Source organism: Lathyrus oleraceus, chromosome 6 (genome assembly GCF_024323335.1).
Source record: "Lathyrus oleraceus cultivar Zhongwan6 chromosome 6, CAAS_Psat_ZW6_1.0, whole genome shotgun sequence".
Taxonomy (NCBI): domain Eukaryota; kingdom Viridiplantae; phylum Streptophyta; class Magnoliopsida; order Fabales; family Fabaceae; genus Lathyrus; species Lathyrus oleraceus.
In genome coordinates, this window is record NC_066584.1 from 120,658,486 (window position 1) to 120,730,574 (window position 72,089).

The 72,089-nt window shown below is 36.7% G+C and overlaps 2 protein-coding genes, 1 non-coding gene and 1 pseudogene across 4 annotated transcripts; 3 read left to right on the plus strand and 1 right to left on the minus strand.

The window, feature by feature from the left end:
• Positions 1–2,383: 2,383 nt before the first annotated feature.
• LOC127099711 (small nucleolar RNA R71) lies at positions 2,384–2,490 on the plus strand. Its single transcript, XR_007794187.1, has one exon. It is a non-coding gene; the product is annotated as a small nucleolar RNA R71 (small nucleolar RNA).
• A 3,980-nt stretch (positions 2,491–6,470) lies between these two features.
• Positions 6,471–8,622, plus strand: LOC127098473 (uncharacterized). Its single transcript, XM_051037080.1, has 3 exons — positions 6,471–6,859; positions 7,880–8,210; positions 8,362–8,622. The coding sequence occupies exons 1-3, from the start codon at positions 6,618–6,620 to the stop codon at positions 8,446–8,448; spliced, it is 660 nt and encodes a 219-aa protein (XP_050893037.1). The 5' UTR covers positions 6,471–6,617; the 3' UTR covers positions 8,449–8,622.
• Positions 8,623–21,841: 13,219 nt separating this feature from the next.
• Positions 21,842–23,215, minus strand: LOC127094352 (histone-lysine N-methyltransferase ATXR2-like; annotated as a pseudogene).
• A 42,701-nt stretch (positions 23,216–65,916) lies between these two features.
• LOC127098474 (protein RGF1 INDUCIBLE TRANSCRIPTION FACTOR 1) lies at positions 65,917–67,477 on the plus strand. Of its 2 annotated transcripts, XM_051037082.1 has the most exons (4): positions 65,917–65,994; positions 66,170–66,351; positions 66,486–66,701; positions 67,142–67,477. In XM_051037082.1, exons 2-4 carry the CDS (start codon positions 66,178–66,180, stop codon positions 67,361–67,363), a joined length of 612 nt encoding a protein of 203 aa, XP_050893039.1. In that variant the 5' UTR covers positions 65,917–65,994; positions 66,170–66,177; the 3' UTR covers positions 67,364–67,477. The 2 variants fall into 2 exon arrangements, with proteins under 2 accessions (XP_050893039.1, XP_050893038.1); XM_051037081.1 differs by lacking the exon at positions 65,917–65,994 and having other exon boundaries at positions 66,052–66,351.
• Positions 67,478–72,089: the final 4,612 nt, after the last annotated feature.

The following is a 72,089-nucleotide window of genomic DNA, read 5'->3' on the forward strand; positions in this document are numbered from 1 at the left end:
GATGAATTGGTATTTGAAAGAAACCTGAGTAACCGTCTAGATAGCATAAATGAGAATGTTTTGCTAATCGTTCTAACATCTGGTCTATGAATGAGGGAAATGATCTTTTTGGGTTGCTTTGTTTAGTTTCCTATAGTCAATGCACATTCTCCATCCCGATTCGATTCGTTTGGTTATAGTTTCTCCTTTTTCATTTTCAATAACTGTTATACCTCCTTTCTTTGGTACTACGTGTACAGGACTAACCCATTTGCTATCAGATATAGGATATATGATACATGCCTCTAATAACTTTGTTACTTCCTTCTTCACTACCTCACTCAGGATCGGGTTTAGTCTCCTCTGATGTTCCCTAGAGGTTTTACAGTCTTCTTCTAGCATGATGCGGTGCATACAAATAGAAGGACTTATTCCTTTAAGATCGGTGATGTTGTATCCTAGTGCGGTTGGATATTTTCTTAAGATATGTAGGAGTTTTTCGGTTTCGAGTTTTCCTAGGTCTGCATTAACTATTACTGGTCGTTCAAGTTCTAAGTCTAGGAATTCATATCTCAGATTTTTGGGAAGTGTTTTTAGGTCGAGGTTCGGTTTCTTAAGGCATTGCGCAGGATCCGATGTCATTGCTAAACATTGGTTAAGTTCGTCTTCTACACGATAGTCAAACAATTTGTCATTTTCTAACTCTGTTTCTCTTATGCATTCATCGATGATATCCATAAAGTAACATGTGTCATCTATTGCAGGTGCTTTCAAAAATTGGGAAAGAATGAACTCAATTTTCTCTTCTCCTACTTCGAAAGTGAGTCGTCCTCGTTTTACGTCTATGATTGCACCGACGGTTCCTAAGAATGGTCTTCCCAATATAATGGGTGTAACTTCATCTTCTCTTATGTCCATAATTATAAAATCGGTTGGAATGTAGAATTGACCTATGCGCACGGGAACGTTTTCAAGAATTCCTACAGGATATCTAACAGAACGATCTGCTAGTTGCACAAACATTTTAGTTGGTCTTAATTCCCCCATTTCCAGTTTCTTGCATATGGATAAAGGCATAACACTGATACCGGCTCCTAAATCGCATAAGGCTTTATCTATGACAAATTTTCCTATGTGACAGGGTATAGAGAAACTACCAGGATCCTTAAGTTTTGGAGGCATATTCTGGATTATGGCGCTACATTCAGCAGTGAGTGTAACGGTTTCGCTCTCTTCAAGTTTCCTTTTATTAGAAAGAATTTATTTTAAGAACTTAGCATATGAGGGCATCTGCGTAATAGCTTCTGTAAACGAAATTGTGACGTTTAATTGTTTCAGTAGGTCAATAAAATTTTTAAATTGGCCCGCATCTTTGGTTTTAATAAGCCTTTAAGGGTAAGGGATAGGTGGTTTATAAGGTGGTGGAGGTACATAAGGTTCTTTCTTTTCTACAGTTTCCTTATTACTCTCTTCCTTTTCCTTAGGTTTACTTTCTTCCTCAGATGACTTTTTAGAGTTTTGGTTTTCCATCCTTGGATCAGACGGTCCTTCTACTTCCGTTCCACTTCTTAATATGATTGCATGAGCGTGGCTCTTCGGGTTAGGTTGGGGCTGTCCAGGAAATGTGCCAGTTGGGGCAGCAGTAGGCGCTTGTTGTTGAGCTACTTGTGAGATTTGTGTTTCCAGCATTTTGTTATGGGTAGCCAGGGCATCTACTTTACTTGCTAGTTGTTTAATTTGTTCGCTAGTGTGTACATTCTGGTTTAAGAAGTCCTTATTGGTTTGCTGTTGAGAAACTATGAAGTTCTCCATCATGATTTCCAAGTTGGATTTCCTAGGAACGTTATTGTTAGGTGTAGATGGGATCGACTTTTGATATCCCGGAGGTATAGCTGGGGCTTGATTTGGAGCTTGTCCTGGTGCGTATAAAGCATTATTACTCTTATATGAAAAATTAGGATGGTTCTTCTAGTTAGAGTTATAGGTATGCGAGTAGGGATTTCCTTGAGCATAATTCACTTGTTCTGCTTGGATTCTTGTTAGGAGTTGACAATCTGCAGGAGTGTGACCTTGGATTCCACAGACTTCACAATTTTGAGTTGCGGCAACCACGGTGGCTGGAGGTGATACATTTAAACTTTCAATTTTCTGGGCCAGAGCATCCACTTTTGCATTAACATGATCAAGGCTACTTATCTCGTACATGCCACTTTTCGTTTGAGGTTTCTCTACCATTGTTCGGTCGCTTCCCCACTGATAATGGTTTTGGGCCATGCTTTCGATAAGTTGATAAGCATCGGCATGAGGTTTATTCATAAGCGCACCACCTGCGGCGGCGTCTATTGTTAACCTTGTGTTGTATAAGAGACCATTATAGAAGGTATGAATTACTAACCAGTCCTCTAAACCATGGTGTGGACAAAGTCTCATCATGTCTTTGTATCTTTCCCATGCTTCGAAAAGAGACTCGTTATCTTTCTGTTTAAATCCATTTATCTGGGCTCTCAACATAGCTGTTTTGCTTGGAGGAAAATATCGGGCAAGAAAGACTTTCTTCAACTCGTTCCATGTGGTGACTGAGTTGGAAGGTAGAGACTGAAGCCATCTTCTAGCTTTATCTCTTAACGAGAAAGGAAAAAGACGAAGTCGAATTGCCTCTGAAGTGACACCATTAGCTTTAACAGTATCAGCGTATTGGACAAATACGGATAAATGAAGGTTTGGATCCTCGGTAGGATATTGATTCTGTTGCACTACTTGTAGCAGCGAAGGCTTAAGTTCGAAGTTGTTTGCTTCGATTGCGGGTGGAGCAATACTCGAATGCGGCTCATCTTGCGATGGAGCGGCGTAATCTCGAAGAGCACGAGCTGGTTCTGCCATCTCGGGTATCGGCGAAGGAAGAAGATTTTTGAGGTCGGGCACTTCGATAGGAGGGAGATTGTTTGCAGCACGATATTCCCGAATTCGTCGTAAGACTCGGAGATATAGTTCAATGTCGTTAATTCGTAAGTAAAACGACTCGCCTTGTGAGCGAGTGTGTGGCATACAAATCAACGAAAGAAAAAAAAAAGAAAAAAAAATTGCCTTAGTCTCTACAGCGTAACAGAAGAGTTACAATATCGACTAAATAAAAGTCCCCGGCAACGGCGCCAAAAACTTGATCGCGACTTTATGAGTCGATTTGGGGTACTAACTGCAAGTGCACAGTTCTATCGCGTAGTTTTAAAAGATATCGATCCCACAGAGACTTATGAATCGATATACCGTTTTCTAAGGTTACTTCGTAAAGCTAAGGCGGATGATACTTTGATTGTTTGGGGGAAAAGTAAAACTAAAATTAGATCTAAATTAAATATCAATTAAGCGGATATCGGTATGTAGTTCGTCGTAATTAGAGAATCAAATCTTCGTTGGTTTCTTGGTTTTTAAAATAAATCTTTTCGGTAGATACTATTGATTAAAAGTCTTATCTCAAACTCTCGCTCTGTTGAATAGACTATGACTTTATATTAACGTAGCTGTCACTTATTAGTTAAGTCCAAAATCACTTTTTGAAAACAACAGAATCTATAGAAACTCTTTTCATTAAAATAATAACCGTTTAAACGCCCTCGTCTCAAACTCTCGCTCTATTGACTTAGATTATATAATTAAACTTAAATGCTTAACTCTCGTCCTCACATTTAACCTTTAAAAATACTTTTTGAAAAAGATTAGAATTTAATTAACTCTAAAAATTGCTTTCGCCCTGATTTAGAATTAATGTCCAATTTACACTGTCTAGTTAAAAACTCAAACTTTCATTCTATTGATTTTAACTTCTTTACGTCTTTTACTCTCGTACAAAAACTTTGGGATTAACCCTGTAAATTGAGACCATAAAAAGAGTGACTTTATTTTTAAATGAAATTAAACCAACTTAGTTTTGATTCCTTTATTCCGCTTACTTTACATACCGGTATCTAAAATACTTAGCCGGACATGCTAAACGGGTCTAAACAATCATCATGCTTAAATAAAACCATATCAGGCAAACAAGATAAATAAACAGTAATGCAGGGCATATATAAATTAAAACAATAAATTAAAGAACCTGAATAATTAATAGCAATCTTGAACACTCCACCACAGACCGGTTGGATTTGTTCTTGAACTCTTCAATCGGACAGGAAAATAAAAGCGAAAGAATAAAATACTATGATCTAACGTAAGGTTAGATCCAGTAAAAGATACACAATAGTTTCCGGTGTAGAAACTATTGTGTGAAAAATTAATTAAGTGCTTGAAAGATTTACTGGAAAAGAAAGAAATAAAAATTGCTAATGAAATAGAAAGCTGTAGAAAAGTAATGTTGTAAAATATGCTTGCACGGCGGAAAGAGACGGGGCTTCAGGGTTGGATAAAAGCAACTATTTATATTAATCCACTTTTGTAACGGTTTCCAAAAATGCCTTCCGTAAGTAGTCTTCACGTTCCAAGAGTCAAGCGGAAGAATAGGCTTCAACGTGCCTCTGTTGCGCGTTAAAAGCCAAAAATATAGGAGAGGGGTGTGACGTTCGTCACACCATGTGTTACGCTCGTAACACAAGGTAGTAGGGCGTGACGCTCGTCACACCTTGTGTGGCGGTCGTCACAGGTTCAACGCTCCTGGCTTGTAATCGTGGGCTGGGCTTTAGTGGAATTTGCTTCTCATCATCTTTTTGCACCCCTTTTCTTCCTTTTTCACTTATGCTTCAAATAAGTTACCTGAGACAAATAGAAGGAAAAATACCAAGTAATATCGAATAAAATGAAATAAATCGAAACAAATAATAATAAAATTTAATTAAATCGAGTCCAAAAATGTGATATTATTTCATGTTATCATTGGTGTTTAATAGTTGAGAAAACTTGTTGGGGGGTTATATTTCATTGACATATTCTTGTGTAGAATTCTTGATCAATAATATGCAATTCTAATAAGCTATTAATATTATCACCCAACACTTTCATTGCAACTCATATTTGAGTCAACGACGTGAGATCAATCGTATTACCTAATAGACGATCTCTCAGCCTATTAATCAATACGACAACATTAAGTTTCAACAGTTAATACAAATACTTAATCAAAATCTACCTCTTGAATTTAACATATCCATTAGATGAAGAACTTGGATCTATTAATAATCAGTACCTTTCGGATATCAAGTCATACCATGAAAACATGTTTTAGGTAGTTAATCCAAAACAAGCATTAAGAATAAAGAATTCATCAATATTAAAGCTTAAGAAGAATTACATCGAATACCATGATTGGAATCAAAACATTAGTAATACACAACTACGTCTAGCCCCAACATAAGATTAAATTAGATACATTTACTCATCATAGCCTTACACTTAAGCCCTAGGAGAAAGATGTTGAGAAACATCTGTTGAAGATTCCTCAGACAACACTTCTACCAACAGTCTCCTTGTCTTTTCCTCTTTTGTTGTGTTTCTCACACCTACTAAGAAAATTACTTAATTACAAATTTATTACTAATTTCTACAAAGATATCTCAAACTGAACAACTTAAACCCCTCTTTAGAAGGTGTTGGTCTGCCATTTTCGCTAGGTCAGGCTTAGAGCTTTCTTAGCGTAGATACTTTCTTCATCATTCTCCACTAGGAGTCCCATAGGATTACCTATGGTAAAAGTACTACACTAAGATCAATAAAATAAATTTTATAATAATTTCCTTTTTTTGGGCTTAGGAAGGAACTTTATCCCTAAGTGAGCATTCCTTAACCACTATAGAGAGTGTTAAGTATGGTGTGTTGAAATTTTAAACTATTAATCTAAGAAATGCATAAAAAATAGGATAAAGTGAATAAGATAAAATGTGTAAAATAATTTGATTGAAAATTGTGATATGTGTAGAGGAAATAATCATACTAGCCATATAATTGTAACATACAAAAATATTGTTTTACTAAGCTATTTACGCGGCTAATGCACGAGTATTCAATCTACTCTAGGATACACGACACCTTACGTTCAACTTGTTGTCTTTTGTCTCTCGACATGTTTCTTTGACTCTACGCCTCACACTCAACTTTCATATATCATGGTTCCACAATCTTCACGCTGTTTGGTTAATGATACTATTTACACCAAATAGGACCATAAAATTCAATTGTTCAATACTCTACTATATTTTGATTAAGTCTAAAGTTTCAACCATCATAACTGACTCCAATAAACTTGAAAAGAATTTAATTAAAGCATGTTTAAGTATATTTACATTCGTCTAAATTAACATTGACTAATCCTAAAATTGCAGGTTTGTCAATACAATTAATACTTGAGTTATTTTTAAATATAAATAAAAATATGTTTTTACAAATGAATAAGTAAGTGAGATATAGTAAATTCAAATTTACATCCTTATATCTAATATTCTCCCACAACTACTAAATAAATTGACTTAGCCAGAAGAGTTTTATATTCTTAGAAATTGCTAGAATTTTTTTTTAAGGAAGAAATTGTATGATAGAAGAAAATTATATAAAAATATAGAATAAAAGAAAACAGGAACCATTTCTGATATATTTCGAACAAAAAGGGGACCATTTCTGAAATTAGTGAAACGAGGAAGAAAGAGTCTGTGGAGATGAGCGTGGCGACGTATCTTCGCCTTCGGAGACACGCCTCTCTCAACTTCCTCTCCCTTTTCCACTTCCACAACTCACCGCTTTCCACCGTCAGATGGTCTTCTTCTTCGTCATCACCGTCATCTTCCGGTAACACTAAGCCGGATAAGAAGAAGCTCGGGGATCGTCTTTCGTCTGTAATCGACGCCGTCAACGATCGCAAACTACCTCCTGAACTTCGCGGTCAGCGCAATGTTGTTAGGTATTGCATTATTTACACAATTCACTCTCTTAAAAGTTAGAATCACAACTCATATTCTGTAATTCGATAGATTCAATTCAGGTCCGTAGTTTATAAGTGAATATAATCATTTGAAATTATTGTTCTGATTGATACTAATGAACACATGATAGTTAAAAATTAAAATAAATTAATCAAAATTCATGAATTTTTATTCATATTTAGAAATAAAAGCCATAAGTCTTAGCAAAATATACTTCTAAATGCCAATAAAATTCAATAAAATAACCTTGATATCCTTAAAAAATTTAAGTGTAATATCATATATGAATGACACGGCCGCAGCGGTCACGTTCGAGTGGCGTCATTCCCAATCCAATCCCATTATCGCGGTCGTTCCAGCCGAGTCACCCATCTGTGTTGGAATGGCACGACCTGACACGGTTTTCTTGGTTTTGCTGTTCCCTGCCAAGATAATGGCCAGAACAGGCGAGTTTGATAAGATAGCCAAATACACCAGTGCTACGTCCTTAATGTCAATATGTTTATCACCACTTTTCATATCTTCACAATGATCTATAAAATTGTCACCAGGTTCAGGGATATGTGAACAAGAGGCACTGGTTGCTATTGGACACCATTGGTAGACATGACAGGTTAGTAGTACACATCATAACATGTACTACCTCTGGTGTCAAATATAAGGAAAAGTTAATTACTTTTATCATATTAAATGTTATTATTCCATAATTCCCCTTCATCTAATTTGGATTTATTTTCTCCATTGTCATTTTATTTTCATAGAACAATACAGCTGTTTTTAAATTATTTTTGAAATATTAAATGAGATTAACTATTTTTCTTAATGGATGCAACATTAGTTATTTTTGTTTATACATGAAAACATTACATAACATTAAAGAGATTGATATATCACGTAATCCTACCCCAGTTGATAGATCAGTATAATTGGTCTTGCTTGTATGATGGTCTGTGTTAGTTTTGTCATCATTTGTTTAACACAAATTGGCCGTTAGACAGGTCAGAAACTGACTTGATCAACGTTGTCGAGCAAAGAATATGGCATTCAATGGAAGAAGGCCAATTTGAGAACTTGCCCGGGAAAGGAAAGCCGCTTAAACTTGACACAAATCCTCATGCAGATCCAGCTGAAGACACGTTATACAGGATCCTCTCGAAAAATGGATGTGCACCGGAGTGGGTTGAACTTAACAAAGAGATAAGATCTAGAATATCTCAATGGAGGGTGTCCTTGAAGAAAGCTTGGGCAAATAAATGCAGTGGAGATCAGTCTATGTGGGTTGAAAGTTCAGAGGCTTTGAAATCGCAGTTAAAAGAAATCAATGATAAGGTGAGCTAGCTAGGTCATTATGTCATGTTAATGTTTGCAGAAAGTTGGAGAATCGAATATGGTTCTAACAAGTCTTGAACTCTGTCTTTCATGGTTGTAATATTGCACTTGTAACATATCTTCTTTGTTCTTTCCTCTTTTCTTTTTGCAGGTTTTCCGGTATAACCTCATTGTTCCTTTTGGTCGGCAAATGTCCGGCCTTAAGTGGGAGAAAGAGCTAGGTTATTTAGAAGAATGATGAAACTCACTGTTTAGCATGGTAATCAAAATCTCAATTTGAATTGTAAAATTCCACGATTTTGCGATTATGCTTGCCTTCAACAATTTAGAATATACCCTTGAAACGATTATGTGATTATGCTTATAATGAATTTTCGTGATTATGCTTATAAATGAATTTAAATTTATATAAGTATTTGAAGTGTGACTTAAGGACTTTACTATCTTACTTATGAGCAATTCTTATGAATTTAAATTTACACTAGGATTGCTAAGTGATTTAAGATTTTCGGTGTGACCAATTCTATTTTATCTGCATGTATAGGAATTTATATGCTTATACATGAGTTTTAAAAATTCTTATACATGAGTTTTAGAATCAATTAAGGTAACAATTTATGACTTGACTACCTTGATGTAAATCTCATGGCAACAAAACCCGTATCCACGGGTACCCGCTCAAATTTGTCCCGTGTTTAACGAGGAAAATCTGCTTTGACTAGATTCGGGTTTGAGTTTGAGTTTTTCCTGATTTTAAAACATGGAGACGAGACAAGTAATTGGACACTAATATTCACTCCGAATCCGTTCTCGGACCTGTCTCGTTGATGATTTATAATATTTTTGATAATTTAAAATATTAATTGTTTGGTTAATATATTGATATTTTAGTTTATACTATTGAAAGTATGTATTAGATTTTTCTGGATTATTTGAAAGTATGTATTAAATTTTTCTGGATTATTTTAATTTATTATTTCTAGTTTATAGTTTATGTTAATGTACGTTAGAGTTAATTATTTCAACTTTAAAAAATGATTTTGATGCTTTCAACTTTAAAAAGTGATCGGGAGGGATTTAGAGTTCAATTATTTATCTCAGTTGCTTTACTGTTTTAGAATATCAAAATATGTTATTTTCCCTAAGATTGGTCATTCCAACTGAATAGTCATCTGGCATAAGTCATTCAAATGAACTTGTGATTTTGTAAGTGAAAGTATTCTTTAAATGTCTCTATTTCTATTGCCTTTTAGTAATTCAACAATAAGAGTCCTTCTCAGAATTTCTCCTTGAGCCGCTAATAGAATATTGAATGATGAGATCTTCGGCACTAATAGAAAGGCAGATTTCATAGCACTCTTCTGGAGTTTGTGACTAGTATTTTTCTTCATAAAAAACTTCATGTTTTCAAAGGTGGAGCTTTTCAGAATGCTTTGGAATTAGTTTAATGTAGAAGGGTCAATTAGGGATGAAGGTCTCCAAACTAGTTGCTTAAGGGGGATTACTGATGAGGAATCCATGATGGAAAGTGGTGTGTGAAATGTGAGTTTTAATTTAGAGACTAGAAACTCTTCAGATTTCTTGATTCTATCAAGCAAAGAGTATGACAATTCAGAGTAATTCTTGGATGATATTATTAAGATCATTAGAGACTGCATGGATTTTCCATCCTTGGAGGAATATATTGTTAAGCGCTACTCCTCTCTTGAATAACAAAATATCATTTATGTGCACAAATTGTTTATTGTCATGATTATTTAATAATCTGAACTTCATTTTTGTACATATTTTGTAATATACTCTTATGTGCAAAGTAACACGGCTCTATTTTCATACATCATGATTTTATTTTTTTCAATTTTTTTATATTGATAAATATGCTAAAAGATATCTTTCAACATTTTTGTTCAAAGAGTGGCAAACTCAACTCTGGACAAACTTCATTAATTAGATCGGATAGACAGACGAATCTTTCTCAAAATACAAGACACTTCATCTTAACACAAATGTTCTCTTTTCTTATCGGACGACTCTTTGTATCACATGTCGAATCAAACAGGGTGATTTCAACCATATGGCATATATAAATCTCGCCACGTGTTGATTACATGTATTATTTCATTATCAATTTAAAACTACATCTCTTAGACTTCACTGACGTTTACTTGGGTATTAGAGTCATAACCTTGCAGGTGCATTGGAGTCATAACCTTGCAGGCCCTCTTCGCTCCGCCGCATCAAGAGTTCTTACCATCACACTGAAAGAGCTTATTCCTTTAACATCACATATTTCTGGTTCCACCTCTAAATAGTGGCGTTGTCTGTGTGAATCGACGTTTGATTCTCACAAATTTTCACATCAAATTCATTCGATTTTGAAAGTCATATCTCACCAATAACTATCTTGCGCGATCAATAATGGCAATCTCCCGATCTCACTATTTGATATAAATTTATACCTAAGGAGACATGATAAGCTAAGTAATAGTCTGATAACTTTAAGATAAGCACTAATAGCGAAGGTTTTATTGAAGGCAACCCTTTAATTTGAGTGTAGAACTAAGACACAAGATGAGCCTTATTTCTAGTAACATATCCATTCTCATCATTCTTATTCTTGTCAATCCATTTTATGTCAATGTTATTTGCATAATTAGGTCTAGGAACAAGTTCACATTACCTTATTTCTCTCAAAGTGAACAGGCTATTTTTGCATAACATTGACCCAAATTCATCATTGGGAGATTCTTTCACATTCGTGGGTTTAATTTTTGAAATATCCCTTGGTAATTATTCTTTTCTTTCATAAGAAATATTCTCATCATCACCATCTCAATCTCCATCATCCTCAGTAGAATGTAAGTTTTTTCAATATTGTTTGGAACATCTTGCTCATCATTTTAACCAGTGAGATAATGATCTTCGTCTACGTCGGGAGTCACTTCAGTTTGATTGTCATTAACAGTAACATTAATGAATTCCATCATAGATTTTTTGCGCTTGTTAAACACTTGATACACCCCGCTGTTAATGGAATAACCCTTAAATTTCTTATTCGCTCTTTGGATCAAATTTTCTTCTTTGTTCATGATCAGGATGAATATAACATGGAAACATATGAAAAATATTTTAGGTTGGGCTTCCTCCTGCTCTATAGCTCATACCGAGTAAGCTTGGTACCTAGTTGAATTATTACTCGATTATGAATAAGACAAGAAATATTGATTGCTTATGCCCAAACGTGATATAGATGATGTATGACATGGATCATAACTCTCAGAATTTTTTGTAAGGTACGATCCTTCTTTTCGGAAATCCCATTTTGTTAAGGTGTGATGGGGGCAGAGATTACTCATGATAAATCTCTCTAGTAGTGCAGAATGAAAAGAAGTTGGACTTCTTAAATTCTTCACCATGTTCGATTCGAATGTGAATGTTATTTCCAATCTCTTATCTCTTTTCACATTGTAAATAATAGCAAAGAGTTACAAAACAACGAAGGTGTCATACTTTTCACGAATAAACTTCACCCAGGTGTATATGGAGTAGTCATCAACAAAAATAAAAAGATATATCTTTCCTCCAAGATTCTCAACTTGCATAGGTCCCATAAGGTCCATATGAAGTAATTCAAGAACAAGAGTAGTGGTAAGATGTTGATATTCTTATGTTGCATCTTAGTTTGCTTCCCAAATTAGAAGCTTCCACATATTTTACCTTCTTCGATCTTGAGCTCGCGTAGATCAACAATAGCTTTTTTAGAATAAATTTCTCATTCTTATGAGATTCAGGTGCCACAACTTAATTTCTTCAACATTTGATATGAGATAGGATTGAGACTGAATTCCATCAACTTTAGATAAAACTAACATGGGCCACACCATCTTTATTACAATCCTCATACTCACTGCTACCATCTATAACACCCTACTGTGATACCCCAAAATTTATCATCCCCTTTTAATTTTCATTTAACCTTTTGGTTTAAAATTCATATGCATTCATGAACATCCATATCATCTAGTGCACTAATCTCATCATAGATTCAAAGGTTTGAGGTTGATTTTGCTTAACAAGGACCTAGGGTTTGTTTGAGAATCAAGCCCTAGGAGTTATGATGCTACAATCATTGTGGATAGCCCATCATTATGATCAAAGGTGAAAAATTCTAATCAGGGAAAGTTGGTGCTTAAGGCCTAAAAGATTGCATCATGGTGTTCATTCATTGCCCAATCCTAGTTCTTAATCTTGAATTTTTGTGAATCTTGTGGTTTTCTTTTATAGGTTGAAAACCCTAGCTTGGTTCATGGTATTGATGATTTGTTACTCACTTGGTTTGAGGTTTTGGTTATTGTTTGACTTGGAGTTTGACTCAACTAAACCCTAGTTCATGGTGCCATATGATTGGTCTAAGATGTACTTGCATTCATGTTTCATTCACATTCTATTCATTTGATTACATTGTCCATATTACAATGAAAAAAGATTACAAATTACATCATTTTTGCATAAGTTGACATTTGGTCAATTGTTGACTTTTTGGTCAACTATTGACTTTTTGGTCAACCAGATGACCAAAGTCAACTTATCATTCCTACCATCCCAAAAATATATTTCCATTCATTCTACCATGTGTCATCACTAAGATCCTTGTTTCCTTTGTTTTCTTCATGATTTTGGGACTTGGTCCATTTCTTGGTATATTTCTAGGCTGGACCACCTTTTGGACCAAGAAACTAGGTCCATGAGCAGGTGCAAAACCTGATGAGACCACCAAGAAGACCAACATTTGGATCTACCCAAACTTTTCCCATTTTTTAGGCCTTTCTTCATTTTTCAAACAATTTAAACCGCAATTCTCATTACAACCTTCACATTTTCATTTCAAATGATCTCTTATACATTTATCAACCATTTCCGAGCATATATACATTCAAATTTCCTTAAATGAATTTCAATGTCCTTAAACCAATTTCCATATTCAACCACCACATTGATTCATATTACTATAAACCAAATACAAACATTCAACTATTACAATTACATACACACTTCATTTCCATTTAACCAAAGTTACAACATACATAGTTCATTTTACAAAGTACATACACTAAATATGACATGATTCAAATTACAACATGACCTAAGGCAAAATTCCATTGCATAATCCAATCACATATGATCCATAGAGAAATTCCAAACCAGCATTCAACATCCTGCATATTCCACAAGCTCCATGATCAATCAACCAATTGAAATCCATCTGCATAAACAAGCAATTAAAATTCAGTCCAAACAGAACCTACAACTGCATTTCATTTCTAATTTCATTGCATTTCGATTTCCAATAAACTAACCGAACATATTTCATTAACTAACATTTTCATTTCATAACTAATTTCATTTCACAATTAATCCCTGCATTTCAATTAATAACTTTCTACAATTTCACTTGAATTTTAATTTTATTTGACTCTAACAAACTTCTTAATTTCTAACTAACTGCAAGTGAATTTCGTTTGCACCTGCATTTCAATTTCTAATTGAAATCTGAGATCTCAACTCTATAAATAACATTCAGTTCTCAAATCTCAAGGAACAAAATCATTCTAACCATTTCTCAGAGTTCCAAGCTTCATCAATCTCTCACACACAATCATTTTTTCTCTCACACGAATCCACTGCTCAGAGGCACTAATCAGAATTCAGAAGCACAACAACATAGAAAAGAAGAAAAAGAGGGCGAAGGAAAGAATAGAAATACAAAGAAATAATTGCAAGACCGTATCTGAAGTTGGCACCGTTCCGGTAAGCCTTTGTTTCTCTTCATTGTTGTTGCACACTGAGGTTACTGTAAGACCCCAATTTTGACCCTAAGATCCCTCATGTAATTTCATCATATGCATTAGCATTGGGATCATACCTTGGCATTCTCCTTACCCCTCTTTCATTGGGTTTGTTTTAGGAGAGATCATCAAGCACCTATCATACTTGTATATTTGTCATTTTACTAACCAAAATACCAAAAATATGTCTTTGTATTTGCCTAACTCTTTTGTAGGTAGGGCATGATCCTAATTGGTCTATCAAGTTCATATCTAGGGTTTAAGACCCTTATGTTTAAGAGCACAACCAAGGATTGATCCACAAAGTCTCTAAGCATCATATATGAGTCCCTATGATCTCTACATGTTTATTTTGATCAAGTTTTCTTCAAGAGTTTGGAGTTAGTTTGCCTTGGAAACCATAGTTTGTCTAGGTATCCTGAGTAACTTATTCAACAAGCTTCCTCATCAATTGATCAAATTTCTCAAGGGATACTCCAAAATTCATCATCTTATGCATATGTGATCTACCATGAGCCTAAAAAGTCAAGATAATTGCATGTTAGCAAGTTGGTTGATGGTGGTTGGCCAGATGGATTCATCTGATCAAAACTGGGTCTCCCTAGACCCTATCTCCTACAATTTTCACCATATGAAAATGATTCCAAAAGAAACGTTACTCTAAGTGACACTCCAAACAACTTTCATGTTTAAGTCTAGAGCTAATTTTGCTTGGAAAGTCATTTCTATGTTGAAACATTATAGGTCATTTTGTCTAAACCCTAATTTGAAAGTCAACTTCCCAAGGCCATAACTTTCTCAATTTTTATGAGATGAAATATTTCCAAGTTGCATAGTCAAATTCAAGATGTCTAATTCAAATTTGATGTTTGGAGTGAAAGCTAAATCAACTTTTATGAGCATGTGATATGAGGATACATTATAGGTCATTTTGGATCAATACCATTGAACAAGTGATTTTCCTCAACTTAAAAAATGCATAACTCTCTCATTCTAAATCCAAATGATGTCAAATTGGTGACCGTTTTTAAGGTATTTAAAAGAGATACAACTTTGATGAAGACACATTTCTCATTTGGAGCTCACATAAAAGTTTTAGTAAGGTGGAAGATTGAGGTATATGGCTTGACACTTAGAAAAATTTTCAACATGTTGAAATTTCCAAACTTCCACCTCAAAATTCACCTTCATCCAAGTTCCAAATGGAAAAGTGTTCAACATAAGAGTTGTTCCTCTTGATCCAAGCTTTCCAAAGAGTCCTAATTCATTCATTTTGGACAAAGTTTGATAGGGCTGCGCATGGTTTTAACAGGCCCGCATCATTGGTGGAAATCAAAGTTCAAATTATCACATAACATTGCCTTGCCATTCAAGCTTCATTCCAACCTCATTTCAGATGCATTTGGACCTAATTGGATTGCTTCATGGGCCTGTACACGCCCATGCAAGCTTGCATCATGCAATTGCCAAAATTGGAAACAAATTCAAGTGTGCAAATAACACTTCCAAATGCTATAAATATGGACCCTCTGAGCTCATTTTAGAGGATCCTGGCGCACCAGCTTTTCCCCCTCTCTTCAAACCCTCACAATTCAAAGGAAAACCTGATAATTTTCACTTGAAAATTGAGTTTGAATCTCACTGTTTGGAGATTCAAAAACTCCAGGATCCAAAGCTTCTTTCCATTCCTAATCCACTTCTGCAAGTCATTGGAGCAAGATCAAACAAGAATTGAAGCAAGGAAGACAAGTTCTGCACAGTATTGAAGGTATTTTCCAGAAATTTTCTTCTCTTCGATTCTCACTCAATTCTCATCAATTCTCTTGGATCTTTGGTTGTCTGAAGTCCTACCAATGTTGGCAAGAAGATTGAGTTGCTTTGAGGCCAAATCAAAGCAACTCAGTTGACACACCTCAAAATTCAACTCCTAATATCTTTATATATATGTGGAGTTAGTTAAAATTGAGGTCAGATTCGTGGTCTACGCCATTTTTTCTTTCAGATCATGTCCTCCTTTTTCATTTATGTGATGGTGATGACTGAACTAGTCCGGCGAGGTTCGCCTGAGAAGGTGACCGGAGGTTTAGCGCCGATGATGTGTTGGACAGGTTCTGAGCCACATGATCAATTCAAAATGTTTTAATCTCGTGCGTTGCTTGTAAATACTACTTGTGTTACGCGTTGACTAGTGACAATGGTGGAAAGCGCGCTGAGGACCACTTAATCTCCCACCTCAATTAATGAGGGAGATCAAGTGGTCCACGTTTTTTTGTATTTTCTGATTTTCATTTTATTCCTTTGATTTTCATTAATTCATACTAATTTTAATATTGATCCAAAAAATATGAGAGTTTCACCAAAAAAATTTAAATAAAATTCTCTTTCATATTTTGAATTAAAATTATTTTTTGGATCATTATTAATATTTTTTATGATTTAATTGATTTTGTAATTATTTTTAATTGCTTAAAAATACTTTTAAGTTTCCAAAAATTATGAAATTTTTTCTCCAAGGTCCTTTGACCTTGTTTGACCTATGATAAATCTCATGGCCATTTCTTTGGTGTTTTGATGAGGTTTTAGGAATTTGACAAACCATATTTAATTTAATGCATTATTTTTAGTATTTTTAAATTGAATAAATGTCAAATAATTGTGTTGAGCTATTTTGATTATTTGTATAAGTTTGACTTGTGTTGTTGGGCCTTGGTCAAGGTTGATTTGACTTTGTTAAGTTAAGATCATTGGATTTAGGGGATTGGTGGAATGTATATTCCATCTCCCAAAATGAATGAATGATCTTAATTTGGTAAAAGTCCTCCTTTGTCCAATTTGAGTTTTGATCCATTTCCCCCCCCCCCCCCTCTTCATCTCATTCCCGTTCTTTATGTATTCATATCATGGACCTATGATATCTCTACATCCTAAGGCTAGTTGATTGCAAAATCAACATAAGTATGGATGAGATTAGACCACCACTTTTGCATATTCTTTTTGTGTGTGGTATGTTTCATGAGCATAGTCCATTATACTATGTCTCTAACATGCATTAACACCAAGATTCTATTGCCGACCTCAAATAGTTGTGACTTATACATAAGTCCAATTACGATTGCTTAACATAACGCTAAATTTTTGATACAAAAGGAATAACATTCTAGTTAGTGATATTGTAGGTCTCCCCTCTTTCATGGTATTGTGTGGAAACTTGGCCTTTTTTCCTTCCTTTGGAAGATGCCTTGGTTCAAGGATTCATGCTTGTGATAAGTGGGTTGAGTTTTCTCCAAAGAATGACTTAAAATAAAAAGCAAAAACAATACTAACTTCTAGCTCATTAACAACTAACATTTAATTTCAAGTCATTTACTTTAATATACTTTATTTTTAAGCTTTATTCATTTGCCATTATTCATAACATTCTAATTGTTTATGTTAATGTCCTTTTCACTTTGTCCCTTTGGATCATATTTTGTGATATATTTTGCTTGTTTGTGTGGTCTTTGACCATTAATGTGCATAATAAAAACCAGAACCATAAAAAACATCTTGTGTGGACTGTTGGTTTGAGATGAGACAATTGGACTTAGAATTTAGGCAACACTCCCTATGCAAAGAACTTGGCCAATGCCAACTTTCATGTAACCAAGTGCTGGTAATCTGAAACTTCATCTGATACATCATTGAAGATCCATTTGAGTTCATCTGCAACATGATCATTGTGAAGCTGTTAGTTTGAACCTGTGACCCATGTCATTATGGAATTCATCTGCTACATGGGCAAATTTAAAGAAAGATCACGGAGTTGCTAAGCTTGGATGTGGCTATCTTTATTTTATGCCTTACTCTTCAAGTTGATATTTTGTGCATTGTTTGTTGCTTGATTCTAATGTCCAAGGGAATTTAGGTTTCTATATGACATTCTTGTCTATTGGATTGCAGGCCATTGGTCAGATCTTTTCAACTCTTAACTTTTAATTTTGTGCTTAGGATTAGTCTCTTCATCTCCTCCCCATTTCTTTAATTTCAAAATCTCTCACTCCTTTCAAAAAAACTTCTTTGTTTGTGCTTGTTTTCTAAACTTAGACCACTTTTGCAAATTAGAAACTTTGGCCTTATGACATTGCATTTTTAAACTCCCTTTTCTTAATCAAACTTGTAAATATACTTAATTATACTTGACTTAAAATTTTCAAAAGCCAAAAAAAGAACTAACTCATTCAAGCCATTTTTAGGCCTTTGTGCCTTTCAAACTTAATTTTTTGTTAAAAACAATGCATCCACTTTGAAATTTGTATAACGAACTATGAGGTTTTGATCCCTCATTTTTATGTTGGTACGTAGGCACAAGTATGAAGGTCTTGTCAAACACAAAAATATAATTAATGAATTCTTTTCTCATTTCCCCATTCTATTTGCTTGCAAACATCATTTGTACAAAACACATATGCACACAAGAAAGGACTCCCTAGGAGTACCTAGGACACTTTGGGTGCTAACACCTTCCCTCTGTGTAACCAACCCCCTTACCTGTAATCTCTGAAATTTTATTAGTTTTGATTTGAAAACTTATTATTTTTGGGTTTTGTTCGTACTTTTCCCTTTTACCTTGGAAACAATAAAAGAGCGGTGACGACTCTTGTTATTTGATGTCATGCTTATCTATAGCTTGATGATCATGAATTTACCGTTATAGTTACCACTATGTAGTTTGTAGCGAGGGGAATCAAATCCACATGGTGGTTTGACTTGATTCCCCTCTGTCGCACCTCGAAAAAAAAATGGGGATACGACTTCAAAGCGAAGCGCGATCGCACGCTCGCAATGATGGACTGAACAGAGTCGCCATCGAACTTTATTTATTCCTAAAAAGGAAAGGGGAAATATCGATAAAACCCAAGACAAAAGAAAGGATAAGATATGGTCATCGCAACCAATATCAGGGTTCGGGAGTCGGTTACGTAAGGGGAAGGTATTAGCACCCCTCACGTCCGTTGTACTCAACGGGAACCATTAGGTCAGTTGTGTGCGTTAATGTTAGTTTGAAATATTAGGCTTTTCAATTTATTAGGTGGGAAAGAAAGAATATAAGAGAGAAGAAATGTTTTTGGATTTTTTAACGAAGGACTAAACCTAAGTTTTTTATTAGTGGGCCTGACAAGATTTACAAATCCTGCTCCTACGTATCTCAAAAGAGAAATCAAGGCTTACGTAGTTCTGGGTAGAAAATGTTTGTTTGTTGGTCGATTTTAGCGAAAGTCATACTGTATTAATCGACGAAAACATTATTTTACCCAAAACAGATGAGGAGTGAACGCATACCACACATCGAACGGATTTATAAATCTACATTCGGAAAAGCGTCATTTATCTCTACTCAACAATCGTGGCCGAAACATTGTTTTGTATCTCTTAAGACAATATATCTTTCATTTATGAAAAAGGTTTTTGATTAACCGCACGGCGGAGAGAAAAGAATTTGATTGGTTGAATGCGTTTTGAGTGATGGCGAGAACTTGGATGAGCGAGATATACATCTCGAATCCTAGCCTCAGGAGTGCATGGTATACACCATGTTCCATTTCCATATTTATTGAGAAAGGTTAAGATAGGAATTAAGTATTTTGGAATTTAATTGAGAAAGGGTTTGAAGAAACCGCATTGACAATTTTAGACGATGGCGAGAGCTAAGATTGGCGAGATATACATCTCGAATCCTAGTCTCAGGAGTGCATGGTATACACCATGTTCCATTTCCATCTTTATTGAGAAAGGTTAAGATAGGAATTAAGTATTTTGGAATTTAATTGAGAAAGGGTTTGAAGAAACCGCATTGACAATTTTAGACGATGGTGAGAGCTAAGATTGGCGAGATATACATCTCGAATCCTAGTCTCAGGAGTGCATGGTATACACCATGTTCCATTTCCACCTTTATTGAAAAAGTGTTAAATAGGAATTAGGTATTTTGAGTTTTTGTTGTGAAAATGACTTGACCCTAGATCAAGTATTGATGGACGTTTGAGAAAGATTTGAATGAGTGTTCGATAGAGCAAAGTGGATAAATTTGGATGATGGCGAGAGCTAGGATTGGCGAGATATACATCTCGAATCCTAGTCTCAGGAGTGCGCGGTATACACCATGTTCCACTTCCATCTTATTGAAAAAGTCTTAACTATAAATTAATATTTTTTGAGTTTTTTATTAGGAAAAATGGCTTGACGTTGAACCAAGCGTTTGATGAAAGTTTGAAAGAAAAGGAATAGAATATGAGGGAGAAATGAATTGATTTGTTTTTTGAGAAAATACTCGACGTTGGATCGAGTCCTATTTTTGATCTTTTTGAAATGGTTGATTTTATTCTTGTGTTAGTATTTAACTAAATAGTCAAACAAATAAAGAAATGAAATAGTACAAGATTATTACACATCGGGGGAGTGGGGTACATTTTGTCAAATGGGGATTAAAAATCATGAAATAATTAAATCGGATCCAAACAACAAATAATGCATGAGTGTGAGTGCAAGAGAACCGGCTCATTGTAAGAAAGCCCAAGAGTAAGCTATGTGAGGTTGATGGCGATGCTTAAAAAGCAATCGACTTACAAGGGTGTGAAAATGGGCTCGATATTGAATCGAGAAAAATATGATTTTTATAGTTTTAAAATGGCTTTGAATGAATGATGAAATTTAAAAACAAATCGGTGTTATTAAACAATAATGAAACTATAAGTATAATAAAAACACATAAAAAAAATGCTAAAAGAAATAAAAGGCTAAAGGAAAAAAAAAAGCTCAATATGGGTATCGAACCCACTACACTAAAGACCATAGAAACCAAACCTCTCCACCAGGCCACTTACTGACTAATTGTTATTTTGATGCTAGATTGGATAAATAAACTAAAGTGGATTAAAAATTAGAATTAAACTAAAAAACTAATAAAAAACTGTTAGACTAACCTAATTAAACCAAGCCGCTTGGCTGTTGGGTTTCCAATGGGTATAAATTGGAAATATAAAAACGATTATTAACTAATAACCTAGGAAATTTAAACGTTTTTTAAAGGTTTATTCTGTTTAAAGTAAATTAAAAGAAAGAAAGGAAAAAAAAGAGAATAGTAACAGATTGCCCTCAACCTCACTTCTCTCTCACATTCTCACCAAAAAACCATTCGATCGCTCTCTTGCCCACGTCGCTCAACCTCGTCTCTCAACCTCCATCATTCAAACGCTCCTCACCTCACGTTTCTTTCAACCCCTCAACGAATCTCTCTCGCACTCGACCTCAAGCTCCTCTCACGTCCTCTACCACATTCCCAAATGCACCATACCCACAGCTTTAAAGGAATCTGAAGTTTACCTCCGGTGGCGATTTGGTAGTGACGATGAACGATGAAGCCAAAACTTCACTCTTTCGCCTCTCTGATCCAGGTATGTTTCGATTTTGGGATTTTAGGGTTTTTTGAGATTTTCGCCTCCGAGTCCTTTTTTTTCTCTCTCTCACTGATTTCTCTTTCTCTCCTTTTATGCTCACAGATTAGGGTTTTCGGATTTGGTACTCAAAAGCTCAAAGAAGAAAATTTCCAGAAGTCTTTTTGATGCTCAGAATTGGACTACCTCCTCTGATGCTTGGCCTTGGAAAGGTAATCTGCACCACGCTTTCTTCTTGAATTTCGTCTCTATTCCAATTTGGGAATTTTTTGGATTCTAACACTTGCCAATTGCTTTGTGTTACTGCAGTAAAAACATTGAAGATTTCAAAAGCATTTTCGGTTTTGATCACAGCTCAGGTTTTACTCGGTTTTGGATTTTCACAAGAAAACAGGACCAGGAGTGCAATTATTGTTGCTTGGCCATCTCTATCCTCATCTCTTTTGAAAGCTTTGGCATTAGGACAACAATAATGGTTCATACAGCTTTGCAAAGGAAAAAATGCAGTTCCTTCGCAACAAGTAGAATAGTCTTCACCTAAAGCATCTGGAATTGGTTGTGTAATTTCCTCAGCTTCTTCCTTATCAGGGTTTGTCATTTCATCAATGTATAAAAAGTAATCCTCCACAGGAGAAGCAACAACCAAATCAAGATGATTCAGTTCAAACATGCCAATGATATGTCCATAGATTTTAAGGGAGAATAACGGCTCACATTCCTTGTCAAATATTGCTGTTTCAAGAAGTTGGAGAGACTCATATGCCAACTCTTTTATTTGCATCTTGAATGACGCTTCATCGGGAGAATCGATATCATCTGGTAATGCAATGCAGTCCTACCACCTCTTTTTGTATCCCATTGATATAGGTCTCCAAGCTTCCAAAAGAAGATAGAAATTATAGTTGTCTTTGCAGCAAGGAGGAATATGTCATTTGTTTCATTAGCACGTTTCATGAATTTAAAGAGTGCCTCTCTATGCCTTGGATCAGAACTCTCACCAGTACAGAGTAAAGAATGGGAGGATTCCCAGTCAGCCTCTGCACACAACATGCTGCAGTAGTAAGCTTCTCCACATCCACCAGGGCATGGAACATGTGGAGGCAATGAGAACTCCTCAGAGCAAGGCAATCTCAATTCACCATTCATCAATGATTCCACAACTCCTTCAGGGAGAGGAACTATATTTTTTAAACCACCCGAACAACGTTGCAAAGTGCTCTCTTCTTCATCAGACAAATCCATTTCATGAGAGTTTTCAACAGACTTTGAAGAGGTTCCTGCATCACAAGCATGACTCTCATTGGCCCTTAATTCTCTCAAGTAAAGCCTCCTCAGGTGTCATTGCAGAAGTATTATATGGTGGTATATGGCGAGTGACATGAGCTTCTGTGTTTGCAAGAGCAATTCCTTTTACTTCAACATTTTTCATTTTCTCATCCAGGTTCTTTTTAGCTTCAGGTTCTGCATCTTTTCTGATTTCATCAAACTTATTACGCATATCATTATGTCTCTTTGTTCCGAAAGCAGCATCGGTCAATCTACTTTTGGCTCTCCACTGATCCTGACTCATCTCTTCCACCGGAGCCGCACTCGGAAGTGGCTCCTTATATTCCAAACCTCTCACTCTTGGTTCCAATCTAAATATCTTATTAGCAACAATTCGCACAACCTTAAGCGTCTGAACTTCCTTATCAAACACACCAAGCGCATGCATCCCTCGGTGTGCCATAGCCTCCTGTCTCTGTAATATTTTGGTTTGAATTTCTTCAACAGATCCCAACACTGTCACACCAACCTTCTTCAATTTCTCGAACACGGGCTTCGCTTACAAGCTGTTGCTGAAGTTTCTGTTGTGGGGAGCCAAACAATTATCAGCGGTTACGGTGAGTTTTTTCGATGCTGTCATGTTCTTTCCAATTTTCTGTTGTGGCCTTTGTAACCGAAATATGAACTGCTGTGATATTGCAGGTTTATTTGGAAATGAAGAAAGGTTTCCTCTTGACAAGCCTGACTGCTTCAAAGACAGTGAGGGAGATAGCCAACAGATGGTGACATGCCAAAACTTGGCCCAGAACAAATGGCACGTGAAGGAGGAGTGGCAATTTGAGATTGCTGATATTAGGTACCGGAACAAAACCTGGGATACGTGATTACAACAAGCAGCACTGTAAAGTTTAAAATGCCGGTGATTAGCTTTAGTGCCTCAAATTTGTAGTTTACGGTTGTTTGTAATTAGATGCATATTATAATCCTTAATTTTTGGTAGCTGTAATTGTTGAGTTCCAAGTAACAACATCTCTATATGCCATTCCTTTGAAAACCTTGTTAACATCTTCTATGCTCATGTCGATCAAAGTTGCAGAGAGAGTCAATCTTATTTCAAATACCATATTTCACTGCCAATTCATGAATCTTCATGCCTTCTTCCAAATTGGAGGTGTAAGCACCAACTCGCAATGCACTAACCACAGTAACCCAGTTGGGTTATTGGATATTTGATTATAAAAATGGATATGGATTTTTAGGAATAATCCAAGACTAATCTAAATATCAATTTAAATAATAATAATAAATCAGCAAAAAACCAAATTAAAATCAAATTAATCTATAATTCATTAAAATTACTTCGATATCAACTCTAACATTCATTTGGAAATTAAAATCAATTAGAGTTTGAATCATTAGTAAAATAAACAATTAAGATTAAATTGAAACTTGGAATTAAATTTAATTCGAAATTAAAATCAAATTGAAAAATTAAAAAGTCAAATGATTAAAATCCATTTTATAATCAAAAGCACCATGATCAAAAGGCATAGACAATGACCAATGTGTAACAAAAATATGGATTTGGGAATGAATGTATACAAATGAACCTTAGGCCAAGTGCCAAACAAAAATGAAGAAAAAAATGGAAAAATTCAGGACCAAAATCGGGGTATGACAGTTGCCCCTATTTAAGCGTCTTCAACTAGAGAATATGAAGCAGGACACTCTTCATATGATCATAGTGGGAGATGGTTAAATACTAAGAAAACCCGGATTTTGATCCTGAATCCCTATGACATGATGTGATATGATATGATATGACATGATATGCATGATATGCATGGATGCATGATTTTTCTTGTAATTTTTATCTGCTAGGGATATGATGGACCCTTGATAGGAGATGCTACTAGACAGACCAATCTGTGGGGTATGCTGATGACCCAACAGGGAGACAGACAAAAGGTGAAAACAAACTTGCCGGGGAAGACAGATCCTGCTGGAGAATCAGACACACACTGGAGAGTACTCAAAGTGAAATTTGATAAACGACGCTTAGAATACCAGGGATTTCGGTAGTAAGTTCACATATGACTTACCAAAACCGAATAAAGGAAAAGATGCTACAACAGGTTCATATATGACCTGACAACGCTGGGGAATATCAAGAAGTTCTGACAGCAGGTTCAGGTATGTCCTAACAAACTCAGAAGAATTCAAGAAAAGTGTATCAACATGTTCATATATAACCTGATAATACTGGAACAAACATAGAGAAAGACTCTTCAGAACAGGTTCATGTATGACCTGACACCGGAATAAAGCTCAACAACAGGTTCATACATGACCTGAATAGTATTGAACAAACAGAGAAAAAAATCTTCAGTATAGGTTCATGTATGACCTGATACCGGAATAAGGGTTCAACAACAGGTTCATACATGACCTGAATAGTATTGAACAAAAATTGGAAAAACTCTTCAGAGCAGGTTCAAGTATGACCTGACACCGGAATAAAAGTTCAATAACAGGTTCATATATGACCTGAATAGTATTGAACAAAAATTGAAAAAAACTCTTCAGAGCAGGTTCAAGTATGACCTGACCCCGGAATAAAAGCTCAACAACAGGTTCATACATGACCTGAATAGTATTGAACAAAAATTGGAAAAACTCTTCAGAGCAGGTTCAAGTATGACCTGATACCGGAATAAGGGTTCAACAACAGGTTCATACATGACCTGAATAGTATTGAACAAAAATTGGAAAAACTCTTCAGAGCAGGTTCAAGTATGACCTGACACCGGAATAACAACAATTGGACTTTGACCGTAAGCAATGGACTACAACCAGCTTTTAACGGATTTTGCCAACAACAATTGGACTTGAAAATAACTGCGAAAACCGGATGTTGGTTTAAGGATACCAAAGACAAACTGGAATTAGAGGTCCAAGGACATGAGGTCAACAACAAGACCTGGGTCAATGCACAATGAGCACGAAATACCTTTCGGCTATGCATGATTTGAATGCATGATATATGAACGATCATGATTATGAGAATGCTGACACTTAGCAGACTGGGTGTTTGTAGGGACAGAGATTCTGATTCTTCAACACCAATAACTTATACCCGTACAATTAACAGGCGCATCCAGAGGAGAAACTATCATGATTGACAGTTATAAATGGCCAAAGGTCCATCCTTCTAAAGGATTCATAAGTTGTACTCCGTGGGGACTTTTGTTGGTGCTCTAGGAATATTTATGCAACCTCGAGGCTTTTGGGGAAACAAATGATTTTCCTTCGATTTTCACATGTATCAAAGTAAATTTGTTCTAAGTTTCAAATTCTTTTTCCAAGTTTCAAAACTTCATTATTAACAAATAAATGACATTTTGCATAACAAAGAAAAACGTAGATGAACACAAATTAACCATGATTGGGAAAAACTTGTATTTTATTCAAGAATGGTAGCACACCAATGGCGTAGCTCCATAGAGTGTTACAATTTTTTTTTGAAAATGGCAATAAGGAAAGGTTTACATTGAATTCCATGACCACTAACATCCCTAATAGGTATGATTCCCCCAAAACCTTGCTCCTAAGGGGAGTGACTGGATTAATCCTCCTCCTCAAATTCTTCGGTGTTAATCAGTAACAACTGATGCGGTTTATGCCTTTATGCCCTTAACTTTTGCCTGGATCGCCCTTTCGGGTTTTCAATCCACCGGGGCGCTCTTTTTTTGCCTAAGTCGCCTTTTCAGGTTTTCAACTTAGCGAGCTACCATTTTTATTCATCCCTAACTTTTGCCTGGACCGTCCTTTCGGGTTTTCAGTCCACCGGGATACCCTTTTTTTGTTGCCTAAATCGCCCTTTCAGGTTTTCGATTTAGCGGGTTTTTATTAGGCATAGTATTTTTTAACTGCATCAGAGTTCACGGGGTGTGAGAGCTCTTCATCATCCATAGTTGTGAGAATCAAGGCACCTCCGGAGAAAGCTTTCTTCACAACATATGGGCCTTCATAATTGGGAGTCCACTTCCCACGTGAATCCTTATGTATTGGCAAGATCTTCTTAAGCACGAGGTCTCCTTCTCTGAATTCTCGAACACGTACTTTCTTGTCAAAAGCCCTTTTAAGCCGTTTTTGGTATAATTGTCCATGGCACAAAGAAGTCATTCGCTTTTCATCTATGAGGTTCAACTGATCAAATCTATTTTGAATCCACTCAGCCTCTTCTAGCTTGGTCTCCATCAAGATTCTCATTGAAGGTATCTCCACTTCAATTGGGAGAACTGCTTCCATCCCATATACCAAAGAGAACGGGGTTGCCCCTGTTGAAGTGCGGACGGAAGTCCGGTATCCATGCAGTGCAAAGGGTAGCATTTCGTGCCAATCCTTATAGGTTTTCACCATTTTTTGCAGGATTTTCTTGATGTTTTTATTAGCGGCTTCAACAGCGCCATTCATCTTTGGACGATAGGGTGAAGAATTATGGTGCTCAATCTTGAAGCTCTCGCATAATTCTTTCACGGTTTTATTGTTCAGATTCGTCCCATTATCTGTGATGATCCGGCTGGGAATTCCATAATGGCAAATGATCTCTTTCTTGAGAAACCGTGCAACCACTTGTTTTGTCACATTAGCGTAGGAGGCAGCTTCTACCCATTTGGTAAAGTAATCAATGGCAACCAGGATGAAGCGGTGACCATTGGAAGCTTTAGGCTCGATGGCACCAATCATGTCGATGCCCCACATTGAGAAGGGCCAAGGTGACGTCAAAACATTTAGCAGGGTCGGAGGCACGTGTACCTTGTCGGCATAGATTTGGCATTTATGACATTTTCTAGCATAATTGAAGCAGTCGGATTCCATGGTCAACCAGTAATAACCAGCTCTCAAAATCTTCTTGGCCATGGCATGCCCATTGGCATGAGTTCCAAAGGATCCTTCATGAATCTCCTTGATCAACAGGTCCGCTTCACGTCCATCCACGCATCTGAGCAGAATCATGTCGTGATTTCTCTTGTACAACACACCATTGCTTAAGAAGAATTTAGATGCTAACTTCCTCAACGTTTTCTTGTCAAGGGTTGTGGCATCTGTTGGATATTCTTGATTTTGCAAAAAGCATTTGATGTCGTGAAACCAGGGTTTACCATCGGCTTCCTCTTCAACTGACTGGCAGTAGGCAGGCTCAATTTTCCGCTCGATCTGAATGAGAGGTGCTTCATTATGGAATCTGACTTGGTACATTGAAGCCAACATAGCCAAAGCATCAGCAATTTGATTCTCCGTTCTCGGAATATGACGGAAAGTGATTTCATCAAAGTATTTTATTAATTCCATGACATAAGCACGATATGGGATCAACTTGGCATCACGAGTTTCCCATTCGCCCTTGACTTGGTATATCACCAAGGCTGAGTCTCCACATACTTCGAGGATTTTGATTCGGAGATCAATTGCTGCTTCAAGGCCTAGGATGCACGCCTCATATTCTGCTATATTATTCGTGCAGTCAAAACACAACCTTGCTGTGAAAGGAGTGTATCCACCATTTGGATTCAGCAGGACAGCTCCTACGCCATGCCCCATGTAATTGGAGGAACCATCGAACATGAGCTTCCACCGAGATCCGGGTTCAGGTCCTTCATCAAGTCCTGGGATTTCACAGTCTTTTACTACCATAATGTCTTCATCAGGGAAGTCAAACTTCAACGACTGGTAATCCTCAACGGGCTGGTTTGCCAGGTAATCGGACAACACACTTCCTTTAATGGCTTTTTGAGATACATATTGGATGTCATACTTAGATAGCAACATCTGCCAACGGACGAGTCTTCCAGTCAAAGCGGGCTTTTCAAAGATGTACTTTATTGGATCCATTTTTGAGATCAACAAAGTAGTGTGGCAAATCATGTATTGTCTTAGACGACGAGCGGCCCATGCTAAAGCACAACAAGTTTTCTCCAAGAGTGAGTATCGGGATTCACAATCGGTAAATCTCTTACTTAGATAATAGATGACGTGCTCCTTTCGACCGGTTTCGTCGTGTTGTCCCAGCACACATCCCATTGACTTTTCAAGCACAGTTAAGTACATAAAGAATGGTCTCCCCTGAACAGGTGGAATTAGAATAGGGGGCTCTTGCAGGTACTGTCCGATTCTCTCAAAAGCCATTTGGCAGTCAGAATTCCATTCAACCGCTTGATCCTTTCTGAGCAACTTGAATATAGGTTCACACGTAGCAGTCATGTGAGATATAAACCTAGAGATGTAGTTCAAACTTCCCAGGAATCCTCTAACTTCTTTCTCTGTACGCGGAGCAGGCATTTCTTGTATTGCCCTAACCTTGTCAGGATCTACCTCAATTCCTTGTTGACTAACAATGAAACCAAGCAACTTTCCAGATCAGACACCAAAGGTGCATTTAACAGGATTCAGTCGTAGTTGAAATTTCCGAAGACGCTCAAATAGCTTTTGCAAGTGGTCTATATGATCCTCTTCACTTTGGGATTTTGCAATCATATCATCCACATAAACCTCAATTTCCTTATGCATCATGTCATGGAAAAGAGTGACCATTGCTCTTTGATAAGTTGCCCCAGCATTTTTGAGACCGAATGGCATTACCTTGTAGCAAAATGTTCCCCAAGGGGTGATGAATGTGGTCTTTTCCATGTCTTCTGGATCCATCTTGATTTGATTATAACCCGAGAATCCGTCCATAAAGGAGAAGACTGCGAACTTAGCAGTGTTGTCTACCAGAGTGTCAATATGTGGCAGGGGGAAATCGTCCTTTGGACTAGCTTTGTTTAGATCCCTGTAATCAACACACATCCTGACCTTGCCATCCTTTTTGGGTACTGGCACAATGTTAGCTACCCATTGAGGGTACTTTGCAACTGCTAGAAAACCGGCATCAAATTGACGTTTCACCTCGTCACAAATCTTCAGAGCCATGTCGGGTCTTGCTCTTCGGAGCTTCTGCTTCACTGGCGGACAATCTGGCTGTAGTGGTAACTTGTGGACAACAATGTCAGTATCTAAACCTGGCATATCCTGATATGACCAAGCAAATACATCTACATATTCATGTAGCAACTTGATCAATCTTTCCTTGATGCTTGCCTCAAGTGTAGTCCCAACTTTGACCTCTTTCTTGTCTTCCTCGGTGCCAAGGTTGATTGTTTCCACTGGTTCTTGATGTGGCTGAAGGGCCTTTGACTCGTGCTCGAGCATCCTTTCTAGTTCTTCTGGGAAATCACAATCTTCCTCACTCTCCTCTTCCGCTTGGTAGATGGGGAGTTCAAAATTATAGGAAGTAGCGGGGTCATCGAATTCAACTGGTTTATTGATTATTTTGCATGTTTTTTAATGATGGTTTTTTTAGAAAAATGGAAATAAAATGCAAGAGAAGTAAAAAAATATTTTGTAGTTTTTGAAAGGATTGCCATTTTAAGAAAAACAACAGATAAATGAACGACAAGAATTTGAACAAAATGCTCTTTATTTGTCATAATGATTTTTTTTGAAATTCAAAAGGGGCCCTACAAATGATCCATTAGCCTTGGGCAGAGCTAAGGATTTTCAAAAAAACACAAAGGAAAACAACAGTTACTTTGACACAGGAAAAACTTCTGGAATCTCAACCGCTTCCCAGTTTGTTAGGGCTGCTTCACACCGGTATATCAGATTCGATGTCTCTCCATCTTCAGTGTCATCTTCCACTGCACCAACTTGTTCTCCATGGATAAATCCTTTGCTCAGGAAAACTTCTTGTATGCTCCGCACACGGTCCTTTGCAGGGACCAGGGCTCCTCCATTAGCAGAAGGCTTGTACCCCAAACCAAAACGGACATTTTTCTCATTGATGTTGATGACTTTCCCCCAACCTGCAGGGCCTCCACTTTCAACTGCTGATTTTGCGCTCTTCAAAGAGGCGAATGACAAACTGGTTTTCTCAACAGGATCCTTAACCTCTTCAAGTGTGGCATTGGATATCTCAAGTGCTTGAAAAGAAGTTTCTAAGGCATCCTCATCGGCCTCAATGTAACGGAAAGAGGAGAGTTGACTGATGATAAAATCTTCTTCACCCGAGACAATGACGAGCTTGTTATCGACAACGAACTTCATCTTTTGATGTAGAGTAGAAGTCACTGCCCCAGCAGCATGTATCCATGGGCGTCCCAAAAGGCAGCTATAAGCCGGATTTATGTCCATGACTTGGAAATTGATGGGGAACACATGTGGTCCAATCTGTATCGGTAACTCTACCTCCCCAACTACTGTCCTTCGTGAACCATCGAATGCTTTCACCACAAGCGCACTAGGCTTCAACTCTGAACCTTGATAAGATAATTTAGAAAGTGCCCTCTTTGGTAGAACATTGAGGGACGATCCAGTGTCAACTAAAACTCTAGCCAGAGCATCTTCTTGGCACTTTATGGATACATGCAGAGCGCGGTTGTGATTCTTCCCCTCTTTAGGCAGCTCTTCATTACTGAAGCTTAGAGTGTTGCAGGCTGTGATATTGGCGACCACTCCATCGAATTGGCCGACCGTTATATCTTGGGTAACATGAGCCTGAGCAAGCACTTTCAGCAGGGCCTCCCTATGAGCTTCGGAATTCAGAAGCAAAGACAAGATAGATATTTTTGATGGTGTTTGATGCAACTGATCAACTATCTTGTAGTCAGATTTCTTTATTATCCTTAGGAACTCACTTGCTTCATCTGTTTGCACAGCCGGCTGTGCCCCTCCCTGTTCTGGGGTAGGATTTACATTTGCAGCTCCCCTTGTTGGTCCTTGAGGGTTCACATCAAAATTGGGAGTATAAATCCAGCCACTGCGGGTCATCCTGCTTGTCCCTGCGATGTTAGTGATGTCGGTGTCAACATTCTCCAAACCTTTCTCACTTTCAGCAATTTTGGGCTTTCCATCTACCACTCCATCCACCACTGTTATGTCGTACTTCCAGGGTACCGCCTTGGTGCTCTCAAAAGGAAATGGGGTAGGCATGCAAACTACCACGGGTGACGGATGAACAACGTCCCTCCTGTGATAAGTCACCTCAAACGGTTCTGGTATGTTAAAAACAGGTTCAATGACCGAAATTTCCTCATTTATTGTTGGACCAAAAATTTGTAAAACCCCTTGATTCATCAAATTCTGAATGTCATTTCGTACCACTTTACATCCTTTTGGCTGAATGGCACATTCTTCACAGCTATCGTGACATGCGTCAATCAATCTAGCCCTCACCAATCCTGCATGAAGCGCTTGCAACGGAGTTTTAACATCTTCCACGTTTTTGATTACACACACATCAGAAGCCTCTTCGACGGCATTAACATCACCATGTGCTGGCAAAGGGTTGTTCTTGACATTGGGTCCGACGTCTCGAAATGACAGAATCTTCTTCTCAACCAGGTCTCGCACAATATGTTTTAAAGCATAACATCCCTCTAAATCATGTCCAGGGGCACCCCCATGGAACGGACAATGGGCATCTGGATTGTACCACGGCGGTAAAGGATTAGGTGGAGGACCCAAAGATCTGGGAGTCACTAACCCTTTCTGTAGCAATGATGGGTACAATTCAGTGTATGTCATAGGGATTGAAGCAAATGGAAGTCTACTTCTCTGTACCCTATTTTGATTTTGAGGATTTTGTGGACGAGGAGCCTGTGCCCTCGGCTGTTGATAAGCAGGTGGCCCTGGTGCCTGTTGGTATATTGGCGCTTGTTGAGCGGGTGGATAAACATGAGCTTGTGGTTGGTTAAAATTTGGTGTGACTGCTGCCACATATGGTTGTTGAACATATTGTACTGGATAAATCGGTTGTTGTTGAGCAAATTGGTGTTGCTTCTTCCATGAATGACTCCTCCTTTGACTGGTTGACACTGCATTCGTATCACCCTCCTTCTTCCTTTGAAACCCTCCAGGAAACTTTTTGGCATTACTACCAGATGTTTCAGAGGTAGTCACCATCTTTCCATTCTTCAGTCCCAACTCGACCTTTATGCCCACGACAACCAGATCAGAGAAGCTCGCAGATACGCTACTCACCATTCTTTCATAGAACACAGGTTTGACTGTATCCATGAACCAATCTGCTAACTCCTTCTCAGCCAGAGGTGGTTCGACTTGCGAGGCCACTTCCCTCAATCTTTGCGCGTATTCCTTAAAAGACTCCTTGTCTTTCTGGGACATGTTGAGCAGTTGTCTCCTATCTGGGGCCATATCCATATTATACTTGTAATGTTGGATGAAGGCATCAGACAAGTCCTGGAAACAACGAATCCTGCTTTGATCAAGGCTTAAGTACCACTTGGAGGGAGCGCCCCTCAAGCTGTCCTGGAAGCAATGTATCATAAGCTTGTCATCCTCTACATGTGCAGCCATTTTCCGATAGTACATAATAAGGTGACTCTTAGGACACGAGTGGCCCTCATACTTATCGAAATCTGGGGTCTTGAACTTCGCAGGAATCACAAGACCTGATACCAAGCACATCTCCTTAGCAGTAGCACCAAAAACTTGATCGCCTTCCATAGCCCTCAATCTCTTCTCAAGCAGCTGGTAATTCTCCTTCATCCCTCTTAGGTCTTCCTGCCTTTCCTCATCTTCATCTGAAAAGTTTGGAGCATGTTGTTGATCCTCAAAGTAAGGTTGCACATGCGCACGAACGAGAGGAGGTGCGAACGTGTGGACCACAGGATGATTTTCATTGATGGTCGGTAGAGGGGCCGTCTGCTGAGCGGATGGTGCAAAACCAGGGGCACCTTCAACTGTAGGCGTAAAACCGGGAGGTAAACCATAGGTTGGCCAGGTTGTTGGTACCGTCCTTGCAGGTTGGGGTTCAATCGTTGGACCGGCGATTTCTGAAACAACTATTGTTTGGGCGTCCAACTTTGCCCTGATGACCTGTAATATTTCCATGACCTGACCCATGTTTCCACGCAGGTCTTCGAGCTCTGAGCTCACTCGCTCCAATTCATGCTCTTGATCTGCCATCCTTTGACGAGCTCTGGCACGAGTATTATATTGGTGTTGAAAATTCAGCGTGAAACTGGAGGAAGAAAGGACAGAATGAGACTCTGTTTTGAAAAATGCATGAATGCATGTATGGATGCATTTTGTTTGCAAAAGTCTTGGTTAGTTTCAATCATTCATTTCAAAAATGTCACAACACTTGTTCGCAAATATTTAAAATAATAAGGAAATGAAACACAATAAAATGAATCTCAAAAAGCGATTTTTCATTAATCTCATATCAAAGTTCAAATACAAACAACGTGCTCATGGCTTATGGGCTTTCCGAACCGTAGCAAGGTCGGTAGTTAACCCTTCTAACATTGCCTTACAAAACTTAATGAAATTATAGACTTGATGCGGGGTGTTCTCTGGACACATGCACCAATCAGCTTCTTGCAGCTTCTCAGGTAGCTCTTGCATGATGGAACTCGCAAATCCGGACAGCTTCAGAAATTTGCCCTTCCACTCAGTGTAAAGCCCTTGGAGATCTTGGATAATGCGCATGTCTTCAGCCTTGGTCACCTCTATGTCCCTATAGAGGTTTCTCCAATATCTGCATTCACCTAGCAACACCATATAGGCAGCATCCTGATCCCCACCTTCAAGTGCCTGGATTCTAGCATCGGCTCGATCCAAATGATGTTTCAACCGTGTGCAAACTCTTTCTGACTCTTCAGTCTTCAGCTTCTCACGTTCGAGAGTATCCTTGTATTTCTGAATGGTATTCTCCAATTCACGAGTACGAATCTCAGAAATCAACCGTGCTTCCCTTTTCATCTCAAGGGTCAGCTCTAGAGTCTTGTTGAGTTTTTGAATCCGGAGTAAAGCTCTATCCAACTCTTCTTCCTTTGATTTGAACACAGATTTAGTGCTAAAGAGCGCTTGCCCAAACTTTTCTCTCCTTGCTTCAGACTCTCTGGCTCTTTTGTTGGAGACTTCAAGCTCTTTGTCCTTCTTTTGTTGATCGTCTTTCAAGTTCCCATTCTCTATCGAGACTCGGCCAAGCTTGATTCTCAAATCAGCATTTTCCAACTCCAACTCCTTGATACGGGCATTGAGCTTCTCCACATCTTCAGGTAATATGGGCTCAGGCTCAGGAACCAATGGATAGATAGAAGGATCAAATGGATAAGGGAGTTTAATCATCTGAACCCTTTCTCTAACCCAACAAGTGTAAGGCTCTCGGGCAATGACATTTCTCTTACCCAACTCCATACCTTTCCTGATAACTGCTTGCCATGACCTCTTGACCTTTTTCACCATTGGATGATCCGCTTCAACACCATGTAAGATGAAAGGCTCTAGAGCTTCAGCTTTTGGAGGGCCATTCATAGGGTACCCATGCTGCCTTAGAGATAACATGGGGTTATAGTTGATGCAACCCTTGGTTCCTATCAACGGAACATTGGGGAAGTCTCCAATGCTGACAATCACATTCTCGGTTTCCCAATCCCTGATATACCACTTAACATGACTGGAGGTGAGGGAAGCTAACTTCTGGAAGGGCTTGAGTTCTTTAGAGACAAAAGGACCTTCTTCGGGCACGTGGGATCTAAACCAAGCATGCAACAACTGCGCACAACATAGGATGATTCCTCCCTTCTTCTCATGACGATCATGGAGAGTGTAGTAGAGATCTGCCAAGAGGAATGGTACAGGGTTGCCAGAGAGGAAAATTCTCACCGTCAGGTGGTCCACAAAATGGTCAATATTTGGGAAGAGAACTATCCCATATACCAACACGGCTAACACAGCATAGAAGGATTCCCAATTCCCTTCTTTTTCCATCTTCTTGGCCTGATCTTCCAAGAACTTCCTAGAAAAACCACTGAAAGGTCCTTTCACATCCCAATTATCCACAACTTCGGAAACTTTCAAACCCAAGGCTGAAGCTATCTTCTTGGGAGGAATATCTTCATCAAGCTTAGGAAACGGGTTATGATCCTTCAAATTCCGGCCTACGATCCTCTCAAACTCCTCCAAGGTAGGAGCCAACTGGAAATCAGAAAAAGTGAAACAACGTAGAGGTGGATCATAGAACTGAGCAATAGTCACCGCGGTCATCATGTCCATCTTTTCATTTAAGATGTCCAGAGTTCTTCCATAGTTTTGTACGAAGCTGTTGAGTTTGAGGGGTGCTACTTTGGCACTCAACTTCTGTAGGCTGGTAAGGTCCACGTTCTTGTATTTGAACTAAAAAGTGCCTCTTCTCTCAGGATTCATCTTGCTAACAAGTCTTGGATTCCTGAAATAATGCGAAACAAACTAAGAGTTTTGCTTTTATGCATATGCAATGAATGGATGAATGGAATGTTTTTTTTTGTCTTCTTTTTTTTTTGATAGGTTCAAAGGTCGGAGATATGGATAAATTTGATTGCTTTCCAAAACAGGGGTTCTCACCGGGTATGATCTAGGGCTTTGTTACAAAGGATCCCCAGAGTCATTGATTCACAAGAATGTTTGACGCTTACGGGAAATACTTTCCGGTCGTCAACTCCATCAAGGGAATCTATTCTGGGTGAGGTTCTCGTACCGACCCTTACGAGGTATTCACCTCGGGAGTCCGTACTACGCAACCATCGACTGGGTTCTAGACAGGGTACTCAGAGTCATGGATTCAAAAGACTGTTTGACGCTTACGGAAAATACTTTCCGGTCATCAACTCCATCTGGAGAATCTATTCTGAGCGAGGTTCTCGTATTGATCCTTACGAGGTATCCACCTCGGGAATCCATACTACGCAACCATCATTTCTAGTTGGTCAAAGTTCAATGTTCTAAAAGGTTCTTAGAGTCATGGACCCCTTTGAAACATTGAAGCTTACGAGGTATACACCTCGGGCGACAATATTTGCAAAAGGATCTACTCTAAGTGAGGTTCTCGTACCGACTCTTACGAAGTATACACCTCGGGAGTCTGTACTACTCAACCATCGTCCTATCTTATGTTTTTTCACTTTAGACCCGGGTGTAGAGTCTTTCCCACATGGTTTGCAATCAAATACCCAAATACCAACAATCACAATAGAACCAATATACAACAGATATATCAATATAATAATAAAGATAATAAAAAACAATAAATAAGGAAAAGCCACACAATTAAACAAACACAGGCACACAAACGTCCTAACTAGGCTTGACTCGCTTAGGGATTGGTTGAATCTTCCCCAGCAGAGTCGCCATCTGTCGCACCTCGAAAAAAAAATGGGGATACGACTTCAAAGCGAAGCGCGATCGCACGCTCGCAATGATGGACTGAACAGAGTCGCCACCGAACTTTATTTATTCCTAAAAAGGAAAGGGGAAATATCGATAAAACCCAAGACAAAAGAAAGGATAAGATATGGTCATCGCAACCAATATCAGGGTTCGGGAGTCGGTTACGTAAGGGGAAGGTATTAGCACCCCTCACGTCCGTTGTACTCAACGGGAACCATTAGGTCAGTTGTGTGCGTTAATGTTAGTTTGAAATATTAGGCTTTTCAATTTATTAGGTGGGAAAGAAAGAATATAAGAGAGAAGAAATGTTTTTGGATTTTTTAACGAAGGACTAAACCTAAGTTTTTTATTAGTGGGCCTGACAAGATTTACAAATCCTGCTCCTACGTATCTCAAAAGAGAAATCAAGGCTTACGTAGTTCTGGGTAGAAAATGTTTGTTTGTTGGTCGATTTTAGCGAAAGTCATACTGTATTAATCGACGAAAACATTATTTTACCCAAAACAGATGAGGAGTGAACGCATACCACACATCGAACGGATTTATAAATCTACATTAGGAAAAGCGTCATTTATCTCTACTCAACAATCGTGGCCGAAACATTGTTTTGTATATCTTAAGACAATATATCTTTCATTTATGAAAAAGGTTTTTGATTAACCGCACGGCGGCGAGAAAAGAATTTGATTGGTTGGATGCGTTTTGAGTGATGACGAGAACTTGGATGAGCGAGATATACATCTCGAATCCTAGCCTCAGGAGTGCATGGTATACACCATGTTCCATTTCCATATTTATTGAGAAAGGTTAAGATAGGAATTAAGTATTTTGGAATTTAATTGAGAAAGGGTTTGAAGAAACCGCATTGACAATTTTAGACGATGGCGAGAGCTAAGATTGGCGAGATATACATCTCGAATCCTAGTCTCAGGAGTGCATGGTATACACCATGTCCCATTTCCATCTTTATTGAGAAAGGTTAAGATAGGAATTAAGTATTTTGGAATTTAATTGAGAAAGGGTTTGAAGAAACCGCATTGACAATTTTAGACGATGGCGAGAGCTAAGATTGGCGAGATATACATCTCGAATCCTAGTCTCAGGAGTGCATGGTATACACCATGTTCCATTTCCACCTTTATTGAAAAAGTGTTAAATAGGAATTAGGTATTTTGAGTTTTTGTTGTGAAAATGACTTGACCCTAGATCAAGTATTGATGGACGTTTGAGAAAGATTTGAATGAGTGTTCGATAGAGCAAAGTGGATAAATTTGGATGATGGCGAGAGCTAGGATTGGCGAGATATACATCTCGAATCCTAGTCTCAGGAGTGCGCGGTATACACCACGTTCCACTTCCATCTTATTGAAAAAGTCTTAACTATAAATTAATATTTTTTGAGTTTTTTATTAGGAAAAATGGCTTGACGTTGAACCAAGCGTTTGATGAAAGTTTGAAATAAAAGGAATAGAATAGGAGGGAGAAATGAATTGATTTGTTTTTTGAGAAAATACTCGACGTTGGATCGAGTCCTATTTTTGATCTTTTTGAAATGGTTGATTTTATTCTTGTGTTAGTATTTAACTAAATAGTCAAACAAATAAAGAAATGAAATAGTACAAGATTATTACACATCGGGGGAGTGGGGTACATTTTGTCAAATGGGGATTAAAAATCATGAAATAATTAAATCGGACCCAAACAACAAATAATGCATGAGTGTGAGTGCAAGAGACCCGACTCATTGTAATAAAGCCCAAGAGTAAGCTATGTGAGGTTGATGGCGATGCTTAAAAAGCAATCGACTTACAAGGGTGTGAAAATGGGCTCGATATTGAATCGAGAAAAATATGATTTTTATAGTTTTAAAATGGCTTTGAATGAATGATGAAATTTAAAAACAAATCGGTGTTATTAAACAATAATGAAACTATAAGTATAATAAAAACACATAAAAAAATGCTAAAAGAAATAAAAGGCTAAAGGAAAAAAAAAAGCTCAATATGGGTATCAAACCCACTACACTAAAGACCATAGAAACCAAACCTCTCCACCAGGCCACTTACTGACTAATTGTTACTTTGATGCTAGATTGGATAAATAAACTAAAGTGGATTAAAAATTAGAATTAAACTAAAAAACTAATAAAAAACTGTTAGACTAACCTAATTAAACCAAGCCGCTTGGCTGTTGGGTTTCCAATGGGTATAAATTGGAAATATAAAAACGATTATTAACTAATAACCTAGAAAATTTAAACGTTTTTTAAAGGTTTATTCTGTTTAAAGTAAATTAAAAGAAAGAAAGGAAAAAAAAAGAGAATAGTAACAGATTGCCCTCAACCTCACTTCTCTCTCACATTCTCACCAAAAAACCATTCGATCGCTCTCTTGCCCACGTCGCTCAACCTCGTCTCTCAACCTCCATCATTCAAACGCTCCTCACCTCACGTTTCTTTCAACCCCTCAACGAATCTCTCTCGCACTCGACCTCAAGCTCCTCTCACGTCCTCAACCACATTCCCAAATGCACCATACCCACAGCTTTAAAGGAATCTGAAGTTTACCTCCGGTGGCGATTTGGTAGTGACGATGAACGATGAAGCCAAAACTTCACTCTTTCGCCTCTCTGATCCAGGTATGTTTCGATTTTGGGATTTTAGGGTTTTTTGAGATTTTCGCCTCCGAGTCCTTTTTTTTCTCTCTCACTGATTTCTCTTTCTCTCCTTTTATGCTCACAGATTAGGGTTTTCGGATTTGGTACTCAAAAGCTCAAAGAAGAAAATTTCCAGAAGTCTTTTTGATGCTCAGAATTGGACTACCTCCTCTGATGCTTGGCCTTGGAAAGGTAATCTGCACCACGCTTTCTTCTTGAATTTCGTCTCTATTCCAATTTGGGAATTTTTTGGATTCTAACACTTGCCAATTGCTTTGTGTTACTGCAGTAAAAACATTGAAGATTTCAAAAGCATTTTCGGTTTTGATCACAGCTCAGGTTTTACTCGGTTTTGGATTTTCACAAGAAAACAGGACCAGGAGTGCAATTATTGTTGCTTGGCCATCTCTATCCTCATCTCTTTTGAAAGCTTTGGCATTAGGACAACAGGAATGGTTCATACAGCTTTGCAAAGGAAAAAATGCAGTTCCTTCGCAACAAGTAGAATAGTCTTCACCTAAAGCATTTGGAATTGGTTGTGTAATTTCCTCAGCTTCTTCCTTATCAGGGTTTGTCATTTCATCAATGTATAAAAAGTAATCCTCCACAGGAGAAGCAACAACCAAATCAAGATGATTCAGTTCAAACATGCCAATGATATGTCCATAGATTTTAAGGGAGAATAACGGCTCACATTCCTTGTCAAATATTGCTGTTTCAAGAAGTTGGAGAGACTCATATGCCAACTCTTTTATTTGCATCTTGAATGACGCTTCATCGGGAGAATCGATATCATCTGGTAATGCAATGCAGTCCTACCACCTCTTTTTGTATCCCATTGATATAGGTCTCCAAGCTTCCAAAAGAAGATAGAAATTATAGTTGTCTTTGCAGCAAGGAGGAATATGTCATTTGTTTCATTAGCATGTTTCATGAATTTAAAGAGTGCCTCTCTATGCCTTGGATCAGAACTCTCACCAGTACAGAGTAAAGAATGGGAGGATTCCCAGTCAGCCTCTGCACACAACATGCTGCAGTAGTAAGCTTCTCCACATCCACCAGGGCATGGAACAGGTGGAGGTTATGAGAACTTCTCAGAGCAAGGCAATCTCAATTCACCATTCATCAATGATTCCACAACTCCTTCAGGGAGAGGAACTATATTTTTTAAACCACCCGAACAACGTTGCAAAGTGCTCTCTTCTTCATCAGACAAATCCATTTCATGAGAGTTTTCAACAGACTTTGAAGAGGTTCCTGCATCACAAGCATGACTCTCATTGGCCCTTAATTCTCTCAAGTAAAGCCTCCTCAGGTGTCGTTGCAGAAGTATTATATGGTGGTATATGGCGAGTGACATGAGCTTCTGTGTTTGCAAGAGCAATTCCTTTTACTTCAACATTTTTCATTTTCTCATCCAGGTTCTTTTTAGCTTCAGGTTCTGCATCTTTTCTGATTTCATCAAACTTATTACGCATATCATTATGTCTCTTTGTTCCGAAAGCAGCATCGGTCAATCTACTTTTGGCTCTCCACTGATCCTGACTCATCTCTTCCACCGGAGCCGCACTCGGAAGTGGCTCCTTATATTCCAAACCTCTCACTCTTGGTTCCAATCTAAATATCTTATTAGCACCAATTCGCACAACCTTAAGCGTCTAAACTTCCTTATCAAACACACCAAGCGCATATATCCCTCGGTGTGCCGTAGCCTCCTGTCTCTTTAATATTTTGGTTTGAATTTCTTCAACAGATCCCAACACTGTCACACCAACCTTCTTCAATTTCTCGAACACGGGCTTCGCTTACAAGCTGTTGCTGAAGTTTCTGTTGTGGGGAGCCAAACAATTATCAGCGGTTACGGTGAGTTTTTTCGATGCTGTCATGTTCTTTCCAATTTTCTGTTGTGGCCTTTGTAACCGAAATATGAACTGCTGTGATATTGCAGGTTTATTTGGAAATGAAGAAAGGTTTCCTCTTGACAAGCCTGGCTGCTTCAAAGATAGTGAGGGAGATAGCCAACAGATGGTGACATGCCAAAACTTGGCCCAGAACCAATGGCACGTGAAGGAGGAGTGGCAATTTGAGATTGCTGATATTAGGTACCGGAACAAAACCTGGGATACATGATTACAACAAGCAGCACTGTAAAGTTTAAAATGCCGGTGATTAGCTTTAGTGCCTCAAATTTGTAGTTTACGGTTGTTTGTAATTAGATGCATATTATAATCCTTAATTTTTGGTAGCTGTAATTGTTGAGTTCCAAGTAACAACATCTCTATATGCCATTCCTTTGAAAACCTTGTTAACATCTTCTATGCTCATGTCGATCAAAGTTGCAGAGAGAGTCAATCTTATTTCAAATACCATATTTCACTGCCAATTCATGAATCTTCATGCCTTCTTCCAAATTGGAGGTGTAAGCACCAACTCGCAATGCACTAACCACAGTAACCCAGTTGGGTTATTGGATATTTGATTATAAAAATGGATATGGATTTTTAGGAATAATCCAAGACTAATCTAAATATCAATTTAAATAAAAATAATAAATCAGCAAAAAACCAAATTAAAATCAAATTAATCTATAATTCATTAAAATTACTTCGATATCAACTCTAACATTCATTTGGAAATTAAAATCAATTAGAGTTTGAATCATTAGTAAAATAAACAATTAAGATTAAATTGAAACTTGGAATTAAACTTAATTCGAAATTAAAATCAAATTGAAAAATTAAAAAGTCAAATGATTAAAATCCATTTTATAATCAAAAGCACCATGATCAAAAGGCATAGACAATGACCAATGTGTAACAAAAATATGGATTTGGGAATGAATGTATGCAAATGAACCTTAGGCCAAGTGCCAAACAAAAATGAAGAAAAAAATGGAAAAATTCAGGACCAAAATCGGGGTATGACACCCTCCATCGCTATTTAATTTCAAATTTTCATGTTAGGGTTCTTCGAGTTCTCTTTTCGACTTGAGTAGTTTTTGAGGAATTAGAGAGTTTCATTTGTAGATTCAGATTTAGGGCATAAAAATAGGTTAGATGATGTTCGTTATTTGAAGTTTTAGGTGCGCCTCCTCCGCCAAAGATGGCTTCAGGCACAACGGAGGGAGAAACATAACTGGAAACAAAAAATTGAATGAGGGAGAGAAGAACGCGTTTTGATTTCTTGCCTTGAGTTTTCTTTTTAACTATTTCACGTGCGTATTGTATTTTGAATTCATTAATATCCATGTCGTGCTAACCTATTATTTCCATGTCAATGTTTACCTTATCCTTTTTCCATTTTTACCATGACTAAATCCGTGTGGGCCTTACCTAGTTGGGCTTTTGGAAGTTCTTGTTGAACATTACATTGCTTTTACTTGTGCGCCTCCAGGATGTTCTATGTTATTTTGGATTGGGCCTCACTTTGGCCCATGCACCAGTCCACTATTTTTTCACCCTATTTTGGGATTCCGACCCCTGTTTTTGTACATCTTTAATTTGATTTCTATCATGATTTTTTGTTGATATTTTGTACTATTTTTGTGCTATCTTTCATCATATTTACTTGATATTTTTTCACCATGAAAGACATGATATACTTGACATTTTTTGTTGATTTCTATTATAATTTTTGTGGAGTTTTTTTCGTACATCTTTGATATGGTGATTGATCTTAAGTTTGCTGAATAAGTTTAATACCATGAAGTCTTGATCAATTTGAGCATGTTTAGGTTAGGGTTTTGAGGGATCATTTTGTCACTTTGTTGATTAATTTTATTTAATTATGGATCATGAGTTCCATTGCCATGTCTGATTGATGTATGCCATGCTTATGTGATTTTTGATAATTAGATTTAATGTCCATTTTGAATTGTTCATTAGATTGATTATCTGGTAAATTGAAAATGTCATTTCAATTTATGTGATATATGCCTTGTGTATGTCATCTTCTTTACCATGATCATGTGATTAATCCTCATTTAGTTGTCCATGATTGAATTCATTTCCTATTGACTTTAAGTACCATTGAACATGTAATCATTTGCATTTGATTAGATTCACTCCAACCATGGCATGTTCCCCTAGATTTAGATGTTTAGGATTTAACCCCTAGGGTTTAGATATGCATGTTCCCCTAGTTTAGGTATTTTGAAGAACCAACTGGTGTAGATTGACTAATTATTCCTTTAGATGTTGTATCCATAATTCAACTATCTTTCCATTCCCATTGGTTGTGTTGATCAAAGTTTACTTTGATCAACCAAATCCTTTGCATTGTGATCAATTATCCAAGTCTCTTCAAGTGATCAAAAGACCCTTGATCACTTGATAGGGAAAGTCCTCTGTGTTCAAGCTATATTGGACCTCAGGAGCTCAAGACCTCAAGATTCAAGATCAAGATTTTAAATCAGTACAAGGCCTTCACATTGTAGACAGCGTTGACTACTATTCAAGCACAACAAAGGTGTATCAACACTTTTCAATAATGATTCAAGTTGTGTTCCATGAGCCTTAAGAAATAGACAAGGGGTGAGAGTGGAAAATTCATATCCTTATTTTTAATATCTTTGGGTACGATACGAATGACCCGGTTGCTCACCGTGTTGACCTCTAGTCATATAGTTTAGTACAACTTGAATCAAATGATTTTTAAGTCTATTTTCTTCAAGGAAACACTTTATCACAGGAAGCAACGAGGAGATTCAACTTCAACACCCGTCAGTTATGATGCAAATTACACGCCATGAGCCTTAAGTAATAAAGAAGGGGTGAGAGTGGAGAATTCTTATCCTTATTCTGAATATCTTTAGGTACGGGACAAATGACCCAGTTGCTCATCGTATTCACCTATATTTATAGACTTTAGTACAATTTAAATAGAATAATTGACAAGTATTTCTACACAAATGTGAGATGCATACTGAAGATCAGACTTCAACCTTCTAGGGTTTCTTTCCCCCTTTCTTTTCTTTCTCCTATAATACTAAAACCATTTTATGAATAAATTCAAAAAACAATTAACAATTCAATTAAAATTGTACGCCACGAGCCTTAAGCAATGGAGAAGGGGTGAGAGTGGAGAATTCATATCCTCATTCTGAATATCTTTGGGTACGGGACGAATGATCCAATTTCTCCTTGTATTCACCTCCATTCATAAGCTTTAGTATGATTCAAATCATGACTTTATTTTTAGAATAAAATAAAACTCACCTCATCAAACTCAGTTTTGCTTTTGGGCATAATTTTATGTTTAAAACCTTTTCAGAAAGAACGTGTTACTTCCGTTCTATTGTGAACGAAGCTTAAGCCTCCATGCGTGAGCACACAAGTATTGTTTAACTGCTAGAGTGAAATCCAAATACATCCATTATATCGTAAACAAACAAACACTTAAGCCTCTCATGCTCGAGTATACAAGCAAGTTAATTTTAGAACACGAACGTTAATACTGTTCATTAAAAACAACTAATGCATTCGTCTTAGTTCCACGAACTTCAGAGCTCTGATTTCCTTATTGCACTATGAGGATACGTAGGCACTAGGGCCCTAATCCTTGGTGAGCACCCTAATTATTAAAACCTCTTCCCTTTCACGAGTAATCTTTAGATAGTAACACCCGTTCTTGCAAAGAACAATTGAAACGGTTCCTGTTGAGTACAACATATGCTAATACATTCCCCTTGAATAACTGACTTCCTTACCCTTATTCTCTTCCCCCGAATTTTATCAATGTTTTCCCTTTCCTTTGGAATAAATAAAGTTCGATGGCGACTCTTGTTGTATCTTTGAGCATGCGATGCGCTCATTTTTGTTTCACGTAGCTTCAACTACCTCCCGACTCGAAAATTAATTAAATAAAACATAAATCCAACTAGTAGAATGTTACTCAATCGATAAACAACTCATACTTGAACCATATAATTAAAAACAGATCATTTCATAAGCAGCGGAAAATTAGAAAATAGTTGGCATAAAAGTCTCATAAAACCAAAGGTTTGAAAAATGGTTCAATGCTAAAAGCAAATGAAGGTATGCAACATAATATAAATTACAAAACAGTCCGTACCCTCGTGTTACATATCAGAATGACTCCAACTATAGACTTAAATGATAAGCAACTAAAGATGTATAACACCGTCCTCAGCCTCAAGCTCCTACTGAGGTACATGAATTATATATACTTCAAAGGAGAACAGACGCAATAACACAAAAATGGGGTGAGAGTACATTCAAATAACGAATGATGCATATACAATCAGGATAAATTCACATAATCAGAAATGTACATTAACATCATGTATTCACATTTCACCCATATCACAACCACATACACACAATCATGCAAGAGTATTTATCATTACACAACATATCATCATCATGTAATATAATGCAACAATGAGTTGACTCATTCTCACCATGGTTCCCACTTTGAACCGAATTCACAACTCAACTCTAAATGCATGCGGTACCGACTCAACATTTGGATCTTCATACAAACTGGATTCCAATTAACTGTGAATCACTTGCTCTAATCAATTAGGAGATCCAAGCCCCCACTCTGAGCTTGGGACAAGCCATTAGTTTCCACTCTAAACTAGTGAACATGCCTCTTTCACAACAACAACGACATGATGCATGACAATTAATCATGCAATGACACAATATCACAACGAATACAACTCCACTATGATAGTAAACATCCACATAACAACAACATGGTAAGGAATACATCCCCACTTTGACTATATTTAGTAACCACTTAACACAACACGAGTAGTTCTCACCCCGAACCACTCGCCTCATCAATCACTAAAAGCATGTAAAATTACCACTCAATTATACACATGATTCACAACATACAACCATAAAATAATCATATAGTCACATAATAAAATTATTTCGTCAAACCACTACCACTACGTAGCTTTATGTGTCAGCTCTCTAATTCTTTAAACGACACCTCATTTGGATTTATGGAACAAAAGTTACGGCCAAAATCGTCGGGGAATAAAACATGTTTAACTTAGAATTTTTTAAAAATTTAAATATCAACAATCGATTGTCATCAAGGTAATTTACTCACTAACTTCATACAACCAATTAATTCCTCACAACAATCAATTGACTATTTTTTTCTTCCAAAAATACACATCAGCAATCAATTGCTCCACAATGAGAATCGATTGTCATAGGCAAATTTTCCAAAAATTAGGGCAAGTATTAGATTGTCACCTAATGTCAATCGATTGACATTATGCAACTTTCCAGAAAACCAATTTTCACTACACCACTCCTCTTCTTCATCCCATACTTCTTACCACTAAAACCAATACCAATTAGATCAATCAAAACACCACTATTTCACATCCTATTATGACTAATACATCAAATATCCCCATAATAACAATGATTTATTGTTTTTATCATGAATTAATCAATTATAATGATACCCCAAAATCCCCAATTTCAACATCGTTTCATCATATCATCAATGGATTCATGGACACACAAAAATACAACAGCAGTACAAAATTTATCACATCAATCCATGGAAAAACAAAATTATCAACATGCATCTATCATACTCATCATTAAGCAATAGATATAAACAAAAATCCTATTGAAGGTTAAGGGAAATCTCTTCATCCTTTCATGATATAACCACCCATAGATAAAAAATCCCCCTAACCTTGTAGTTCCAGCAAAAACATCATCAAAGCAAGCTCCTAAGGATCCCTTCTCTCAAGTCCTAGCTCTCCCTTCCAATGTTCTTCTCTCAAAGCCTCTTATTTTTCCATACTAATAGCAAAGTTCCTTGAATGTAATTCTCTCTAGTTTTTAGAATAGATAGGATTCTAATTAATTTATCTTAACTACGCTATTTTCCCAATTAAGATTCAACTTTCCTCTACTCACCACTAACTCTCCCAATTCACAAAACTGGCTCAATTCTTCATATTCTCTCCAATTCCTAATTAATTAATTCCAACTAAACTAATTAATCAACACAAAGCACCATAAATGTCGTCAACGGCCAAACATGTCATACGTCGTCACAAAATAATTATTTAAATAAATTTATCACTTAAATAAGTAAATAATTAAATAAGTGAATAAGTAAATTAAGATGTTAGAACTCTCCCCCACTTAAAAAATTTCCGCCCTCGAAAATTACCTGATGGGAAAAGCTTTGGATAAGACTCTCCCATCCTACTCTCGAGCTCCCACGTCACACTGCCACCAGTAGGACCTCCCCAAACAACTTTCACTAAAGCGATCTCCTTGCCTCACAAGCTCTTCACTTCACGATCCTCTATTTTCAATGATAAAGTCTCCACTTTCAGGTTCTTTCTAACTTGAACATCATCCAACTTGATCACATGAGACATATTAGGAATGTACTTCCTCAGCTGAGACAAATAAACACATCATGAAGATTCAAAAGATATGGAAGCAATGCCACTCGGTAGGCCACCTCTCATACTCTATGAAGAATCTGAAACAGACGAATTAAACACGACCTAAGTTTCTTAGACTTCAACACATGGCCAACACCAGTTACTAGAGTAACTCTCAAAAACACATGATCTTCCTCTTGGAACTCAATTATTTTCCTCCTCTTGTCATGATAGATCTTCTAACGACTCTACAAAGCTTTCATCTTCTCTTTGATCATCTTGATTTTATTAGTAGTCTGCTGAACTATCTCATATCTAAGCACAACACTCTCACCAGAATCATACCAATACAAAGGTGTCATACACCTATTACCATAAAACTCCTCTAATGGTTCCATTCTAATTCTAGAATGGAAATTATTATTTTAGGTGAACTCAATCAACGACAAGTAACTGTCCCAGTTACCCCTGCTCTAAAACTCGCGCTCTCAACAAATTCTCTAAACACTTAATAGTCCTCTCTGTCTGACCATCTGTTTGTGGATGATAAGCAGAACTCAACTTCAACTTAGTACCATCGCTTCTTACAAACTCTTCCAAACCCTCGACGTAAACCTCAAATCTCTATCTGACACAATACTTGATGGAATACCATGCAAGCTAACAATATTCTCAATATACAACTCAACCAACTTCAACAAATGATAAATGATCTTAATCGGTATAAAATGAGCCAATTTAGTCAGTATATCAATAATAACCTATATGGAATCACATCCTTTATTCATCCTCGACAAACTTGTCACAAAATAAATGGAAGTGATATCCCACTTCCACTCATGAATACTCAATGTTTGCATCAGAACCGACGACTTCTAGTGTTTAATCTTCGGCTTGTAGAAAGTAAAACAAGTATAAATGAACTCACCTACTTCCTTCTTCATTCCTGGCCACCAAAACAGTTTCTTTAAGTATTGATACATATTAGTGGCACTAGGATGAATATTCAAACCACTTCTATAACTTTCCTCAAGAATACTCTTCTTAAGTTCTAATACATCAGACACACAAACTCTATCTCTGAAACGTATCATACCATTCTCATCGATCATGAAATAACTCACTTCCCTTGATTGATTAACAGAAGCCGGTCAACCAATCCTAAATCTACTTTCTGACCTTCTCAGATTTCTTCAAGGATACCACTTGTCAGCCTTAACATACCCAACTTCACACTATTAGGAGTCTCCTCACACATTAAACTAATTTCTCTGAATTGTCTGATCAACTCTAAATCTCAAACCATAAGCATCGACATATGCAGTGACTTCCTACTCAAAGCATCGACTACGACATTGGCTTTATCAGGATGGTAACTCAACCTAAAATCATAATCTTTCAGGAATTCGAGTCATCTCCTCTATTTCATATTCAACTCTTTATGGTAGAAGAGATACTTCAAACTGTGTGTGTTTAATTAGTTAAATTGATTACTATGTGCATTGGGTGGTGTTTGAATGTTTAACATTAGTATTGATGCTTTGGATTGGTATTGCATAGTTATAGTTATTAATCATATAATAGAATTAATATTATTAGAATAATGAAAAATATTATTATTAAATAATTAGAAGGTATTTATTTTATTTTATTTATGGAATAAAATAGAAGAGTAGAAAATAGTAGAGAGACAAGGAAAATATTATTAGTATTATTGTTAAAATAATATTAAAGTCAAGAGGGGTACTTTGGTGAATAGAGAAATAAGTGAGGGTAAGGTGGGAAATCACTAATTAGGGAGATTAGGTCTCTAATAAGGAGAAGTTAGTAAGGGTTTAAGAATTAGTACGTGAAAAATAGAATTGTGAAAAATAAGCAAGGTTAAGCTTGAAGGGGAGAAGAACTTGGAGCAAATTCTGAATTTCTCAAGCAATCTAAGATAAATGGGGAGAGATTACTCCTAATAGGGTGCATGTTTAGGTAGAGGGAAATCCTTAATCCCATTATATTTTTCTTACTTTTCCCCTTTTGATGAATGTTGGATGAATATGTGTTGAATTCTGTAATTGTATGGTAAGTGTGATGTAATATGTGAAATTCGTGCATTGTTGATGAAATTACTAAAAAAGTGTGTTCATATGTTGTGGTGAAAGGGATGAACAAACCATATCAAAACCATGATTAATTGATGAAATTACAAGTTAATTGATGGATATTTGATGCTTTGACGTTATATATTATTTTCCATGTTGTTGCTTTTTGATTTGGTGTCTAGGAAGGGAAAATCAGAGTTCTAATTTGAACTACAATGCAGAAAGCACAAGTTTTACTTCTGGTTCAGGGTAGTGGAAGTCACCCTAATGACACCTTAGTTGTCATCGTTTTGAAGGCGCTAACGGGTGTCATCTGCTTGACGGGTATACCGTCATGGTCCCCTAGCTTAGTTGGTTAATACAATTGTCACAGGGGGGATGTGTAGGGTGACAAGGATGTTGATGGGTGTCAGGTTGGTGACGGGTAACCCATCACGCTGCCAAAATGCACGTAATTTTCTCAATTGTGTGGAATTGCTTTGTTGTTCTAATTTTTGATAAATATTGTGAATTGATTGTTGTTTGGCCATTATTTGGAGGTGTTTACCGTTGTTTATTATGTTGATTGAGTTAATTCACTTGTTTGTGAGTGGAGTATGATGTCTTTGTTTATCATGGTGATCATTTTTGGTGAGATTTCATGTTATGGTGAATCATGCATCATGGTGTATGGGCTTCAATCCAGTTTTAGTGTGCTCTGGTCCGGTGGTATGGATTCAGGAGCGAGTAACTAATTCTAATGAGGAATTACTGAAGTGTTGCTTATGGTGATAACAACAAATTTTTGTGTACTCTGGTATGATGGTGTGGATTCAGGAGCGAGTAGCCGGTTCCATATGGGAATTGGTGAAACATTACTTATGGTGATGGTAACGATTTGGTATGATCTGGTTCTATGATGGAGATTTTCAGGAGTGAGATGGACCTGTATTGTCCATAATGGTACCACATGCATTGTCGAGTCATAGTGTCGAATACATTGCATTCATTGTTGCATATGTAGTTGTTGATTTTGTTGGTGTTGGTGATTGAGAATACTCATGTTTTTTATATGAATGGTTGGTGATTGAATAATTGTTGATATTTATTTAGGCTACCCTTGCATACTTTAAACCCATCATATATTATGAGTGTATTCTCACCACTTTATTGTTTGTATGGTCATGTGCTTCTTCTTGGGGTACATACGAGCAGGTAAATGAGTGGCTTCTTAGAAGCCGAAGGATGGCATTGAATTTGTTCTTCTTTCTTTTTCGTTTTTATACGATGTTTTAGATTCTTTGCACTGATCTGTAACACTGGACATGCGAACGTTTTATTTTACTATTTGCTATTATTTTTTACGTTGTTTATGTTGAAGGAATTTTCCATAACCATGTTGATGTTATAATACATATTTGGTTGTTAAATTATTTTAATTTGATTATTTCGCTGTGATGAGCCTATGTAAAGGCGGGTATTGTTGGTGTAAGCCCTAGAGGCCAATACTTTTGGTACTTGTATCGAATTATTTATTAATAATAAAAGGCTTTTTCTTTATTACGTTTGTTTAATAAAGTCCCTAGAATAGCTAATCTGTTTAAATGTATCAAGTATGACTTAATCATGAGATCACATTAAACATAAGGACACTATTCTTAAAGTATCCGTAGTCGAGCTTTATTGTGAAGTGGGATGACATTAAAGCATTAAGACTATTATGTTTGTAGACTGATGATCACATCTCATGGATCATGGATAAGGAGTTATCAAGTCTTAAACATAGGTATGAATATTAAGAGTAATATTTATACCGGATTGACCCGCTATGAGAATACTATATATAGAAAGTTATGAAAAGTGTCATAAGTTATTCTCATGGTGATAATGGTGTATGCCACTCTTCGACCTGAAACCACTATGGACCCTAGATGTAGAGTCGGGTGCTTTATTGCTGATCAAACGTTGTCCGTAACTGGATAACATAAAGACAGTTGATGGGTACCCCACGAAGCATGCTGAGGGACATGAGTGACCTAGATGGAATTTGCCCATCCTGCATAACAGGATAAATATCTATGGGCCCAATATTGAACTGGACAAGGATGACACGGTCTATGCCTTGTGTTCAATATAGACATAAGGGCAAAAGGGTAATTATACACATAAGTATTATCACAGAAGGTTTTATCAGATCACATGACATTTTCGTGTCTTGGGTAGCAGTGATATGTTGCTAGATACCGCTCACTGTTTATTATGTTAAATGCGTGATATAATATAATTGCCAACGTCACGAAAACCTACAGGGTCACACACAAAGGACGGATTGATGAGAGATAGAGTATCTAAGGAATACCGTAAGGTACGGTGCCCTTAAGTGAATTATAGAACATCGTAAGGTACGATGTACTTGAGTAGAATACGAAATATGGTAAGGTACCATGGGCTTAAGTGATTTTGGGCATATTATAAGATATGGGCCAAAATACACTTAAGTGGGCCTTTTAGCTTGAAGCCCACACAAGTGGTTCTATAAATAGAACCCTTGTGCAGAAGCATTGATTGCGGTTGCATTATTTTCGTTTTCTCTCTCTCTCTCTCACTCAAAGCCTTCATTCATACCAGCTAGCACTAAGATTGAAGGAATCCGTTCGTGTGGACTGAGTAGAGACGTTGTCATCGTTCAACGTTCGTGATCGCTCCGTGGATCTGCATCAAAGGTTTTGATCATCACAAGAGATCTGCACCAAAGGTTTCAATTGTCACAAGAGGTAAATATTCTATCAATGATCATGACCATTCGTAAGGATCTCTAAAGGAGAAATTTTTTTATTTCCGCTGCATTTTGGACCGCAATTCTCCTTCAGGTATATGGTGATAAGTGTTTAATTAATGCATGTTTTACACAACCCATGTTACATAGCAGGTTTTTGTTGTGTTTGAGTGACACCCTATGTGTGTAGTTGTTTTATATTTGCATTATTTGGCACTTTGGGGTTTAGGGTGTTACATAGTGGTATAAGAGCAGGCTAGTCCATCCAACCAGGTTTTTGACATGTTAATTGTCCCTAGTATGCGACATGTGTGTGTACACCGCTGATGCATTGTTTCTTCTAATGCATGTTTGATGGTGTGTAGAGTAATGGCTAGAAGAAACGACCGTGCAATTTTTGATGCTTTGAGTCAATGGATCAGACGTTGTAAGGGCACCATAATCATCAAGTTGTTGATGATGAGTTTTGTGGACTGGAAAAATTTCAGAGGAATAAGCCGCCAACTTTCAAGGGCAGATATGATCCGGAGGGTGCGCATGCATGACTGTGAAAGATTGAGAAGATTTTTTGCATGATGGCTTGCACGGAAGTTCAGAAGGTGTATTTCGGTACTCACATGTTGCTTGAAAAGGCCAAAGACTGGTGGGATAATGCACATCAGAGACTGGAAGTTATTGGTACTGAGATTACCTGGGTTGTGTTCCAAGTTCATTTTCTGGAGAAGTAATTTCTTGAATGTGTGTGAAGTAAGAAGGAGATAAAGTTCCTCGAACTCAAGAAGGGGAATATTAATGTTGCTGAATACGCTGCTAGGTTCAAAGAGTTGGCAATTTTTTATCCTCACTATAATGATACAACTACTGAGGGTTTGAAGTGCATCAAGTTTGAGAGTGGACTGCATCCTGAGATCAAACAGAGAATTAGGTACCAGGAGATTCGTCAATTTCCTATGCTGGTGAATAAGTGTAGGATTTATGATGAGGATAGCAGGGCTCATTCTTCTCACTGCAAGAGTATTAGTAAGGATAAGGGGAAGAATCAACATCGTAGGAAACCATATAGTGCTCCAACTGATAGAGGGAAGTAGCGATCTTCAGATGAGAGAGAGCCAAGTGGGGTAGAGACTCCCACTTTTATCAAGTGTTTAAAGTGTGGCGAGTTGGGCCACCGTGCTAATGAGTGCATGAATAATGTTCCTAGGTGATTCGAGTGTAGATAGATAATTCACCGTGTTAAAAATTGAAATAGTGTTGGGCCGACTTGTTATAACTGCGACGAATAGGGTCACATTAGTACTAATTGTCAAAAGCTAAAGAAATTTTTGTCTGGGGGAAAAGTCTTTGCTTTGCTAGGGTTAGAGACTACTAGCTCAGAGAGGTTGATTCGAGTTACATGTTTTATTAATAGTATTCCACTGATTGCTATTATTGAAATGGGTGTAACACATTCATTTATTTTGCTTGATTATGATGAGGGGTTAGGTTTGAAAATGTCTTATATGGTTAGGAGTATGGTTGTTGATACCCCAACTTTAGTTCCGATAACTACTTTATGGGTTTGGTTGAAAATTGTCCACTTACTATTTTCGGTAAGAATTTTGGAATGGATTTAGTATGTCTACCTTTGAGAAATCTTGATGCTATCCTTGGAATGAACTGATTGGAGTTTAACCATGTTCATATCAACTATTATAACAAGACATTGTCATTTCCAGAGTTTGTTGTAAGTGATGAGTTGTTTGTGTCTGCTAAGCAAGTGGGTGAGTTTGTAAAGGATGACACTGAAGTTTTTATGTTATTAGATTCCATGAAGGCTGAAAGTAAGGTTGTGATTTGTGAACTACCTATGGTGTGCGATTTTTCGAAGGTGTTTCCAGACGATATTAGTGACTTTCCGCCGGAGCGTAAAGTTGAGTTCACCATAGACTTAGTACATGGTACTAGTCTGATGTCGATTACTCCTTATAGAATGTCTACTTCAGAGTCGAGTGAGATGAAGAAGTAATTAGCAGAGTTGCTTAATAAGAAGTTTGTTTGACCTAGTATTTCACCATGGGATACGCCAGTGTTCCTAGTGAAGAAGAAAGATGGTAGCAGGAGGTTATGTGTTGGCTATCTACAATTGAATAAGGTGACTATCAAGAATAAGTATCCACTTCTGAGGATTGATGATTTGATGGATCATTTGGTTGGTGCTTGTGTGTATAGCAAGATTTATTTGTGTTCGGGTTACGATCAAATTCGTGTGAAGTCAGGAGATATTCCAAAGACTATGTTAAGAATAAGGTATGGTCATTATGAGTATTCATTTATTCCATTTGATGTGTCTAATGCACCTGGAGTGTTCATGGAGTAGATGAATAAAACATTCCATCGGTACTTAGATCAATTTATCGTCGTGTTCATCAACGACATCTTTATATATTCCAAGTCTAACGAAGAGCATGTAGAGCATTTGAGAATTATGTTGCAAAATTTGAAAGAGAAGAAGTTGTTGCAAAATAAGAGTAAATATGATTAATATAAAAGATGCCCAAAGGGCGCCACTGTCTTAATTCTTACAAAAAGCCCGCACATGGGCGAAGAAATGTAACAAAGGCCACTAAGGGCCAAGGAACAACACGGAAATATAAAATCATTAATCTTCCTTCATACTTGCCCCCTTTGTGATGACGCTCTGACTAGGGAGTAGATTCACCATTTTCCCATTGCCACGTCACCGCCGTCAGGTGTGTCCTTAGCTGGAGCAGAACCTTTAGGCTCTGGGGAGCCACTGCCTCTTCATCCTCTAGGAATCAATCACAGATAACTTTCAGGAAGTCTAATTTGATTATATCCAGCTTTGGACAGAAGAAGGAAAACTACTCTTTTGCCCGCTCAAAATAGACACCAGAAGTCGACACCAGCTTGTCAGTGAACTCTAACACCTCCCCATCAAACTCATTTTTGGAAAGGAGAGCGATATCTAGAGACTCCTGTAGGAATTTATCCTTAGCAGTGACCACTGGAGCCTTGGCACTTACATCTGTAGCTTTTCCTCCCAGGTCTCTTTGTCTTTATGCAAGGCCTCAAACAACATATGGCTTTTAGTATAACCATTTTTATATTTATTTAGCTTTGCCTCTATCTAATTCTAAACCAGATATCACCTCTTTTGATCGACATCCTCCAACATCAATGCCCTTAGCAGAAGGTTATTCTTCATGCCTACGATTGTAGAAGAATACTTAGATTGGAGAGTCCAATAGTAACTAGGAAACTCCTTGGAGAAAGGGAGATGAGAACTTATAAATTGGAGGGTATCAAAGCCAACGCCACTCCACAAAGTACGAGAAAGACATGGAGCCTCGCTTTCAGAAAGCTTTTGAATACCCGCCTCTCTTGGAATATGAGAAACGACACTAGCTGCTTGAGAAGTGCCCCATTTCTAGCCTCCAGGCCTTCACGTTGGGCGAATCGGGAGTTGACTCCTTAGCTCTCCTCTTTTTTCCTTTGATGATAAATTCCTCCAAGTGACTCTAGGGGCTATCAGTCTCCCCACGAGCAACCTGGATCTTCTCCTATCTTTTCCTATTTTCCTTCTTAGAAATCCCCGCCATCTCATTTGCAAAATAATGCACAATGGTCACATGTGCTACTTAAAAATACCTACAAAAGAAACATGTTATCCAAAATGTACATAGGTAATTAGCATGATAATCATTGCCTTTGAGCCACAAAGCAATTATTTTACACGAATCCATTACCTCAAACTTCCTCGGGAGGCAAATTATCCTCACCTCTCCAAAGGTAAGGTATCCCACAATCGACACATGCTCATCCATTATGGACAAGTGAAAAAGGGTGGGGGCGCCATCAACATAAAACACTACGAAAGAACCCTATTATCCATCCCGTCACGCAGGAAAACCTGTCTCTCCAATTTTTGTAGTGGTTGGAGTGAGGTGTAAAAGGGGCTCTCCTAGGAAGACCGTCTAAAGACACCTAACCACCTTTCGCGGGTCTTGTAGCATCAAATGAGAAAAACTCCTAAAATAGGAGAAAACTATAGCTCTTTACAGACCATCTCAAAATCCCTAACAAAACACCAAATGTTAGGCAATAGTTGGGAGGGTGCAACATTGAGAACCCTTAGAACCTCCACAACAAAATGGGAAGATAACCCTGTGGCCTTTATGAGGGGGGAGGGAGAGGGGGGGGGTAGAAGTAGAAATAGGGGGAGGGAGGATCAAAAGACACAAGCATTATCACCCTCTCCGATGGTGAACAAGCCTCCAGGATAACCATATCTACGTCTCTTGAGGAAGAAACTCTGACTTCTGTTTGAAAGACAGGATCTGAAAAAGACAACTATTTTTATACTCTATTTTATGCAAAAGAAACTCCCACATTAGGGTGCATTTGATTTGCTTAAAAATGAGGTCCTGAACAAGATAACTATTTTTGTACCCTATTTAATGCAAAAATTTATCAAGGGACTTAACAAAGCAGATGGAAAGGGACTAGACAAATATATGAATTCTTGTCCCTTAGTAAACAATCAGGCAAAGTTTTGTCCTAAGCACAAATCTCTCTCTCTCTCTCTCTCATATATTAATATTTTTATTGATAAATATATATGTTATAGTAAAAATTATATTTATATTGTTTAGTACATAGACATATTGAGTGAAGTACATTAAAAAATGTTTGATGCACTGATATCAAACACGACAAAATATAAAAAAAAGGCTTAATTCATATTTTAGTCTCTCAAGTTAATTTATGGTTTCTATTTTGTACCTCAATTCAAAAACATTACAATATAGTCCTTTAAGACACCTCTGTTAGCCTTATATGCCCCTTATGTTAAATTATAGTGGAAAAATGTTAAAAAAAACGCCAACGTGACATAGTGAATTACTGACATGACATATATTTATTGTTGTTTCAATTATTAATACGCATATTGTTATTGTTGTTTCAATTATTAATATACTTATTATAATGTAAAGAATGAAATATCATTTTCTCTTTTAGAAACATAACGTCTGAACTCTAATTCATAGTTCTACTCTCATTGTCTGAAACACTAGCTGCTGCTGTGAAGAAGAAATTGGAGCAAAGAAGACGACAATAATTGGAGCTACGAAGAAGATGCAACTTATCAACTTTCACCATTTTTCATTTCCAGTCTAAGGTACGTTTATGTGCTTACTATTTTAAAAAGTAAACCTTAAATATTTTATCCGACTTCGAAGACTCATTTCGGCATTATTTGGTGTGATTAGATCATAAGTGATAGGTTTGAGTGTGTTATCCATCACGGGGGGATGTTTGTTGAGTTTAAGAAATTAGGTTACAACAGGTTAGAGGAGGTTTGGCAAGTTGACCCTAATTTCTGGAGTTATTTTGAGGTGTTGGGTGAGTTAAAGGATTTAGGGTACTCTAAAGTGGAGAGTTTGTGGTATTATGATGTAATGGATGATAATGAGCTAGTGTTGTTGAAAGATGACGTAGGAAAAAATAGAATAAAAATTATTGCACTGATAAATGAGAATGTACATCTATATGTCATGCATCCAGTTTATGGGTAAGAGCAAATATTGTCTCTAGAAAACAATGTAGGACCCAATGGTGTAGAAGAAGACAAATTGAAAGATGATACTTTGGATGGTTTGAATAATGGTGTAAAAGGAGCTTTTGATGATTTAGGGACTTTTGAATATTTGAATAATCTAGGTGACAAGTTTGATGAAGGAGGGACCATTGGTGTAGAAGATACAACTGCAGTCGACCAAGAAGATTCATTTGAGAATGTTAATTTGGATGGGACCACTGAGGGAATTTACCAAAAAGATTCATGTCAGGATGTTAGTTTGGAGGGGGGCACTGTGTCTGAGGATGCAATATTTTCATCCATTGGGAGGGATCCAAATGACCAAATGCTGCCAATAACATTTGTTGTAGTTGAAGGAGAAACCAAAGATTCATGGAGTTAGTTTTTGGAGCTATTGACATCTGATTTAAGAGGTGTAAGATTATGCAAGACTTATACATTTATAAGTGATCAACAAAAGGTATTGACATCTGACTGTAATACAGGGTTTGTTGCTGCACTTTATGAGTTGCTACCAGAGGTTGACCAAAGGTTTTGTGTTAGGTATTCATTATTGTTAAGTCATATTTGATGTGGATACCTTTGATATGTGATATTCTTGTTAGGCACTTATATAGCAATTTCAAGAAGAAGTTTCCAGGTGTTAAATTAAAGGAATTGGTGTGGAAGGCTGCAACTTTCAGTCATGCAAATGCTTGGGAAAAAATAATGCGTGAAATGAAAAGTGTTAATCAAGAGACATTTAAGAACATGTGAAAGATTCCACCGAGGTTCTGGATAAAATCAAGGTTTAGAACTAGTCCAAGGTATGATACTTTGGTGAACATGTCAGAGGCATTCAACTCAGTATTTGTAGCAGCAAGAGCCAAGCCTATTGTGACTATGATTTAAGAGATGAGAGTGTGCTTGATGTAAAGGTGGGAGTCCAACAGACAAAAGATTGCCAAATTTGATGATAACATTCTACCAAATATGAAAAAGAAGTTGGAAAAGGAATAACAAAAACAAACAATTGGATTGTTAGGTAATGCTTCATATTTGTTTGAGACATTAACAATTGACTTGATATAACATTGACTTCATAATCAACCTACCCTAACTGCTGCTACTGAGCCTACCTCAACTATTGCTACTACTCAGTCTACTCCAACTGCTGTTTTGAGTCAGCCATCACTGCCTGCTGCTTTAAGTCAGCCATCACTGCCTGCTGCTTCAAGTTAGCCAACACCAATTGGAGGTTCAACTCAGCAACCACCCAAAAAGAAAATAAGACTTCAAAAAGGCCTAATACCTGTTCTTAGCCAACCCTAATACTTATGCTTTGTTCTTAACCACTTTTGTTGGTTCTGTTATGTAACATATGGCTTACAATGTCTATTTTGTTGTTTATGACTTATGTCTTATAATGCCACGTTTGTTGGTTGTGTTATATAACATATGGCTAACAATTCCTATTTTGTAGTTTCTGACTTATGGCTTATAATGCCACTTTTATAATGACTTATAATGCAACATTTTATTATGATTTATAAAGCAACCTTTTGTTATGACTTATGGTTATGTTACGCTTGTTCATTTCACAGAGGTGTTCATTGGAAACAAAATTACAAAATTATGTATCTGTCAATATTGTTATGACTTATGGTTATGTTCTGATATGTTCTGAGGTGTTCATTTGTAATGACCTATAATGCAACCTTATGTCCTGTCAACAAAATTATGGTTATGTCAATATTGTCACTAATTACATAATGACAAATTCATTTAATTCATAAACTCATTACACAAAATTACATTTGTTCTGGTATGTTCATTGGAAACTAAAGTAACATTTCACTAATAACATCATCACAATTTTATTTCATTCATAAACTCATTACACAAAGGTGCTTTTGTTCATCAAATACAACCATCATACATAGCAATATTGACAGATACATTTCATGACAAATACACATAAAAGAAAGATAAATTCATAGACTGATAAAATCCAAACCTAAAAATACATTGTTACAAATACAACATTCAACACTAAGCTCAATATTCCAACCACAATGGACCCTTTCAACAATCCTCTAGTCTGACTGATTTCATTTTTCAATTTGTACAGTTTCTTCTTTTGCCTTTGAATCTTCAGATCCCTTTCATCAATAATGTTGTCATCTAACCATTTGAAACAATTGTATCTCTTATGCATATGATTCCTGTAATTTCTATAACCCCAAAATTTCCCCCCGAAATTAACACTGTTCATGTCACCCATAGTACGAATGACACTTTCTTCTTTGTAAAAACACTTTTTCCTCTTGTTTCTACGGATAACCGACCCAATTGTTCCAATAGAAGCACTGCTTGACAACTTTGACATTGGAAAGATGAAGCTTAAAACCCTAGAAACAGATACAATATGATAGTTCAACGCAACCTTGATTCTAACACAGACAACATACACGATGGGATTGAGGAAGAAAGTAAACACAATATGAGTTTTTTTTACAGAGACAACCTTAAAGAAAGTTCAACACAACCTAGATTCTAACACAGACAATCTTAAATAATGGTTTTTAAATCATTTTGATGAGTCATTACACATTTGACACGTCAAGTTGGCAAATCCCAACGTTTTCTTAGCTCAACTAACGGAAGGGACCAAAATTGCTAACCGAACTAATATTACATGACCAAACTGTAACGATTTTTTATTAAGGGATTAAAGGAGAACTTAAAATTAACTTATGGGATTTGAGGACTAATTATGCCTATAAAAAATTATCTTATCATATTTTGTGTTGTCTAATACTATTTTATCAAATACTTACTATTTTTTATAAATTAAATATACTTTTATTATTTTAATGCTAAGGACTTGTTTGGATCAAAGCTAAATAATGTTGTTTTAATGCTAAGGGCATGTTTGGATTAAAACAAATTATTGTTTTTTAAAGTAGTTCAATTGAGTTTTTTGACAAAAAAAATGGCGGGCAAAATCTGCCTTACCTCATATTTTAAGTGTGTTAGGTAGGACGAGACAATTTAAGACATACAGTTAAAATCTCGTTTCACCAAAATAGTGAATCAAAAAGTTTGGTCTGATGGATCCGATCCGTTTTATCATCCTTAATTTTGTCTATAGAAATAAATCAGTCCACATGTAATAATAAAAATAAAGATAATTAATTTAAATTTCTTTTAAGAAAATATTATTAAGTAAAGTGTGTTGATGATTACTTCACAATTTTATATGAGATTTAAATTTTGTAAGGTCAAATTTTTGAAATTTTTACAAAAATAACCCACTTTTTCAAGGAAATTCCCAAAATACCTCTGGTTTCAAAAAAAATCTCAAACTACCCCATTTTTAGGAGGAGTCGCCAATTGAATTGGAGACTCCTCTTAAAAATTGAATGGAGGCGCCAATTGGATTGGCGCCCTTGTGTAGGGCTTAAGAGGAGGCGCCAATTCAATTGGAGCCTCAGTGTAAAATGCAATTTTTTTTGATAAATGGTATACGTGATAGATAAATTTGATATAGAACCAATTGATATTAATAAAATTTGTCGTTGACACAAAGAAACCTAATGGTGATGACCAGGATCACCTAACCGACCTCCGGTCCCACATCCTCTAGCTACCCTAGCCCGTGGCCCTAACCCACGTTGATGATTCGGTACCGGTGTTTGAGCATCTGAGGGGCCAGGAGCGTCACTACCAACTAGAGGAGAAGGTCTGTTGAGGTAGTCAGACAAGTCGGTATAGTCTTCAGTATGCATTGATGGTGTACAACCGTAGCTGAGCTCATGACCCATGCCAGAGAAGTTGGGAAGTGGTTGACTCATTGATGGGCGACCGGGACGGTTGAAGGGAGACATGGATGTGAACGATGCGTCGAGGAAAGGTTGGAAAGATTGTTGGGGTGTCTGGTAGAGATAGGATTGTTGAATGTTTTGGTTTTGTGAGATTTGGGCTTCTTGGCTACGGTAGGAGGATGGGCGGTTGGTGTTGAATGATCGTTAGGTGTTCTGGCTTAGGCGACTTTGTTAGGATGATGGGGTGGGTGTGAAGCGATGTTGGGTCTCAGGTTGATGTTCAATTTGTTGGTGGTGGTATGGGGTATGCTCTTGAAGGTTGTACATGGTCGCCAATTCAATTGGAGACACCACGCAAACACAACTTTTCATGCTCCCATCCATTTACCTATAAATACATCCACTCCATCAACACTTCTTCCACACCATCACTCTCACTACTTCTTCTACAATACTTCTTCTATAATTTCATCTGCAACAACTTCTTGTAGTTTCATCTACACCAACCCCCCGATAAAATGTCTATCCTCACAATGGGTGAATCACATAGAGGAACGGTTGCAAACATCGCAACATATGTAAATTTTTTCTTTTGTTAACTTTTTATCTTTCATCTTCACCAACCCCCTTTTATTTTAACATACCAACTTAGTAAAGTTTTTTGTTCTTTATTTTATAAGATGTATCAAGGTTCCGAACTCGGGTCCACGAATATGTCCATATGGACCCGATGATTCAACCTTATGTTGAACTCGCCGGTTTTGGTCATATAAGCAAGATTTTGTCTTGGTTCGTAGATAACAAATTCATTCTAGCTTTATGCAAAAGATGGAGACCAGAGACACACACATTTTGGTTCCCAACCGGTGAGTGTACCGTGACGTTAGAAGACGTCTACATGCTTTTGGGACTGTCCATTGAAGGTAAGGTTGTTAATGGTAAAACCAACTATGCGAATTCAATTTGCATGGATCTCTTGGAGACTGATTTGTTAGATGATAACACAAGAGGTCAAGGTATACTACTTTCACGCCTTAAGTCGTACTATAATAGTTTATACTTAGATAAGCATTCTACCGAAGATGCTCGAATAATAAAAACTAGGTGTTACATTATGCTGTTAATTGGCTCGTTTTTATTTCCCGAAGGTAGTGGTTCTAGCATGCATATTATGTATTTACCTTTACTTAGACATGTAGATAGAATAGGAAGTTACAGTTGGGGATCTGCCTGTCTAGCCTATCTCTATAGCTCCTTGTGCAAAAACTCACACAAAGACACATCTATATTTTCTGGATGTGCTGTTTTGCTACAAGCATGGGGTTGGTCAAGACTACCGTCCCTGGCACCCGTCAACAACAACCCTTTCACATTTTCGTATGCACAAAAGTAAGTTGTTTAAATTGCTATATCTTTACTTACTTCTTTAAAGATTATTATCTCTAACTAATATTTTTTGACTTTTGGGTGTAGATGGTCTACACGTGGTATGAGTTACAACAGATGTCCAAGACACTGTATTACTCAGTATCGCAACCTGTTGGATCACCTTCGACCGACAGACGTAAGGAAAATAACTTAATTATTTCGTTATATTTTGTTAACTTCTTCTACCTTGACTATAATCCAATCTTCTTTTACATTTTAGTTCATTTGGCGTCCATACCTTAATTTGGATCATGCCCATCAAGTCAACGCTGAAGACGCGACCGTATGGACTGCATGCACACCGATAATACGGTTCACAACTGTGGAGATGCACAACAGTGATCGTGTGAAGCTGCAGTTCGGTATGCCCCAAAATATCCCAGATCCCCCAGCTAGCCTAGGAGAATGACATTCGCGCAAAGTTAACGACCAATGGAACTTCAATCCATGGCAAAGCTTCGCAAGATCGGAGTGTCGCAAATGGAAGCACCATCATGACCATGTCTTAACTGACGCAGTCATGCCAAGTGAAGAAAAACTAAGTCGTACTTATATGGCTTGGTACAAATCGGTTGGTTTTCAGTTCATCGCCGAGGATATGTACTTGTACGACCCACGCCAGATGACATACACAAATGACACCTCAACATCAAACCCCTAACAATAGTGTCAGACCGAATACACACAACCCCCTGTCCGTCAAACGTTCCGTTCAACCAACACACAAACATACAACCAAAACATTCCATACACCCAACCCCAATACCAAGAGCATACCCCATACCACCACCAACAAATTGACCATCAACCTGAGACCCAACACCGCTTCGCACCCACCCCATCACCCTATGAAATTCGCCTAAGCCAGAACACCCAATGATCATTCAACACCAACCGCTCATCCTCCTACCGTAGCTAAGAAACCCAAATCTCACAAAACCAAAACATCCAATAACCCTATCTCTACCAAACACCCCAACAACCTTTCCAACCTTTCCTCGACGCATTGTTCACACCCATGTCTCCCTTCAACTGTCCCGGTCGCCCATCAATGAGTCAACCACTTCATAACTTCTCTAGCATGGGTCATGAGCTCATCTACGGCGGTACACCATCGATGCATACTGAAGACTATGCCGACTTGTCTGACTATCTCAATAAACCTTCTCCTGTAATTGGTAGTGACGCTCCTGGACCCTCAGATGCTCAAACACCGGTACCGAATCATCAACGTCGGTTAGGGCCACGGGCTAGGGTAGCTAGAGGATGTGGGACCGGAGGTCGGTTAGGTGATCCCGGTCATCACCGTTAGGTTTCTTTGTGTAAACGGCAAATTTTATTAATATCAATTGGTCCTATATCAAATTTATCTATCAGTATACCATTTACAAAAAAAAATGCATTTTACACTGAGGCTCCAATTGAATTGGCGCCCCCTCTTAAACCCTACACAGGGGCGCCAATTGGATTGACTATGGCAGCCTAGCCAATCCAATTGGCGCCTCCATTCAATTTTTAAGAGGAGTCTCCAATTCAATTGACTCCTCCTCCTAAAAATGGGGTAGTTTGAGATTTTTTTTGAAATCAGGGATATTTTGAGAATTTCCTTAAAAAAAGTAGATTATTTTTGTAAAAATTTCCATATTTTTATTATTAAATTAACAATTTATAGACAAAAAAGTTGTTATCTTTGACCATTATATTTAGATTTTGACTTTAGAACAATATAAAATTTGTTTTAAATAGCCTTTTTTTTATCCAGCTTTAATAATTTATCTAATATTTTAATTTTAAATAAATTACTATTAATTCCATCTTGTCTGATATGATAATAATTTAAATAGTGATGAATCGGAGCGGTTGACCACCGTTTAAAAAAAATTAAAAAAGCATATATTTTTTAAAGTATTCATAATTTGCAATGTTTTTTCTACTATATTTGGCACATAGAGCAGAGAAAAAAATAATTTAATTTAATTATTTTAGTTTCATAATCCATTACCCATTTTTGTCATCTTTGTTCCTACCCTAGGTGAATGCCATAACATTGGATATGGGGACCACTGAACCCTAATGGATGGCCTAGATGATGCCACGTGGACAAGAAATTCATTGATCGTGGATGAATTTGAGAAACACAACTATGAAGTAGAAGGTATGATGCTGATGCGTAGCCGACTCAACATTGTGCCACTCCCAACATTCAGACGCAAACAAACCTCCAAATTAGCGTAAGCATCAAACACTTTTCATCCAACGATCCTCATTATTTCCTTCTACCCACCACTTTCAATCTCCACCCTCCATTTTTTATTCATCTTTTTGTCTTCTTAGTCATATACCTTTTATGTCTTGTTGAACTCTTATAGTTCAAATGATTAATCTTGATTTTTCATTTTTGAACAGAACACACAATGTTGGTTCCTCCATGGCTCACACCACTTCTCAACACACCATTCTTTAACGTGTGTCGGATTCACAGCGACGCCGCGAGAAGCGAATGTAACATGTTTTGTTTGGATTGTAACATTGATGCTTTTTGCTTCTATTGTCGTTCTTCAAGACACAAAGATCATCAAGTTATTCAGGTAATATTTTCTCAAGCACATTTTAACCTTAACCCGATAACTGTGCAGTGACATCAGATATACCGATATCAGTAATGCGAATTCGAAAAAGAAGATTAATTCAATCTGATTGTTAATTTTTTTCATTTAATTAGATAAGGAGATCTTCATATCATGATGTAGTGAGGGTGGGTGAAATTCAGAAAATGTTGGATATTAGTGGAGTTCAAACGTATGTGATTAATAGTGCTAGAGTTTTGTTTCTGAATGAAAGGCCACAACCAAAATCTGGAAAAACAGGGGCTTATATTTGTGAGATTTGTGGAAGAAGCCTCTTAGATCAAGTTCGTTTTTGTTCTTTGGGATGTAAGGTAAGATATTTCATTTAATTATTATTATCATTTTATTTTAAATTTCTTTCTCAAAAAACTTTTTCTTATCTCTCATTTTTTTGATTTGATTATATCCACCACCTACATTATTTGAAATATTCTATAAAAATATATATGCATTATTTGGGAAGCTTATCACACCATAATCATATTCTCTCCATTGACATTTTAACATATTTACAAAATAACCATATATAGTATAATAGCTAGTTAATATTATTCATGTATTTTCCTCTTTTTATATAAAAATATAATTATTAATTTTTTAGTTGTTGTTGTTGTTGAGGTTGTACCTAAAAAAGATAATTGTTGAATAATATATAAATAGGAAATGGAATAATAATGTATATAAAAAATAGTTATAGTAATGAATAAATGGTTGGTCTAATTAATTATTGTGTTGGCAATGACTGAATTAGCTTGTAGGAATAAAGAGAAATGGCAATGCAAGCTTTGTTTTAGATGCTAATAACAATCAAGTATCAACAATGGAAGAAGGAATGTCAAGGAGAACAATCTCTTCAAGACAAGAAGAGGAAGAAGAATTGCGTGAAGGCTCAGAACAAGGAATGTATCTAGCCACACCTTCAAATGCAAGAAGAAGAAAAGGAATTCCTCATAGAGCTCCTTTTGGTTCCTAAACATTTTCTTTTCTCTTTACCTTTCAAAATTGAACTCGACGCACTTGCAGCCGAAGAATTCATATAGTCAAATACAATGTCTTTTTTAATGAGAATTTAACGATTTTAATTTCAGTCGATCAGACGGTCAATAATGTCTTAAATACATAAATTCTAACCGGCTGCAAGATACATTCACATTCTTCAAAATTAATAGATACCAAAAATCCAAATAGTCAAAATATTTTTTTATTTTTATTTTAAAACAAGAATTTAAACCCTTTTGGAGAATCTCATTTGTATATTTATTTATTTTTAAGTGAAAAAATGAATTAGGGTTGGTGGAGATAGGGTTACATTTGTCATTACTGTCCATGAAGTGGGAAAGTAAAATAAAAGAGTATAGGAAAGTTCCTTCTTTTGGGGTATGGGTTCAAAAACAACAAATTGTGCCTTGTAATGAACCAATAATGCATATTTGTTTAATGTTTGAATAGTTGTAAGTTTATTATGTCATTAAGCAATCAAAAAGCTATACTTTGTGAACTCCGTTTCATAGTTTTTTTTTAATGTCCCACCATCCACATGGGACGTTTATACCAAGTTAATCACATTTTTTAAAGTTGTTTAATAAATTAAATTTTCATTTATTTATTATTGTGTGCATCTACAAGTGGGTACAATCATTCTTACCACTTGAAAAGCTCAAGGGTAATTCATTTTCCTAAACATAACTTTCAATTTATATTAATTACCAAGATATTTTGTTAGGGAAAATTAAGTAAATGGAATGGGTAACAAATGTTTTGTCTTTATAGTATTGTTATTATTGTTGTTATGAGTGCCATTTTCTCTACTTAATTAATTAATTAATTAATCAATGAGCCAAAGCAATTAGGTAGAGTAGATATGGATTGATGGCTACTCAAAAGTTTTTAATTTTCATAATGCACATCCTTCAAATTTAACCATCGCATGAAGTAGGTACACTAACACATTTTGTTAAGTATTTTCTTTTATAGAAATAAAAGGAGTAAAAAAAAAGATAAATAAGAGAGAGAAACTAAATGAGAAAAATAGTTTTTGGAAGTAGAAAAGGCTCCAATGTCAAACATCATAGGCAATTATACATGATCCCTTATAACCAACCAACCTTCTTTACCTATCCCTTTTTCTGGGCCATTTGAAAGAATTTATGTTCTGGGCCATTTGAAAGAATTTATGGTTTATACTAAACCGAAAATTTATATTGCATATGCATAGTTTTAGAGGGGGAAAAACGGGTCGGACTCACATGCTTAATTTGTTAAATATATAATTATATATAATTTTCTGTGTTAAATATAGGATAAAGTTGAAATAGGCAGTTGTCAAAAGAGTTAATTTCGACAGAGTTGGAGTAGATAATTGTTGTAAGAGTTAATTTCGATAGACTTGAACTTAACATTTATTTTGTTTTGTGAATTAGTGAGCGATTACTTTATGTGTAAGTAATCTAAGTTATAAATAGAAAGACACCCTTATTTGTAAAATATAGAGTAGAGGGAGCAACTTAGGATCATTCAATAAAATTCTTCTCTTCTCCCAAAACCAAAATTTTCATCTTCTCTTTTATCCCTCAAATTATATTCTCTCATCAAATCTTTGTGCGGAGTCATCTTCAACCAAAGTGTGGTTGAATCACTCAAATATTTTTATTATTTTTTAGAAGTCGTGTTGGGGTTATTTCCTCGGAATTTTAGTTAGCAATTATTGTGAACTCTATTCTTTTAATTCTCAATTTATTATTGTGAACTCTATTTTTTTAATTCTTAATTTATTATTGTTGAAAATTCATCAAAATCTATGGAGAATTCCGCTGCAATCTTGATGAAAAAGATTCAATCACACCGATCAAATTCCTCTTATTCTTCACTCTTCACTCGAGTGAATCAATCAACCTTGATTGTAAAGTTATTCTCACTGCACAATTGTTAATGAAAGAATAAAGAAAATATGAAATTGGAGAAGAAAGAAATTAGGGTTTAGGCAAAATAAGGGAATACAAAAAATTTCTACAGAGCTTCTCTCTGCTTCCAAACTTTAGTTTTATTCTTTGCAACTGCAAGTTATGTTACAGTGATAGGGGTTACTCCCTATTTATAGATTTGGATTTGCTTACTTCTTAAACAAAGTCCAAAAGACCTAATTCTACTAACACTATAAAATTAGACCTAAGTCGAATTCCTGTCGAGGTACACAACTTCGATATTTCGATAACACAATGCATTTCGACAACTTCCTTAACTCTATCGAGCAACCTGCTTCGGCACAAGGAATTACAATTCAACAATTATTGTTTTTTATAAACAAAGGTTGAATTTAAAAGAGTACAAGATACTCAACTCAATACAAATGAACTCAAAATTACCTTACAATATAAGACACCAGGCTAGCATATCAGTCCCACCAAGAACATTCATTTGCCCTCTATTTCTAACCACCATTTATTTCCAAGAGACCAATTTTGTGTGTGTCAAAGCTTCCTTCACTCCTGTAACTCCACCATTGAACAAAATATGATTTCTACTTAACCAAATTGACCATGTAATGGCCAACCACAACAAACATGACATGTTTCTTGTGAATCTACCTTCAAGACTTCTACAAAATTATCTGGATGTTTGGATGAGGTAATTAGGAATTGTTAAGAAATTCAAAATTTTAAGTGATTTAAATGATTCAATTGGAGTTCATTCATTTTCAAATTCTTTTGTTTGGGTGAAGTATTAAAATGATTCATTGTTAAATTTTTTTGGGATCATTTTCATAAATTTTAAAAAATTTAGACCAAAGTTAAAATATGAAAAAGAGGGACCAATTTGCAATTTTTGAAAAATTGAAGGGACTAATTTGTAAAAAATGAAAATTATTAGGGGCTTATTTGAATTTTTTTAAAAATGTTGGAAGTGAATTTGAAATTGTCATAAAATATGAAGACCATCTTGCAAAATTTGAAAAATTAATAATAAACAATTTAACATTCGCATTATATAGAGTAAAAGAAAAATTCCAATTTTTTTTTTGATGTCGTTTGAAATTCATTAAATTTGTTATGAATATAATAATTCATAAATTTACATTATTTTATCAATTCTCCATAATTTTTTTATACAAACAATGAATTTTGATCAAGTCATTTTAAATGTCATCATCAAATGTTACATCTAAACACACTCTTAAGTTATCAGCCATAAAGTGTACCTCTCCCACCCAACCCACACGAATCCAATCACCTACCAGCCTCCATAGATGTAAAGAAAATTAACACTCTAGGAACACATGAATTTTTGTTTCTTCAATCCCAAAACAAATTGGACAAACAAGGTTGTGACTACCTTGGATCACTCCTCTTCTATGCAATGTGATTCCTGTGAACAATTTATCAAGGATGAGTCTCCAACCAAAAACTTGGATTTTGCTAGGAGCTTTAGATTTCCATATGTTGTCCAATTCACTAAGCACTGATTCTGATAAAGTAAAGCTTGTGGAAGATAATTTAGCCAAACTTAAGTAACTTGACTTAGGTAACATACTTAGATAATCCATGAAAAATGGCATATAGTTCCTTCATTTGTACTTCATTCAAATAAATCAATCTTGAGTTCATAACAGGGATGTCCCAAATCCATGATTTCTCGAACCAATGCTCAAAATATGCGACTTTGGCATTTACATACCTAGAACAAACATCAAGTTTTGGATACAACTTCGAACGAGCTTCATTTTTCAACCAAGTTTGCCTCAAAAACTCTATATCTTGGGCATTCTCCAACCCACTTCTAATGTTTCTTGAGAACAAGTTATGATCCTTAACCTAGGCATCACATACCTATTTTAGATCCCTCCACCATAATGATTTCCTCCTACAATTCACAACTTTTTTCACCATACAAAATCCCAGCTTTAATGTCCCCATATCTATAAGAGAGCGAGTCCGACCATATTATCCCATGTTTGTTGAGATTTCACCATTTTCATTTAGAGAGATAAGTAAGATTAAACCATTCAATATGTTTAACACTAAGCCCACCCTATTTTTTTGGTCTTGCGGTCTTGAGCCCAAGATATCCAATTGATCTTTCTCCTATCGTCATCCCCTCCCCATATGAAAATACTTTGAAGTTTGATGAGCTATTGAATCATTACTTTAAGAGCTTTGTAAAATTGAAAATAGTAGATATGGATTATATCTAATATTGAGTTAAGTAACACTACCTTACCTCCTATAGATAACATTATGCCCTTCCAAGTCAAAAGCCTACTTTGAAATTTTGAGACACTCGGAAGCCAAATGGACTTTCTGCTAAGGTTAAAACTTATAGGGATGCCTAGAAAGATGAAGGGAAATGAGCCAACGCTGCAATAAACATGAAGCCAACTTGACATTCAAATCCATACAGACTTAGGTTCTAATAAAGATTCTGGCCACATCCATATATAATATTTTACCATTAAAAAATGATTTTTTTTATAAAAATTGTGTGGTTTTTTGTTTTTAACTTTTATTATTAATGAATAATATCTAAAGTTACAAATCCAAATAAGCATAACTTATTGTCACATATTAAAGATAACCAAAAGAGTGTAACTACTTTTGGAATGTTATTTAGGATTAGTTAAAAGTTGTTAGGAAAGTAAGATATGATAACTTTGCATACGTGGCAGTTGTCATAAACACCAGCCAAAACACCATGCTGCTGTAAGT

Excerpts from the sequence above, each read along its gene's own strand:
- LOC127098473 (XM_051037080.1), top strand. The coding sequence starts at position 6,618 with ATGAGCGTGGCGACGTATCTTCGCCTTCGGAGACACGCCTCTCTCAAC. Across the intron at positions 6,860-7,879 it reads GGTCAGCGCAATGTTGTTAG|GTCAGAAACTGACTTGATCA; the intron begins GTATTGCATTAT and ends GCCGTTAGACAG. Across the intron at positions 8,211-8,361 it reads TAAAAGAAATCAATGATAAG|GTTTTCCGGTATAACCTCAT; the intron begins GTGAGCTAGCTA and ends TTCTTTTTGCAG.
- LOC127098474 (XM_051037082.1), top strand. The coding sequence starts at position 66,178 with ATGTTGGTTCCTCCATGGCTCACACCACTTCTCAACACACCATTCTTT. Across the intron at positions 66,352-66,485 it reads AAGATCATCAAGTTATTCAG|ATAAGGAGATCTTCATATCA; the intron begins GTAATATTTTCT and ends TCATTTAATTAG. Across the intron at positions 66,702-67,141 it reads TTTGTTCTTTGGGATGTAAG|CTTGTAGGAATAAAGAGAAA; the intron begins GTAAGATATTTC and ends TGACTGAATTAG.